This window comes from Manacus vitellinus, unplaced genomic scaffold (assembly GCF_001715985.3).
Source record: "Manacus vitellinus isolate BGI_N305 unplaced genomic scaffold, ASM171598v3 scaffold_36_pilon, whole genome shotgun sequence".
Classification (NCBI taxonomy): Eukaryota; Metazoa; Chordata; class Aves; order Passeriformes; family Pipridae; genus Manacus; species Manacus vitellinus.
Genome location: NW_021940508.1, coordinates 3,152,204 through 3,224,292, shown reverse-complemented (window position 1 = coordinate 3,224,292; position 72,089 = coordinate 3,152,204).

Here is a 72,089-nt window from a genome sequence, read left to right as displayed (position 1 = left end):
ATAAGAATCTCATCAATTGAAGTCATAAATATTTAAGGAGGGCAATTTTTCATTTTGATTTAACTCTTTTTTCTTTATTTTACCTTTCTTATGTTATGAATTGCCTTCAATTTATCCACTTGCTTTTCCAAAATGGAGAAATAATTTCCCTTTCTCTTCACTAGTCTCCATTTCTAGCAAGCTTTTCCAGCAAGCTTTTTCAGCCTAGGATTTTTATTAAATCCTCTGTCTCTCTGAAGACCTTCCTTGTTTTACTAACAATGCTTTCTCAAGATTTTACCGTTAGAGTCCTCCTTTTCTAATCCATTGGTTGCATATAACAATGGTCTAGGTGATCCTAACTCTCTCTTGAAAAAAAAAAAAGGTGGTCTTGCTAGCTGTAAGGTCCACAGGACTTGTGATAACTTTGTTTTTACTCTTCATTTAAAAAGAGATAAAACTCCCTTATCAACCAGCTTCTGTTAACACTAGATAACATCACTATTAGGCATTTGCTATCTACACTGAATGAAGTCATTCCCTAAGAAGCACCATTTATGAGATGCAAGCCCACATGATGAAATAAACCACAGATTATCAAAGGCTTTAGGGGTTTTAGAAGACTCTGGATGAGACTGTGAAGAGAGAAGGCATCAAACTGAGAACAAAACTTAAATCCTGCAAGGCAGTGTTGTAACATCTCCAGTGTGCTGTCACACAGCCACATTAAGAAACTCTCACTTCTCCTTAACTTGCCTCAAAGACCATGGAAATTCTCTGATGGCAGGAGGTACCAGACACTGAAGTCTTACTACGAACAAATGCATCAGGGATTTTTCTAATGTACATTTGAAGTGGTTGGCCATGAGATCTAAAAATGTGGAGGCAGACTATACCATAACACATTTAAGTGTCGTAAACACTCTTGTGGGAGTCAGTTTAATGGTTATTAAGATTTTCTAGAGATAATCCTAAAAATGTGAAAAGTCCACTGATTTATAAGCTCATGATGTTCCTAACAACAACAAAAAATGGCAGAAGATGATTTATAGGAGTGTAAGTACATTTGAAATGTACTAATTTCAACAATGAATGTCCAGAGAATTGAAGAAAAGAGAGCCTTTTTTAAGAGTGAGACACACTAAATTAAGCTTGACAGTTGTGTAGGGAAAACATTCCTTGGGTTTCATAATCATAGGAGAACTCATCATCAGAATTAATGTAGAGAGAAATTTGTTTGCTGCTGTCATGGATGATAAGCAGAACAGAACAGTTCTAAGCAGTAGCTAGTTCAACTTTTATAGTTCAAGTTTTACAGTTCCCTTTTTGAATACCTTCAGAAGAAGTAAAAAAAAATCTAAGAAGCCATTTGATCTGATGGTAAGAGGACTTCTCCACATTAAATCATCAGATGGATGTCAATACTAACTTGTGTGAAGAATACTAGAATGAACAACTTGTGGTACTCATAAGCAGCTCTTGCTGGAGCATACCTTGATCATTCCTGCTAGATTAAATAAGTTACTGAAATCTTCTGCTCCAGTGACAAACTGGGCATTTGCTGCTCTTCTGCAACTGGTTCTTAATAACAGCTGGTACAGTGTATTCTCTCTGGTTTCCAGAGAGAGAAAATTTGATACTATTGATTAATCTCCCTGGGTTCCAGACACAGCACAAACTGAAATATTAGAAAGTATAAAACTAAACATACAATTTTTAAAAATTTTTATTTTCTACTATGACTGTTCTTTGAACTACTTGAAGAGGCAGATGTTCTTTTAAATTGGACAAAAAAACCCCAACCACCAGAACCTCTGAGTTTAAATTAAAATACCAACAGGGATTTCATTATGTCAATTCTGATTTCAATCATTTTCCAAAAATTACAGACCTATAAAATTTTTTGTTTTAATTGCCAGTCACCATTTCAGAGATGGACAACATGGAACTGCTTTTCCAATTAAACTGCAAATGCAATACTGGAAACTAATAACTACACCAGTGTTGTTATCCAATGTCATGAATTTGTCGGGATATTCTGTAAGGTATGCCTCTGATCCCTTCTTGTGTTTCTTGGCAGTGGAGAGCTGCAAAGAGCTAATGAGAATCAAAACACCTGCTGGGGTACCTCTGTATTCTTAACAGACAGCAAAGGTTTGTGAATTAGATAAAATGAAAAAGTGAGACTTGACTGTACGATCTTAAGAGTTGATAATTGTATACGTAAAGATTTTTCCCAGAGCTTTGTTGGTTTGGTTTTGAGTTTTTTTGTTTGTTGTTTTGGTTTATAATTTATAGTATTACTATTGTTATGATTATTTATACTGGCTTACATTATATCTTCTTCTGATCATGGTGTATGTGTCTTTCTGCCATACTATAGGCCTTTACAGTCCAGTTCCTAGAAATATAGATAGGTTATAAATCAGGCACAGACAGCCAAAGCACAGAGCCAGAATGTATGCTGGTTGTGGAAAGTCAGAGTTATTTGACATAAATCCAAACAAGTTGGCAAGTTAATTAAGCAATATTTTTGGAATGCACCTGAAGTACTGGGTGATTTTAAAATGCAAGCACACTTAGTGACTTATGGCTGTGTGATCTTTGATCTAGAACTAGAAGCCTTCAAATTGAGTTTCATTCTATCATTCAACAGCAATCAAAACTGTGCCTTCAAATTCCCATTGCCATTTAAAGATTAAATATTTGTAGATTTACAAGTAAATTTTGTAAGTACATCTTATCTAACCTAAAGTATTCACAAAAATTTGAATATTTATCCCAAATTTGTAAGTACAACACAGACATCAAAATATGAACACAACTAGATATTGTCAAGTGACACTGGAAAGCATTCAGAACTGTTTTCTTAACACTTAGCAGCTCTTATTGTTAAAAATATGTGTCACTCAACGAATTCCACTAAGTGTCCCCAAAATGGGAACTAAATTCATTCCAAAGCCACTTGGTGACTGTGAAGAAGGAAATAAGGGACTGGGACCACTCTTTATCACAAAACCAAAATACTTCATAATTCAGTGAATTTCTTAGTTTGCCCATCTGAAATTGAGAGCCTGCATTGCAGATCAGCTTTTTTTTTGTCCCTCCACCTAAAGTAAAGTAGCTCTTCTCCCACGTAACAAGTGAGAGGATGAGAGGAAATGGCCTTGAGTTGTGACAGGAGAAGTTTAGACTGGGTATTAGGAAAAATTTCTTCAGTGAAAAGTGTGGTTAGGCATTGGAGCAGGCTGCCCAGGAAATGGTGGAACCACAATCCCTAGAAATGTTCTAGAGGCATGTGGATATGGCACTTGGGAATATGGTCTAGTGGTGAACATGGTGGTTCTGGGTTGACAGTATGACATGGTGATTTTAGAAGACTTCTGCAACCTTGATAGTTCCATGATTCTATGATTACATATTCTTTTTTTTTTACCACCAAATGTTTTAGACTGCTTTAACTACTTTCTTAAACAATGTCGAATACACCTCTTATGGGTTCAGCTGATTGTCAACTGAGAGCTCCCCCATCTAGGGCTAACTAGCCCAGCCCTGTTATTTGTAGGTTGGACATCCAGTGTTATAGTCTGCCATAATGATGTGCATTTGCAGTTGGTTTTGTCTCAAATAAAAGTACGAAGATCTTTGTTTATAACCAAATCTAATTTAAGGATTTCACAGAGATTTCCAACATTAATCCAAGAAACTTGCACCATTATTCTTTATCAGAGGCTGATTTTTTGACTCAATTCAATTTACTTTTATTTATATTAGTTCTTATTTACAGTGTCTGTCATCACTAGTGTTCAATTTGGCACCTTTATCCTGTTTCTCTGTTCCCCTATATCCTGTGCTTCAGTGATAGTAGCTGTTTGTAACTTCTACCATTTTCTATGGTTTCGTATCCTGGACTAGCAGCTCTTTATCCATTTTTTTTCCCTCAAGTTCCTTGTGTTCACACAATAAAAGTTGCAGGTCTGTTTTATTAACCATGCCTAAAATTTCTGGAGAGCAAGTTTCCCCCACACATTTGTTGTACACAGATTTGGCTTCTAGTTTAATTTTAATAAAAATGGGTCTTTGTTACTTTCTCCAAATACCAGCAGACCATAAGGTTGTATTTTTTGTTCAGCAAGCATAGCACAAAATCAAATAACATTCTAGGAGTTTAGTCAGGCCTATGACAATGATTGCGGTAAGAATAAAATTTAAGTGTTACTCAACTTTTTTTATTGAAGTAAGCCAACATTATTCATTTTTTGGCTAATTAAAATTAAATCTGGATTGAAGAACAGTCAAATTTTTATCCCAAGTCATAAAAAACGCTCAAAAATTCTTATCTCTTAAATGGAATTTTTTTTTCCAAAAGTAAAAATAAGTGCTGTTCTTTAGTTGCTGCCTTATTGCCTTACAGAAGAATCTGGAAGCTGGGAAACATCCACTCACCAGTAACAGGCAAGGCCAGGAAGTTCAGCCCTACAGGGACTGAACATGGGACCTTGGGTAAGGGCCCAAGGAAGGAAAGAAAGAATCATAATTCTGTTGCTTGTATGAAAGTCTGACTCTAAACCTTGGTACGCTACTGCTCAAAAGCAATAGTGCTATGGCCTGAATCGGCATTATCTGGCTGTGCAAGATGTGATTAGCTACTTAACAAAGTGATTGTGAAACTCAGACTGCTGGTGATCTGTCTCGATATGTCTCGTACAGATTTAAAGGCCACGGAAATGACTTAAAAACTGCATTTTCATAATTAAATTCATATCAGTAATTAAAATATTCATTAGAATAATACAATTACAATTTTTCACAGTGTTACCATGATATTTGCCAAGAGACTTATTTGCCATCACTAGTTTGACAACTAAGAAGTTGTCAAACTAGTTTGGTGAAAAACAATCCACAAAATATTTTCAAAATTTTTTAAAAAAGTTAGACAGGTTTTTGATCAGAAAAGTTGGAAAACCACTTCTGCCCTTCATTACAGTGAAAATAATCAATTAATGTTTTGATATATTTGTATTTTATCAGATGTGATTTTAATATATAAATAACATATTTTAACATCTATGTTTTTTGTGGCACTGTGTAAGTGTAGCAAAGATTAAAAAATTAGGTGCTGTCTAGTGCATCCTTTTCCATCAAGGTTCATATTATAAGTAATTCTCTAATTATGAGTAATTCTCAGTGGAGTTGGAAAAACATCCTATAAATACCTACCTGTAAAATAGCACCTTCTAAATAAATAATTACCAAATGAAAGGTTTGATAATATATATATAATTCTCATGTTACTTTTAGAATTTATGATATGGTTTTGTAAAATGCATAAACCAATATATTTTGTATCAGAAATAAGTAAGATATTTAAGAACATGATTGTATTTTTTTAAAATTACATTTTAAAAAATAACATTATAGAACTGTGAGATTAAAATATATTAATTTCCTATAATCCTGTTAATATGCAGTTCTTGTAGACGCATGCAGAAAACATACAAAATGTATCAGACAACAGACCAGATGCAAAGGATTTGCCAACATCATTACATACTAATTTTCAGTTTTTCAAAACATTCTCATGAATGACATAGTGTCAGTAGAGCCACTCTTTTCAGTCAGTTAAGAAAAACACCACACTCCCACTTGCATCTGCTCAAGTCTGAGTAGATGGTTTTTGAGGTCCTTGGGACTGGGCAGATAACTTCGGCCACTGCTCCAACCACACCAAACTGGTGGATTACAGATTTGGCAAGGCAGAATAGAAGGGAAGGGCTGAAATTGCTCACCTGATCGTTGCTCGTGGAAGAAAGACTCTTCAGCAGGGTGACCAATGAAGCTGATGACTGACAATGATCTGTAGCTCAAAGAAAGCTGAGGAGGTATCACTGATGTCCTTTTCCCCACTTCCTGAGGGGGTCAGGGTGTGCTGAATTCTTCTTTGAGGAACAGCTAATGCTGCAAATACAGCTCATCCACCATGGACTGGGTTCAGCTGCTGAGAGGTTGTAGCTCGTAAATGACAGGAAAGAGCTTTTCCAGAAATGAATGTGTATTCCTGCAACCAAATTAAACTAATTTGTTAAAGTCAACTCTGAAAAAAAACCTAAGAGATATCTTTCCTGTTTGTTGTTGGTCCTGCTTTTGCTCTTTAGGGACTCCTGATTTAACTGCATATTGCTTATCTCCCAAGGACAGCCAACAGAGCAATGTGTGTCTTTGTAATTTAAACATGTCAGAATATGGACTGAAAGCTCCAACTTTGTTGAAAGTTTAAAGAAATGAGTGATTATTTTGCTGACAGTCACTCTGGGTCACCAAACAGGAATGATGAACCCAGTGGTGAATCTGATATTGATTTGGGCTGTTGTATTTGCCTTCACAGTCAAAACATGTTAGGACAATCTATTAAGCAGGAACTAAAAAGTTATTAATCTGTTCCTTGACAGGCATTCCTATGTAGGATGGATGATAGGTCTATGTAGGTAGATTCAGATTCAGGGCTTTGTCACAGATGAATGAAAAAGTGAGTGCAGGGAAGTTCAGTTTAATGACCGAGTTCTCTTGGATAGTCATCCAGCAGTTACATGATATGCCAGGTTTGGCAATAGGACATAATTCAGAAAACAAGATACTTTAATATAAACTATGTTATATCAGTTTTTCCTGTTTACTAAGATTCTGACCTTAAGATAATTCAAATAATTGTGCTTGAGTCAATTGCTTATGATGAGCCAACTCTGTTGAAATAAAGAGCTTTTGAAATTTCCTCTTGCTTTCTCTAGGGATTTCTGTTGTAAAAATGGATTATGATATGACTCTAAGGGAACTTGATATAGCAGGAGCTTTAAAGACAAAACCTTTCTTTTTTTTTTTTTTTTTAGGTCCAAGTAACAATTTGAGAAGGAATTATGACGGAGACAGTTATGTTATAAATATTCACAGCATGTCCAGGAAAACCCATTGCATTGTTTTACATCTTGGTCAGTGACAAAAGCTGTATTTTTATTGGGATCCAAACTAAGAACTGCCCTAATTCTTTGCTTTCACATATTTATTCCTTTAAATGCATTGAAATGTCCCATGTTAACATCTCAACCAAAGGAGTTTTATCACTTTTTTGTTCAAATAAAAGGGAGTGGACAAATCCTCCAATTAATAAATTATACTTTTAGTGGAGTTACCAACCCTTTGCTATATAAACTCAAATACTAAATGCCTAAGATTATAAACCTGTTTGAGTATCTGATCCCAGCTTCTTTGTGATTACAGGAGTGGAAATTTTCCATATTGGCACACCCTGCCTGACACTGCTTCATGTCTGAATTTTCTGGGCTATTGTAGCAGAGTGACTGAAATAAAGTTGAGAAATCCTCCTTGAATATCATGGACGTCCAAGAAAGGTAAAAAGCTTGATAATGAAAGACACTTTCCCTCCCAGTCACATTAATGGGCTGTTACTAACCCATCTTTTTATAATTGTGAAGCATACCTGTGACAATTCCAGTGAGGATTTGTTGGACTGACCCTAGAAAAAGTACTTGGTGATGCTCTAGATGCTGCACTCTTGTTGACTCCTGAAATTCAAAGCCTTAGTCTGACACTGTGGCTGAAACAATTTAACACTTCTTCCACCCTTAGTGCTAAACCTTACATATATGGACCAACTCCAAGCCAATCAATAAGTCTCTCTCTGCAGCACAGATCAATTTACTTCAGGAAACATAATTTTAATTTCATGATTTAACATATTTCTTGTTTGGTATTGTAGTTATGTTATGTATGTTATTTCCTATCTGGAGCTCACTAAAAATTGGTCATTACAACTGACAGTTTCTCTGCAAAACCCTGTTCTTGTAATGTTTTCCTGTTTCCATGGTTATGTTTGTTCCTGGGGTAGATGAAAAAATCCACTGATAGAATACTGTGAAACTGGGGCCTTAAGAATCCCCTGTGTCTGTGAGGAAAAAAAAGAGACACTTCTTCATTAATAACTGTTTGAACTTTTTATTGTATAAAATTGTCTAACAAAGGCATACTTTTCAAAAACAAAAGATTGTAGTTTTGGACTGTTACCAATTTTTATTGGAGAGAGAGACTAATGCAGAATATGCTTCCAAAACACTGGCACTAGGAAGCCCTGAAACAATTTTCTATTTAAAATACTCCCTTTCCTTCTACTTTCCACTTGCTGTTTTGCTGAACAAGCCAGTTTTAACTTTTCAAGACTTCTCAGAAACAATTACAAGGAACGCAACCTCATTAGTTGCAACCTCATCAGAAAGCCGTAAGTAGGTGATTATGGTTCCAAATCAGTTTTCAAAGGGTAATAAAGATTCTTTGATTATGTCTGTTCTGGATAGATTTGACACACTGGAGAAGCAAGATGTATCAGGCCAGGCTGAGAAGCTAGACAACTACTCATACTAGTTGAAAGAATGGAGTTGGGCATCTCTATTTGACGCTGATCTCTGCTCTGGTAACACTGCAGAGCACATTGCAAGTACATATTAAAAATAATGGGAAAAGGCACCATAAAAATAGAATTTTTAATACTACTGATAACCTGACAAACAAGACCAGATAGGAATAGGTCTGCTAGAGGCTCTTTGTAGGGGATCTCCTCCTGCCAGAGAGAACAGTGCTGGCAGAAGCTGAGAGACCTTGGCTCACTACCCCAGCTAGGATGTGTGTCCTTCCTAAAGGGGTATGTCACATCTGCTCTTGCAATCTGGTGCTGGAGTCTCCAGGAAAGACGTTCTTTTAGTATCTGTACTCTGAGAATGAGTTTACCAACATACAATCTAAAATTCTGTAATATGGTTTTACTCCATTGCTTGTTTTGGCTACCAGAAGCTGTGTTTTCCTTCTCTGTCTCAGTTTATGTAACTCCTGTGTTACTATACACTAGCTTACTCATTGCTTTTTCATTACAGCTAAAACTGTTATTTAGTGGCAGCAAGTGAAAGCTCAGAAGTTACTTGAGTATTGCCCTGTTAACCTAAATGATTGGTTTGAAATCATCATAGTGAAGTTGGCACTTATTTTTTGGTTTGGTGTGGTTTTGGGTTGGTGGGTGGGGTTTTTTTTGTTGTTTGGTTTTTTTTTTTTTTTTTTTGTTTTTTTTTTTTTGGTTGGTTGGTTGGGTTTTTTTGGGGTTTTTTTTTTTGGTTTTTGGGGTTTTTTTAATGGAGGCGGGAAGCTGCAGTGAAATTTAGGTACTTCAGGCAGATGCCCCATGTGCAACTGTGGAGAAACCTCTGGGCTTCCTTGTGCAGTCTCAGTCCCAGAATCCTCAACCACTTCCTCCCAGCCCCATCTTCTGCACACCAGCCATCAAGGCCTGTGCCCAAGGGATGAGCCTTCACAGGCTTGAGAACAAATAATTCTCTACCATGAAGGTCATCTGAATTCCAGGTGGGGAGGGATTAGGAAGCTGAAAGATAATTTTTTTCTAAACCACTTCAGTCCAATTCTCTGAGGAAAGTATAGTGTGCCAGGGTGGGTGTGATAACATGTCTGAGGCCATCACCATAGCCAGGCCTACTCTGAATAGCCTCAGAGTTCAAAACGAAGCCTGACTCTTTTCCAGGGGCTCTGCAGCTGTTGAAGATCATTACTTGCATGAGATGCTTGACAGTGTACTTACAGTACACCAGATGCATCTTGTTTTTCTTGTGTTCTCATGGATCTCAAATATACTCTCCAATCACTCCACTGTACATATGCGTGTGTGTATCTATATTGCCCTCTCTTTAATTTGACTTGTAGACATTTTCATTTAAGAGTTCTGAACCAAATGAGAGGTTCACATTCCAGAGATTCCAGCTGAGCCCTAAAAAAGATAATGGTATTTTATACAAATAAAGGGAGAACTGGAGTTCTCTGTGGGAATTTTCTGCTTGAGTACCACAAAGGCAGAGGAGACATTTTTGTCAAAAAAGTAGACTCTTGGAAAGTATGTTCTTGTATTTTAAATGTAACCAAAGGTGTTGTTTAATCACACTTGCGATTGTGTAAATATGGAATAGTTCACTTACAACTAATGTAGCAGTTCTGGTGTAATTTCATTCAAGACAGATCATTATCAAGTGCAATTAACTGCACACTCTTGTTTAAATGTGGTTATCTAAAGAAGCATATTTTTTCTCAGGATGTGGTCTTTTATCTTAACCTTCTCACCGGTTTTCCAATGTGTTACAATGTTTAAAAATTAATGACTTTGCTTGTAAAACTTATGTTTCTTTTCAATCTAAATGCACTAAATTTCCCCAAATTTGAAAAGAAATTAAGCCAACCCAAACCACTGCAGTGGAGTTATACTAGTATAAGAATGTATCTTATGCCACAGTTTCATGTCTGAGAAGAACTCAAGTCACATCATTTGATCCAGATGTGGGTCTAAAACATCCTCAATCCGGACTCAGGAAACACTAAAATTTAAGACTGTTTTCACAGTGTTTACTTGGCTAAGTTGTACACATGTTATTTTCTATTCCTAGTTTCCTTATTAAATGGAAACCTTGATGTATCATTTTGTTATTTATGCTCTACCATAAAAAACTACAGGTTATGCAACGTGGAGTTAAAACTGAGGAAACTGAAGCTTAGCATTTGGCTTTCCTGACTTTGCGTGAATGTTACTTTATTCATGTTAGCTCACATGGATTTTCTTACGTAAATTTACTCGCTTCATGGAAATTCTAAGAGCTGCGAGGCCACTTTTGGCTCTCTCAAAGCTGTAAGTCTGTTACCTCCTTGCTCTTTTGAAATGATTTCATGTCTGTTTACAACACAACCCCGATGTGAATTCTGACCAAATGGTTAAATAAACAGCGATTATTCTAACTGACTAGTATGAAGCCTGCTATGAGGACAACGGGAAAGCAATTATTCAGGTTAAGGCATTGCTTGTTTTAAATCGCTGTTTTGATGTTGCAATAGATGAGAAGGGACTTTTCCAGGCAAACCTGTTCCTGCTGCATGTATTGTTCCGGCACTAAACTTGTGTGCTTCCTCTGCCGGCATCCAGCCCCGTTCTGCCTCCTGCTCCACTGGAGGGAAGAGCAGGTCAAGACACCCGTTCTGCCTCCTGCCTACCCACATCTCTCCTCCGGAACTGGCCCTGGCCCTCACCTCAGCCCTGCTGGGATCGTTTGAGAAGGAGAGAGAAAAAGAGAGCGAAAGAGGAAGGAAAGAAGGAGCAAAGGAAGGAAAGGAGAAAAAGGGAAAAGAAGAGGAAGGGAAAGAGGAGGAGAGAAAGGGAGAGACAGAGAAAGAGAGAGAGAAAAAGGAGGGGAAGGAAGAGAGGAAAGAAAGAAAGAAAAGGAAGAAGGAAGGAAGGAAGGAAAGAAGGAAGGGAAAGAAAATCTTTCTAGTAAAATGGGGGGTGAAGGGGTCGAAATAAATAGCTGGCAGGAGAAAAGAGGAAGCAAGATTGCTTATTCTGACAGCAGATTATGGTTAGATCAGTTTAGTTGTAATATCAAGCTGCATCCTTAGATAAGAATAGAACAGTTTAAGTTTAGCTGCACATTAAATTTATAAAAAGGGTGAAAAGTTACTTGTCAGAAGGGAACTAAAAATGTGTAGGGAAATGCTAATTTCCAGTTACTAAAAGAATCACTAGCAGTAATTCAAATATAGATATGAGGTATATATTGCAGAGTGCTGGAAAAGAACCATATCTTCAGTGTCCTTGACTGGAAGTGACTTTTGTGTGACCAAACTGCAAATTAAATGTCTGCTTTAGATATTAAATCATTTAATTCATTCATTGCTGCTATAACTCCAAAACATATAATTTATCAGAGAACATCTATTTTGCTATTCTTCTGCATTCCTCTCTCCAAGCACTAATAAAGGTGGATGGAAACAGAAAACCCTAGAGCAAGGGGAATAGAAACTGCAAGAAAAAAAGGGCCTGAACAAAAAATTCATGCTTTTAAGTTAGATTGGGTTTTGGTAGGATTGCTGTTTATGCTTCACTCTCTTGACAGACTGAGATTGACATTCCTGAACTATGGGTGCAGTTCTCAAATACAGAGTTAACTAAATTAGTATGTTCTGCCCTCTTCTGCCCTCTCCATTACTATATTACTTGCTTTCTCTCCTTTTCTTGGGGAAAACCAAAAGGCATGGGGCTGTCCTGTCTGTACCTACTGTCATTTGTCTTTTCTGGCTGACCTTGTTGCTGTCCCTTAGCACCTCTCTTTTGCCTCTAGCTGCCGTTTCTCTCTCTGGGATAGTTGCTAAACCGATATTGAAATTAGCAAGGTCTTTCCAAAGCAGATTGTGGACCATAGCAAGGAACAAATGAAGGTTGGCAGGAATGAAATCAAGCACTGTGAAAAACAAACGTAAATTATAGCACCATTACAATGCTACTTATGTTATATAGAGATTTATGTTGTTTTTCTGTCCAATGTAATGCAAAACATATTGCTGAAAATTACTTATTTTGCTGTTATTTCAAGTGGGTGTAAGATTTGTATTCTCTTGCTATTCACACAGCTACATTTTATACCAGTGCTGAAGAAATGGAAAAAAGATCTTTTGGAGGACAGCTCAATGGTGAGCTTTGCTAGATTTTTTTTTTTTTTCTGGGACTCTTCTGACTTACATACGTTACAGGTATGTCTGGAAATCAACATGGTGATCAGATACCTGAATCATGTACCTGATTAAAGGGCCAAAAATTAAGCTCAGTCTAATGTAAACAGGAAAAACAGGGAAGTGAGGAGGAATCTACCAGAGCTGATGCACAAATATGAATGGATTTGCCCTCTGGTTATGACCTCTTACAAAAATAAAGATACTTTTATTTGTTTTGAGTAGGATTAGCTTAAACTGAAATGAAACCACTGTGCCCATGAATGTGACAGTCTAAAAGAAACAAAATCTTAATGCACCTTTGCATTAAATTAATAACTTTAATTAATTTACCCTATATTTCTTAAGAATCCTCTTTTAGGCAAGACTTTTGTGATGTTCAGCATATATATTACTAATACAGACCATATTCAAATTTGCATGACTTTTGAATTATTAACTAAACTATAGCTAGTGTTGCTCTGGAATCACTGGAATATGATGTCTTGATTCTTTGTACCAACTTGTGAAATTATTTGAGAAAATGAGGAAAGCAGTCAAAATTTTACATCCTAAAATTCTTCTGCCACTGTCTTTTGCCCAGGCTGACTCATAGCAAGTTGACAATGTTTTTTATTGGTATCCAACATTTATCGCTCAGCTAACAGTGTTCATCTTACATTGTTCTCTTCTGTTCCTCTTTTGGAGGTGCTGTCCTTACTTAGGTTTATGCAGTAGTCATGACAAGCAAAGAAATGTCTCTTAAACTTAGAATGGACTTTAACATCTCAAATCTAATATATTTAGGGGGCTAAGTCCGTGTCTGATCTAAAATATTTCTGTGAATATGTACCAGGATTGGATTACACCCAGAAACTCATTTCCCTTAAATCTGTACAAATGTCTGTGCAGATGCATGTGTACACAAGCATATACACATAAAATATAAATGAAAAGTTATGTGAAGTCTGTTTGCTAAATATTTGTTGATTGCTTTTGCTGAAGCTGTATGAATAAGAATTGCATTTGACTTTGTATTAAAAATACTTCTGACACTGTTTCACTTATGGTGAAGTTAAAAGTAACAGGGAACCAGCAGAGAAACTCTATTCTCTGCTTCCTAACCTTTATTCAACCAGGTCTCAATGCTTGCCTAGTCTTAATTGTTTCCTACACTCAAAGTTTACAACACATTAAGAAGTTATGTTCTCCCTATAATCTAAACAATGAGCAATTGTGTACCTTATGCTCTAAGTCAAATAAATCAAAGTTTCTTACAGATTGCATTCTAAGAAAACTTGTGCTTGTTGCCTCAGCATTTCACTTCTGCTCTCAAACCTACATAAATCCAAGCCCTGTGAATGGCTTGGCTTAAGAATATCTTATTGCAGTGGGGTTGGTTTGTTTGTTTGTGCTTTTTGTTTTGTTTTAGTTTGTTTTCTTTTGTTCCAGATCAGTTTGGATTAAACTAAAATAAAAAATGATCCACGTGGCTTTTTTTTCCAGCAACATAATAACATTACATCTTCAACAATACAGAAAGTTTAATGAAGAGCAAATTCCTTGACACTGGATTATTTTTTTGGCTAGTGCGACATACAGAAATTATATGACCAAAGACCTTCTGTATAGATTTAATAATGAATTTACAGTTTAAAAGCAATTATGTAGGAATTGTCTCTGAAGTGTTCTGTGCTTCATTGAAGAATCTGCCTGTATTAATTGGACACTTCTCTAAGCAAAAACTACCTTTCTGTAAGAAGGTGCACTCTACAATCCTGTTTGCAGGAAGTTATAGCTGCATCTGTTTATACCAGATATATGCATTACTCTGGAAACATACAGAGCCTTTTAGAAAGATGAGCGGAAAACAAGGTTCTAGGAGACTCAGTTTCACAAACAAAGTGATGAAAAATAATGTAAATCTAAAGAGTGGGGTATTGAAATATTTTTAAAAGTGCATTCAATTACTCTCTTTAATGCTTGGGTTGGATGACAAGGAATTGGGTTTTCTCAAGAAAAAGTTTGACTGCTGACCTACTCCACTTAATTCCATTTCACATTCCAGAAGGTAATGATAAATGTAATTCGAAAATAATTAGAAATTCTAGATTGGTCATGTGGGATATATGATCTGCTGCTTAATTTAACCTAAGTTATATTCAAATGTTTAAAATCTGAGTATCTTTTACTCTTTCACATGTTAAAGAGCTGATGCAGCATCTGTAAAAATTATCTGCTGCCTAGACTTGGAGAAGGTAATTTCATATACGTTTGTGGTGCTTCTGATGGAATAGAAGTTTCCACTTTCTGTTGGAAGATTTGAGAAACAGAGGCATAGGCAGAAATGTATTAACTACTTTATTTCATGCTGGATTTACTGCAAACAAGAGTCACTTTCTCTCCTGTTTCAAATCTTAGCCTTCATGGGGATGTGCAATTTTTCTAACTTATAAAAGTTGCCTCTTTAATGTGTTTGGCTTAGGCATACACAAGAAGAAGAAGGAGCCAGAATTACATTCTTATAGGTTAGTGCTAATGCATGAGGAATTAAGCTGTACCAACTTCTCTTCCACAACCAGCTGATGACCCATCGTGCCAATATTCTAACCTTAATTAGACCACAGCTATGATTCATAAACATGCAGTAAGCCTTGGCAGAGCCAGGATACATTTTGCCATGAACTCTATGAAATATAGATATCTTTATGCCCCAAAGCTATGCAGGTCTGAGTGATGAATCCTCTCCTCAGCTTGCCTTTTTAGTACTCTGCCTAATATTGTCCAGACACTACCTTTTTGTGCCAAACCAGCAAAACATGGATTTAGCCTCCACTCTATAGCAATGTCATTACAGCAGATTTAATAAAATTTAAACAATGAAAGTGCTGCTAAATACCACTGATATGCCTTCTCATATACATAAGATATTTTCTTCCATGGTTTAATACCTCAGATATGGCTCAGATATTCTTACTACCGAGTAGACAGCACAGATTTATGCCAGCTTGCACAGAAGAAGCTATCTTATAAACAGCTGGACAAGTCTTACCAAAGCTAATTGTATGACCACAAGACAAAACATCTTTTTTAGGTTGAGTGATGAAAAAAGATTTTATTTTTGTAGGACTGTATTTTTGCCTGTAGAAAGACTTAAGTAGGAATTGTACTTCTGGAAACCATTTTAACCAACAGTTCAACTGAATGTTATTGTGGCAATCAACAAACCATGTAATTTCCCACAATAATAGTTGGCTATTTTCTGAACTGTAGATATTCTTGATGTGTTCATGAATCTTTGAAAAATGGATCTCTGCAATGGCCAATGAAATTATGTCAAAATAACCATAGCATATGGTAAAGTTTCAGTATTTCTAGATTAATTTCCTTTTTAAATTTGATTTATGAGAAGGAACTGTAGTTTGAACAGCTGTGTTAAAATCCTGAGAAGTAATTTTGAAGGAAAATTGACAGCAACCTTGCACTGGATATCATTTGGGTCTAACATACAAATTAAACAAAAATAATAACTGGACTGAAAATTGCATTGGGTCCTCATTCAGTTTGTCTTTGAAGCAATCCTGTGTATTGCTTCTTTGATTTCTACAAAATCTTTTAGTTGGTGTAGTTATGGAATATGAATTTATTCATGCCTCCAACAACATATAAACAAATAATTATCATTTTTGTCAGCATTCACAAGGAAATTGTTCTTCAGACACTGTGTCATGAAATTTCTTGTCTTATCTTTGAAGTTACAAGCTTTCTACATGAAATGCTTCTATTTTCTTCATGTCCTTTCAGCAGAGTTAGCTGCTGGACATTGCCTGCAGTCAGTTGGTTTTTTTTTCAGTTCTGCAGTTTTTATTCTTTGATCTATTGCCCTAAAGCTTCTTAACTTTCCTTCCTAAAACAAGATGGAGGTAGCCTTCCCATTCCTAGTGTATTGGTATGCAGTCACCAGTGACCTGATCAAGTGTAGTAGCACCAGATGCTGAGGAAGTCAACTGGTTTCCAACATGACATCCACAGGAGTTACAGCAGTACCATAAACTTTTACAGTCAGATTTCTTGTGTTACGTTCTTAAAATCTTTTTGTTTACAGTGTCAGTGGAGGCTTTTCTGTTTGATGAATAGGGTGTAAAAATGCTTTCCACATGAGGGTATGCACTGTTACAGTAGGCAGTCAAAAGATGCCTTTCTTACACCATAATTTCAACACTGAAATACTTAGCTAGACTCCACCTATGGTACATGGTGTGTGTCTTCATAGTCTCGAGTTTGACAGTAACTCATTTTGTGCAGACAATGCACCCTTCTGGCCACCGAGAGGATTTTTAAGCCCAGAAAATTTCCTATTAACAATATTTGTATAAGCCCATAAACTAAACCTGAGTATCTTCTTGAGAAAGCAAATGTAACTTTGATTCAGCTGTACAAGTGTTTGTTATAATAATGAATGATTACCTAAATAAGCTGAACCACATGGGGCTGTCTCCTGACTGTGTCTCACAGGTCAGTGTTTGGAGGCCTGTATCTGAGGAGGCTCTTTTTCTAAAGGAGTCAAGGAAGCAAGGTAAGAAGCAGTACTGCTAAATGGACTTATTGCTGAAAAGTGAAGACAAGCGAGTTCTTGGGCTTTGTTCGTTCATAGGTACATAATTTAGGGGTAGGTTAACTCTCTCATGGGAGTGAAGGTAAGAATTTGCATCTTGTGTTGCAAGCCTCAATTTCTGAATGAGTACTATGAGATAGATTACGCAGAGGAAAAACAAAAAAGAAATGGAGTTTTCCTTTCAGTGTACTGTAAGGACAAAATGGATGTGGGATATTTTTTGATTGTTTTACTATAGTACATAATTTCTTCAGTGGCATAGCCCTGCTTCTGTGAAATACGTAGTTATAATACAGAGTACTGGCTATGTACTCTGTGTATCTTCATCCCTGCATCACTCCTGTACTTTGAAATAAATAGGTATAAATCAAAGGTATAAAAATCCATCTGAATTCAAATTCTAAGAAAGAAAGTCTCACATAATAGTTACATGAAAAGTACTACTGATAGTGAATTTTAGGTAAACAAACTTATAGCACAGACATTTTTGCCTTGCTTTCCTCACAAACTACTAAAAAGACCCAAACTCCCAACTTCATTCTTCAAGAAAATGCTGACACCTTTTGGTCTGTTTCTTTATTAGCTTTACATCTCTTAATGATTATTTTCCCCTCATCTTCCTAGCCAAAGGAGAACCTACAGAATGCAAACTTTATATCTATTTCAAAAACCTTGTCTCCAAGTATTATAATAGCTCTTACAGCAAACAACATCTTATTACACTAGCCCATGACCACTATGAACCAAAGAAAGCACAGAAATGCTCCTGCCGAGGCACCTGTGTCTCTGAGACTACACTTAAAAGATATGTAATGCATGGGGCAAGAACTAGGAACATCAGAGTTGTTAAATGAAAATCTAGACAAGAAGTCTTCAGAAATAGCACTTCTGAAAGCTATGGAATATTTTATTTATTGAAGATTATTATTCTGTTGCTTTATGGAGATAACATTGAATAACTAAACATATAAATTGAAGTTATTAACAGCATTGTAAGTGTTACTAGTTGTGTGAATAGGCTTAGAGGATAATTAGCTAAATGTTCAGAAGTTCTGGAAATTAGAAATAAATTAGAAGTCTTGGAAAACTGACTGTGAGTTCAAGAGCTGGATGTCATGTCCATGTAGATAAAAACTAAACGACATGAGTATGTGAAAATGTAAAGGATAAAGAAGCATGGATCAAACAATGGACTTGTGAATGAATGATATTTGGTGTGCCTGTTTCCTCCATACTGCAGTAGCTCTTACATCCTGCTTTGTTTCCTATTGCAAGACAAGAAACAGACATTCCTATTCCTGACAAGAAACAGACATTTTCTTTTTTCAAATGGCAGATGGACTGAGGCACTATCTGCTGCCTTGACTTCCCTCTCACTGTTTGAAATAAGCCTTTTTATTTTCACTGCATTCTTCATACTGTCCTGCAGAATCTGAGGTTTTCTATTGACAGACTAAATGTCTATAGAAAATTATTAGAGTGAAGAGGTTCCAAACTAAGAATATTAACTGTTAACTAGAAGCCAAATTCTATACAGCTAAGAGTAAAAAAAAAAATCAAACCAAACAAAAAAAACCCCAACCCCAAAAAAGTACATTTAAAATCCACAAACAAACACATAAAAAAAGCCAAAAACCCCCCAACCAATCAACCAAAAAACCCCCACACAAACCAAAAACATACCAAAAAAACTTAAGAACAACCTAAAACCACATGCTGGAAGTAAACACTTAGGACCAAATCCAACAAATATAAACCACCATTATATCTTTGCAACAGAAACCATCTTTTCTTTGTGTACAAGTGTATCCAGAGGACTATATTGGTCTGTGTTCAAACTTGGGACTCAAAATCACACACAGACCAGAGCACTTTGAATATCCACACAGCAGGCTGTGGATATTGTGTTTTGTGTTTTGCCTCTTTTGGTGATCAAACCCAACCAATTTTCCAGTCAAGGAAATTCTGTTATGGAGAGAAGAAGGAAAGCAGACTGATTCATATTCAGATTTTATTCCAGAAGATGGGCTAGGTCTTGATGGCTTGGAAAATGAGAGTATAGCACCATAGTGTCAACAGAGTACTAGAGGAGCAGAAACACTGAGTCTAAACATTAGTTTAGGGCAGAAACACTGAGTCTAAATGAACAGCAAAGGTTACAGCTGTCTGTAGCATTGTACTTGCCTGTAGCTTGTACAGGGCTTGCACAAGGTTTCAGTTTTTCATTGATACAGGCCATTGTGACATGGGATCTGACCCTGACCAAGGGGATATTTGAGAGCCTGGGTGGGGATGCCCACTCCCAGGAGAGCACCTTCCTCAGGGGGCAGCATCTCCCCTTGGTGCCTCAGTGGCAGAGGATGCTGGAGATGCCCATAAAAGAGTTCACCAACTTCCAGCCCAGCAAGTGGCTGCTGAGCCTGCAGAGGAAGTGCAAGGTGAAGAACGGGGCTGCATGGAACTGCCTGGGGACCAGGGCTGGGCTTGCCAACATGCAGAGGGTTGCTGTGCCACAGCAGCTGTCTCCATCCCTTGTTGTCTCCATCTTTCTCCTCCTGCCCGAGAGTGGACCACCAGAAGCTGTGGGCAGTTCCACAGGAATAGGATCACCTTGTGAGTCTCACTGCAGGGGCAGAAGAGGCAGCAAAAGCAGCAGCTTCTCCTGCCTTGAGTGAACAGGCAGCAGCAGCAGGGGCAGAGAGCCAAGCAGCTGCCCCACACAGCCCCTGCTGCCCCCAGCCCCTTGCCAAGCCATCTAGAAACCCATGCACACAGTGGGTAGGGGTGGGAGCTCCAGAGATCGAGGTGAGGACCTTGGCCAAGAGGGAGAAAGAGTGGGAAGATGACAGAGGCCAAGGACTCTCCCAAGTAGAAGATGACAGAGACCAACTGCTGTTCCCTGGAGAAGACAAAAACATCCACACTGTCTGGGTCATGCCCTTTTACCTGGAGGGAGGTGATTGTCCCACTCCATTCTGTGTTGGTATTGTGCCCAAAGCTGCACCCAGGACTTGAAGTCAAGTTGTCCCTGGAAGTAGCTGTAGATATGGCACTTAGGGTGATGGTTTGTGGTGGCCCTAACAGTGTTAGATTAATCACTGGACTTGATGATCTTACTGGTCTTTTGCAACCTTACTGGTTCTATGATTCTATAGTGGTTGATTAGAGGGAGAACAGGCATGTGGCATATGATTTCAGCTGGCAGAAAAGGGACACAATTACTGGAAGTCTGAAGGCACATGGCACATTAGAGGCAACAGAAGCCACTGAAGAACAAAGTAATCAGTTCCACACTTTCATGTTTTGTTCTTATTCCCCATTCACAGAGATGTTAGTTATTTCCTAAAAAAAAAATTATTTCCATTTAATAATCACATACATTTGTTATGAATACAGAGCCAGAGAAACTGCTACATTTAAAACCAGTTACCCCAACTTGTACCCCAAACTGCAGTTACCCCAAATTGTACTCATGATTCACTTGTGGATTCTTTCACATGAATTTGTAACTGTTTGGTGTCTCATAAATCCCATATATTACTCTGCATAGTATAACTACCAATGGGAAGATGGATATTGCTTTAAGTGGAATCTGATGAAAAGTGGATTGACTTCTTACATCCATATCGCTGCTGTTTAGTGTGAAAGTTATAGATGATTGTGAACTCAAGAGGATGATAGGGGAAGCATAGGTCACAATCAAAACAATAGTACATTTCTGCATCTGCACAATAGAAGCCAACATTCATCTGTTAGGCTGTATATAGAAAAACAACTGTTTCCATTGAAACATGAACCATATGCTTTTAGCCCACTAATATTCACCCTAAAGTTATGAAGTAGCCAGAAAGAGCCACTGCACCAGAGACTAAATTATCTAAGGCAGTGAGAAGAACTAAGAAGAAGTAGCTTATTCAGAAAAACAATGAAACAACACTTTAAAATTATATATTGTTTTGTACAATTTGTACAGTGTGCTATCTTTGTTCCTCAACACAACAGTGGCTATCTTGTTTGTGATGATTCTTGTACAGCTGGCTCTGTAATGCAGAATAAGCCTGGGTATTATCTTGTTTCCTTGCTGTTAATTTGATCTATTGGAAGTACCTTAACCTCAAAATGAACTTGTTTGAATACATACCAGGCGTATGAATAAAAATCTATAGGAACTGTAATGAAAGAGATGTCGCATTGCTGCCAGCTTTTCTTCAAGTTGTTCAGGAGTAGAATCACTGAGATTCATTATTTGTGAATATATGATGTAATGGTTACATTAGGGATCTCCTGGGATCCCTAGTTTGGGATGTTTCCCATGGAGACATCCCAAACAACTTTAAGGTTAACTTCTGCCATGGAAGCATTCTGCAATTTATTTTCAACAAGCAAATGAAGAACAAGATCCTGAAGGAGTAGAGTCATCTACTGCTTTTGTACAGTTTAAAATTTTGCATGTCTCTAGTCCTTTTGGAGGCCTCTGCTTACTGCTATGTTAGTTTCAAAAACAATGGGAATAATTTCACATTTTGCTTATCACCTTGTCTTCGTATATGTCAGGACTTTCCTAGCTGAATGTTTCAAATAGGCTTTCTTATCTTAGTTTTTCACTTTTATCTACTGTTATATTACAAAACAAAAAAATTATGAATTATGTGCAAGGATTAATTTTAAAAAGCACATATATATTCAGCATTATCATTAGTTTGCCTTAGATCAGAAACTAAGTGAAATTGAGGGAATGCCAACATAAGTCAGGCAGCTTCATGTTGAAATATGTTGAGTTAGGGTGTCCTTGGGGTCTCAAGCAGAAATATTAGCTTCTATCCAGCAGTGGTGTAGCTATGTTATATAGTGTTCCAACTGCGCTAATCATCCCAGGAGGAATGCCATAATGATGTGACAAAAATATTTATGATTCTGGAGTTAGCTCAGGCATCTCTTCATCATGCTGCTTTGTAACATGTAGACATAACCTTCGAAGCTCATGATATGCAGGAAGTTAGAATAGATAGGTGACCTGGAGGCCAGCTTGGGCCCTCAGTTCTATTAATCTATCTACATATCAGAACAAACCATAAACATATTAAAGGAAGCAGTAAAACAGCTCCATTAAACACCACATTAAGGGAACAAATTTCCACATGAGCCCTCGGGAAAAAAAGAAATTAAAAAAAAGGCAAGGCATCCAAAGTTTTGTGTTTAGATAAGGTCAGAAAAAGGGAAAAAGTCTTCATGATAACACGTTATTTCTTCTAAGGTTTATAGGGAGAATGAGTCAATTAAACTGGGGAAAACTTTGCTGTGAGAAAAGAGAAAGAAAACCCAGAAAGCTGACAGCACAATTGCACTTTCCTAGGTTTTGTTGCTGCATGTGTTCTGTACTACTGTATTTCATATGATGTTTTATCACCTCAATATTTGAACACCTTCCAATAATACATTAAGCAACATAAGTAACATCTGCCACATGTTCATTCTCACATCTCCTCCCCAGTGGCAGATATGCAAGAAGTGTTGTGTCCTGGGTTCATTTCAGTAATGGAATCATGTTGCTTTTATGGTAGAAGTAAAAAAAAAAAAAATGCTGAAGAAATTATTTCATTCTTGGAAACTGCATTGTATGCTGTAGGATCAGCCCTGAAAATGCCTGCCCCTTCATAGATAGTCATTAGGCTTTTCCTAGCAAGTGCCATTGCCTCGAGAGCAGGAATTTATTAAAGGAAGGATAGAGTTATAGTTGAGAATGCTAATATATTGGTTTGGAGTTATTGAACTCTTCCAAACTTGATGAGTTGTTATCTTTATTGTAGAGAATAGGATGCAGGTTTGAATCATTACAGTAGACAGTATTAATTAAAGGACATTCTGGTAATGTTTTATACCAGTTAGTGTTTCCTAGGCACTTAATGTTTCATATTCAACTGAAAGGTGATGAGAGTTTGAATAATTTAGGCTAAATCATCATCTGCCAGTATGACAGAATTTGGACAATGACACTCCAGAAAGCGCATACTGGGAATAACGCATTGTGTAAGAGTTTTGCAACAGTAAGGAATATAGGAATAGTCCAAAACCTGAATCGATCAGTTTTGGGTAAAAGTACCTTCAGCCAAATAAGACTTTAAATTTTATAAAGGCTCTCATTTGTCAGAGCATTGCTCAAGACCAACAGTCCTTCATCTTGTAGCTGATCTAAGCCACTATGCTACTAAGGATCAGTCATAACTATTCCTCTTCCTGTTTTGTGTACTTTTCGGACATTGAATATCACTATTTTCACTTTCCTTTTAGAAATGTTTTGTGCAAGCAGGCAAGCATATGTATGCAGCCATAATATGTTTGTTTTCAGAGCTCAATGTATTTTTTTTCTGAGCAAAATTTAGAAGTTTTTGTGCAGATAGAAGTACCTGTGCTGGTTTTTGTGCAGACAGAAGTACCTGTGCTAATAATAGCGTCTGCAAGCTGACCTGCTTGCCTAGGGTAAGCAGCATTTTGAAGTCACCTAATATGCAGGCAACCAGTCTTGGAAAAGCTGGCTGTATGCTTCTCTAAAAAAAATAATTAAACAATTCCCAGCAATGCTTTTCACTTGCTCTTCAAAAATAAATGGTTCTTTATTTAGCTGTGCCTGTCTCTGTCTTCCCCCCCCCACCCCCCCAATTATGAGTCCTGTTTTTCTTTCTGATTTATGATAATCCTACCTTTATTGTCTCCCTTTTCCTTCTGTGAGGCTGATCTGTGGAGGAATGTGGTGTGGGCCTATGAAAGGAAAAGAAGTGCCTCTAGACTTTCCATGACTAGACCACAGGAAAATAACACCACTGAAGAACTTAAACTGTACCATTAATGGGAAAAAAAACCCCCAAATAAAAAAATCCCCAGAACAAAACAAAACCAGAAAAAACAACCAACAGACCCAAACAAACTCAGATATGTCACTATCTCAAAGGGGACTGCATTAAGTAGCACAGATTTGCATACTTAGAGCAGGATGAGAGATGGGTGAAGCACTCTTCTACACAGCATGAGAGACATCTGATCCTTATCAACAGAAAGTCTCCTGCAAGGAAATTAGTCTAGTGAATCTTTCTGGAATGTCAGTGTCAATCTATCTCTGCCTTGCTTCCACTGATTGGAGAATGGTGCTTCCTCTTGCTTGTTGTGAATATTTAGAGCCATGCTGTAACAATCAGAAGATAACCATAAAGGGTTGTGAATCAGACAATACATAACATATTGCATAACACTTAAACAAAAATTTGGGCCTCAGGCGAAATAAGTGTATTACATATATTTTAATGTTTTCTTAATTGTATGTTATGTTAGTACATAAAAGTTCTATGATACTTCCATGGAATACAAATGCATGTAGAAACAATTTATTTTGATAGAAGAGTTCCCCAAAGAATGGAAGGAAAACTATATTCACATCAAGAGTGCCATAGTGAGCTAACTTTGATTGAAGTTAAATTGAGCCCATTTTATCACTATGCATTTAAACTCAGGAAACAAGTCGAGTAGGGACTACTTTTGCTGGCTTTGAACAGTATACTCTTGGCATCCAAGATGGAGATCACTTGCCAAAACAGAAGAGATTCCCAGATGTTTACTGCTAACTGGCTGTTCAAAAGACTCAGTCTATCTCTAGCAAAAGGAAAGAGAGTAGAGAAAGCTGGATGGTCAAGTTTATTGATGTTTCCACAGTCAAATGAGGAACCTTTAAATATGTTTCACATTTAGGTCTGATCCTACCTCCTGGGATTCTGGAATAAAACAACCATACGAGAAATAACAGCATTGCTTTTCTTGATAACCAGAAGTACTGAGATAAAGGCTGACGTCTCTATTTATTTGATATTGGGGTTTTTTTAGTATTATATTTATCTTTTCTCTTTGTATTTCTTTCGTAATGTTCTACTATTTGTAGAACACTTATGTTTCTTTTCCAAGAGCTAATGAACATGGAAATTTAGCATTATGAGCTGAAACCCAGGTGAAAACACTTAAGTAGGTCATCACACTTTCAAAAATGTCAGGTTTAATAGAAGACGCTGAGATCTCAGCCCTTTGGAAAAGTAAATCTAATATACAGCTGCTTTGCTGTAGACTCAGAAGCCCAAATTTAGATATTCAGCTCTCAATAGCTTAACTAATTTTCCTTTCATGTTTTTGTTTTTATAAGTTTATTGTAGTATGTCTCTTGGCTTTCCAGTTCTTTTGAAAGTATTGGAAAAAATATGATATGATTCCAATACAAATTGTTTTCATCTTGGAATATTACTCATCTTTTCAAAGAAAAGCATCATTTCTAGGCAACATTGTGTTCCTTATTTGCACAGTTGTTTGTTGGCTGCATCTCACTCCCATATATACATGCCAAAGATGAGTAGCTGTATGCATGCAAATGTATTATTTGTTTATAATGTGTGTGCAACTTGTACAAAACTAATGTAGGGAATCAGTGTATTTAAGTTCTTTTCTTCTCATCTTGTATTTTCCTTCCAATATGCATATTCCTTCTTCAGGTTTCCTGTAGCCAAGATTTTGAGAGTTCACAGCTAAGTAAATGAATGGAAAAATGTTCTTATGTACTTTATTTGCTGTCTATGAATTTTTGTAAGTGAAAACTATTTTTATCTTCTTTCCTATCTTTCCCTTGGTTAGGAGAGAGAATTTCAGATATTTTAAATAAAGTAAAATCCAAGTTTTATATGCATCATATGAAAGCATACCTGCTTGATCTGGCATTTTGTCCTAGGTTTCTATGTGATTTTGTTAAACAGAGAAAATTCACATTTCTGTCTTCCGCAAGAAGTTGAATTATTTGCTAGTCATTTATTTAGATCAGCCTTTTTAAAAGAGAAAGATATCCAAGATCAGAATGTATTATGTCTGTATACTCAATAAAGCTGTTGATCTCCTTGCTCCACTCTTCTGAGAAGAATCCATAGCTGGAAACGAAAGAGCAGAAGGAAGACAAAGGCCAAGAATAGCAGACCTCCCACTGGGATCATAGTCTTTGTCTTGTTCTTTCCATTACAATGACTTGGAATGGTAGCAGACCCCATGAAGTATCATTACATGTGACTGGAGAGTCCTTAGAGAGACAGTCAAAGACATTTTTACTATTAGAAATAATCATTCATTTTGTAGATGAATAACATAGTGATACTAAAATGTTCTTAAACTTTTAATGAATGTTTCCAACTGAAAGATTTCTTCTTCATTACATAAACACTAGGGATAAAACCAGAATTTCAATTTCAAAGCTGTGTTTTCTAAATTCATTGTCTAGTGTACTATTTTTAAGGTAGATTTAGGACCATATAATACCATATAGTGACTAATAAGTATAACCTGCCACGCAGAAATTGGTGACAAGGATAATTTTTCTTACATGTATTGTGATCCACTATCTAGTGGTAACCACTGGAAGCGATGTTTCTGCAAATGGCTTTGGCCCAGCCCCAGAGATGTGACATGACTGGCATAAGTGAAGCCTAGTGGGAGTGCCCTGTTGGATGTTTACAGGCTCTTCAGGAGGGATAGGCAGGGCAGAAGAGGCAGGGGGCGGGTGAAACTGTATATAGTAGAAGGGTTAGGATGTATGGAACTCACAGTTGGCAATGGCACAGTTGAGAACTTCTGGGTAAGAATCAAGGGGCAAACAAATAATGTGGATGTCATCGTGGAAGTCTGCTATAGACCTCCCAGCCAGGATGATGACACCAAAGAATTATTTTTTTAAGGAACTAAGAGACACTTCCAAGTCAACTGTCCTTGTCCTTAGGGGGTACTTCAACTTGCCAGAAATTAACTGTGAGCATCACACAATGCAGGCCAGGAGATTCCTAAAAACCTGAATGACAATTTTATGAAACAGATCCTAAGGGAGCCAGGGAATTAGTAAGTAAGGTCTCCTGGGAAAATGTTTTTGCAGATGCTGGGGTCCATCAGCGCTGGTCACTTTTCAGACATCACCTCCTAGGGGCACAGGAGCAACAATTCCCAAATGTCAGAAGTCAAGCAGGTGAGGCAAAAGGCCACAGACTGGCTTACCAGGAACCTTTTCTTGGATGTAAGGCAAAAAAGGAAGGAGTATGCTCAGTGGAAGCAAGGTCAAGTGACACAGGAGGAATTCAAAGATGCTGCTTGCCACTGTAGGGGGAAAATATGTGCAGCCAAAGCTCAGCTGGAGTTGAAGCTGCCCAGAGATGTGGGGCACAATAAAAAGACATATTTCAAATATATTAATGTCAATAGGCAGTACAGAAATATCATTGGTCCATTACAGGACGAGGCTAGTCATCTCACATACAGGGTGAGACACAAGGCGGAGATGTTTAATGCTTTCTTTGCCTCTGTCTTCAACACAGATGACAGATCAAGGGGGTCTCAGTGCCCTGAGCTGGAGGACCATGACTGTGAGAATGATCAACTCCCAGTCAACCCTGAAACTGTGTGAGATCTGCTGCTCCAGCTGAATCCCTACAAATCTATGGGGCCTGACAGGATTTGTTCCAGAATCCTCAAAAAAACTGTCTGATGTCATCACAAAACCTCTCTTGATGGTTTACACTACCTCCCAAGAGTGGTCCTGGGAATCTGGAGAGGTCCCAGCTGACTGGAAGCTGGTGAATGTTGTCCTGATTTTCAAGAAGAGCAAGAAGGAGGACCCTGGAAACTACAGGCCTGTCAATCTCACTTCAATGCCTGGTAAAGTTATGAAGAGGATTATTCTGGGAAGTATTGAAAAACACCTAGAGGACAATACAGTCATTGGTCATAGCCAGTACGGCTTCATGAGAGGAAAGTCCTGCTTATCCAACCTGATCTCCTTTTATGACAAGGTAGCCCACACAGTTGATCAAGGGAAGCCAGTTGATGTCATCTTTTTGCATTTCAGTAAAAGCTTTCTATACTGTCTCTGACAGGATCCTTCTGGACAAACTGTCCAGCACACAGCTGGATAAACACATCATGCAGTGGGTGAGCAGTTGGCTCATGGGTCGAACACAGAGGGTAATAGTGAATGGGTTGACATCAGACTGGTGACCAGTCACCACTGGGGTTCCACAGGGCTCTGTCTTATGTCATGTGCTCTTCAACATCTTCCTAAATGACTTGGACACAGGACTGGAGGGGACACTAAGCAAGTTTGCAGATGCCACAAAACTAGGAGGAGCTGTTGACTCCCTCAAAGGCGGGAAGGCCCTGCAGAGAGACCTTGACAAATTAGAGAACTGGGAAATCACCAACCAGATGAAGTTAAACAAGGAAAACTGCCAGATTCTGCACCTGGGATGGAGCAACGCTGGATGTACGTACAGACTGGGGAATGAGATGCTGGAAAGCAGTGCCATGGAAAGGGACCTGGGGGTCCTGGTTGATGGCAAGTTGAATATGAGTCAGCAATGCCCTGGCAGCCAGAAGGGCCAACTGTGCCTGGGGGGGGCATCAGGCAAAGCATTGCCAGCTGGTCGAGGGAGGGGATTGTCCTGCTCTGCTCTACACTGGGGTGGCCTCAGCTGGAATATTGTGTGCAGTTTTAGGCATCACAGTATAAAAAAGACATGAAGCTATTAGAGAGTGTCCAAAGGGGAGCAACAAAGATGGTGAAGGGGGAAGCCATATGAGGGATAGCTGTATGAGGAGCAGCTGAGGTCACTTGGTGTGTTCAGCCTGGAGAAGAGGAGACTGAGGGGAGACCTCATTGCAGTCACAACTTCCTTGTCTTAGGAAAAAGAAAGGAAGACACTGATCTCTTCTCTGTGGTGACCAGTGACAGAACCCAAAGAAATGGCCTGAAATTGTGTCAGGAGAGGTTTAGGTTGGATATTAGAAAAAGGCTCTTCACCCAGAGGGTGATTGGATACTGGAACAGGCTGCCCAGAGAAGTTGTCACAGCACCAAGCCTCAGAGAGTTCAAGAAGCGTTTGGATGATACTGTCAGCCACATGGTATGACTCTTGAGGATGATCATGTGCAGGACTAAGAGTTGGAGCTAATGTTTCTTGTGGGTGCCTTCCAAATCAGCATACTCTGTGATTCTATGAAGTATGGAGTATTCCAAAGGATATTTGTGTATGAAACCAGTTCAAGTAACCTTTTGTCTTTAATGAAAACCAATCACTTATTAATTAAGATTTCTCATATATAACTTTTAAAACTACTATTTTGCAGACCCTGAAAAACAAAGTACTTTTTAATTTCTAATAATATACTGAAAAAGCCAATACATAAGAATGAAAAACAGTTAATTCTTTTCCAGCGTTACCATCTGAAAAAGTAATACCTGGCAGGGAATAGGGCCTGTCATCTTAGCAGATGCCCCAGACTCTACAAAGACATGCACTGCCTCCTCCCATTAGTGATACCAGCTTCCAAAAGAAATTATAGATGAGTTGAGTGGAGAAGAGATTTTCTTTCCCTATCCACTCAACCAGACAATTAAGCATTTTTGGAATCCTCAGACTGGGGTGACCTGAAGTTATAATGCTGTTGATCAGCTGGTTTCCTCTGGGGTAGGAAGACTTTGCTTTACCTTATAGGTGACAGTCTGCTTGTCCCTTGTCCCTCCAATGTAACTTCCTCCTAAAGCATGCTGTTCAAAAACATGTTCTCAAGCAATGCAGTCTGTAGTGCAATCCAAACTGGCCTTTCTTTCCAAACAATCCTTAGAAAACAAATTTTACTGTTAAACCCTGAAGTCTAGTCATACTACACACCAAATCTTGCTTTATAGGTGATTTTTGTGTTTTATGAGCTGGGAAGTGATTTTTCAAAGGTTAGTTTTAATCATATTCCTTGTCTGTGTAATACCCCTAGTGTGCTTTGTACTAAACAAGAGATTACTCAGTCATCGTAAAGTCTGATATTTCAACTTTCTCTATGTCCCCTAATTTTCTCCTGTAAGTATGAAAATGCATTATTATGTGCCTTTTTCTTCTGTGTCCTTCACTCTTTTGGATTTAAATACATGGAGTCTGAACTTAACCCTGAATTATAAAAACATTTCTACAGAATAGATCCATGACATGGGAAAATGCTCTAATTAAGGGCAAGGTGTCACTTTTTCTTAGTTCATGAATGTGAGGTCTGTAGGTAAGCAAGTTAATATTTCTACTGGAAAAAGTGACTACCAGATGATAGTCTAGAGGGCAACACAGAATCTGGACCCAGTTTCCACGTAGACTTAACAAGAGAATTAGTAAGACATTCCATATGAATGTTTCCAACTGCTTTCAGCCAAGTCCCACTTCTGTTGCCTTTTCTTCATCTATGCCACTGGGTAATTACCTCCTAATTTCTGCTAGTGACTCTTTTCTCCAGCTGCAGCACAGCTCATTAGCTTGGGCTCTGTTTTACACTACCTCTCTGTCTGACTGTCAGTGCCATAGATTATAAATTATTCAAGGTCATGACTGGTACTTTTGTATGTTTTCTATAAGGCAAACCAAACGCAACCACCAAACATTGGTATTAGATCACATTAATTAGTTTCATAAGCCTTTAAATGAATTATTCATTGTAGTGTGAGTATTTAATCTGGGTATATATTAAAATGAAAGTTTGAGTAATTACATCCTTTATTTGACAGGCACACTACATAAAAAAAGTATATTTTAAGTCTTGTACATACAGCAGTCAGAAAAGCGTAAGTGTTACTGACGACTCACTACACAGCTTTTATGAAAGATGGAGTCCAGAAACAGAAGCTGCTTTTGGAAATTGACGAAGTGACCCACCAAAAGGGGTCAAACCAGTTCAGTCCCAGAGCAAGGAGCAGATTCTAGTGATTTTGCCCAATAATCAGACTTTCCACAGCAAATTGGACAAGCAAAATGCACTTAGTGTTAAATGCCAGCATGGAAACTCCAATTAGATGGAGCTAATGGGAAACTATTTTGCAAGCCTTTCAAAAAGAGTTGAGTAAAAGGTTGAGATGTTTCTTTGCTGAAGTAGGTTGGTCAAATGAGCCACTTTTTGTTTGACTTATATATGCTTCCAAAACTGTCACCAAAATGCAAAGAAATCCTACAGCAGAGAAACAAGAAGTTTTAAAGAAGTCAAGTGAATCCAGCTAAAGTCTTAACTTCCTTTCAACTGTTTTGACCACTAAAATGCTCTCTGTCTGTCTGCAAAATATAAAGCTGCTTCAAGTGCAAAATACAGCTTCAGCAACAAAATAAGACAGGTGGGATGTGTTCTTACCAACTGGCATTTTAAAGATTATTAATATGAATGCTAGGGTGAAATACAAAAAATTGCCTTTGACAGAGGATACTGGAATATTTCAAAAGCAAAGATTAAAGAACACAATGCCATGCTTTGCCTTCCTTAAACGCTACTTAATCAATGGTTTGATGTGTTCAACCATTTGGGAAGACAGACTAGTCCACGTGACAGAAACAGAACCTCTGATTGAATCTGGTTTGACTTTAACAGAGAAAGGAAGTCTTTATATCCCTTGTCAGTAGGCTGACAGAGTTAGATAACTATTGGCATATGGATTATCTTAAATGAACTTCATTAATGCTAAAATCTAGAGGGAAAATTACAAAGCAGATATGATTGCAGAATGGAATTAAAGAGGGTGGGCTTTGTATCAGTTCAATTTTCCTCTCCCCCATTTCCTCAAGCAACTGTGACTTATATGATGATGGTTTTTTTTCTTAAAGCTTGGTGGTTAAAACAAAGCTAGTCACTCTTTCCATTGGCCTTTTTCAGACTGCACTGTCATTGCTGTTGTGTGCATTGTAATGTTGATCAGCTTAAAAGTCACAAGGCTCAGAAAGATTTGTCCAGAATTTTCCTGTGTCTGAAAAATTATATAGCTAAATATCAGCACTCTTAGCCTACAGCCCTACTGATACACATAGGGGTGGTGCATGGAGGAAGGATTTAATTTTAATAATTGAGCTATCCATTTCAGCCAGGGCCTTCATTAACAACTGAAACAACAAATGAATGCCATTGATAGATTACTTCTTGGTCACTTCTTTCTTGTTTGGCAAATAATAAACTTACATCACAAATAATAACCATAAAATACTATTTCCAAATTTGTTGCAACTAATGTACAGTCTCTGTGTTTCCTGCTAATAAAAATTTGTTTTGTTTTGTTTTGTTTTTTTTTTTTCAAAATAATTTATTGTAAAGACTATGTTTTAGAAAAACAGTATTTCATAGAATCATAGAATCAACCTGGTTGGAAAAGACCTCTGAGATCATCAAGTCCAACCCTTGATCCAACACTGCCGTGGTTACTAGACCACGGCACTAAGTGCCACATCCAGCCTCATCTTAAAAACCTCCGGGGATGGTGAATCCGCCACCTTCCCTGGAATGGGAAGCCCATTCCAATGCCTGATTACTCTCTTTGTAAAAAATCTTTTCCTAATATCCAACCTAAACCTTCCCTGGCACAGTTTAAGACCGTGCCCTCTTGGCTTACTGCTGGTTCCCTGGGAGAAGAGACTGATGCCCACCTGGCTACAACCTCCTTTCAGGGAGTTGTACAGAGTGATGAGGTCTCCCCTGAGCCTCCTCTTCTCCAGGCTGAACAACCCCAGCTCCCTCAGCCTCTCCTCATAGGACTTGTGCTGGAGTCCCTTCACCAGCCTTGTTGCTCTTCTCTGGACCTGCTCCAGCACCTCAATGTCCTTCCTGAACTGAGGGGCCCAGAACTGGACACAGCACTCCAGGTGTGGCCTCACCAGTGCTGAGTACAGGGGAAGAATCACTTCCCTGGACCTGTTGGCCACACTGTTCCTGATCCAGGCCAGGATGCCATTGGCCTTCTTGGCCACCTGGGCACACTGCTGGCTCATGTTCAGCTTCCTGTCAATCCAAACTCCCAGCTCCCTTTCTGCCTGGCTGCTCTCCAGCCACTCTGTCCCCAGCCTGTAGCACTGCAGGGGGTTGTTGTGGCCAAAGTGCAGGACCCGGCACTTGGCCTTGTTGAACCTCATCCTGTTGGAATCAGCCCAACTCTCCAGCCTGTCCAGGTCCCTCTGCAGAGCCCTCCTGCCTTCCAGCTGATCAACACTCCCCCCCAACTTGGTGTCATCTGCAAATTTGCTGATGGTGGACTCAGTTCCCTCATCTAAATCATCAATAAAGATATTAACCAGAACTGGGCCCAACACTGATCCCTGGGGGACACCACTAGTGACCAGCTGCCAACTGGATGCAGCACCGTTCACCACCACTCTCTGGGCCCAGCCCTCCAGCCAGTTCCTAACCCAGCAGAGAGTGCCCCTGTCCAAGCCATGGGCTGCCAGGTTTTCCAGGAGAATGTTATGAGAGATGGTATCAAAGGCTTTGCTGAAGTCCAGATAGACCACATCCACAGCCTTCCCCTCATCCACCAGGCGAGTCACCTGCTCATAAAAGGAGATCAGGTTGGTCAGACAGAACCTGCCCTTCCTAAACCCATGCTGGCTGGGACTGATCCCTTGTCCATCCTGCAGGTGCTGTGTGATTGCACTCAGGATGATCTGCTCCATAACCTTGCCAGGCACTGAGGTCGGGCTGACGGGCCTGCAGTTTCCCGGGTCCTCCTTGCAGACCTTTTTGTGGATTGTCGTGACATTCACCAACTTCCAGTCATCTGGGACCTCCTCAGCAAGCCAGGGCTGTTGGTAAATGATGGAGAGCAGCTTGTGTCTGTCTACCAACTCCAGAGTCCAGTTGTCCTGAAGACAACCTGTATTACTGTTGAAAACTGAGGCAAAGAAGGTGTGAAATACCTCAGCCTTTTCCTCATCTTTGGTGACTAGGTTCCCCGCCATGTCCAACAAAGAGAGGAGGTTTTCCTTGCCCCTCCTTTTGCTATTGATGTATTTGTAGAAGCACTTCTTGTTATTCCTAACAGAAGTACCTAGATTGAGCTCAAATTGTGCCTTTGTCTCTCTAATTTTCTTTCTGCATGACCTAACTATATTCTGGGAGGGGATTCCTTTAACTCTTCGATCAGGGACGTGTTTCCATTCCTCCCCATCTATTCTGTTTGCTCCATCTGCCTGATGGCAGGAGGGGCAGGGCTTCACCATCTCCTGCTGGACTTCTTTTGGGGTCAAAAGGGTATGACTCCACCAGTCTATTTCCCTTTCACTATCCCTAATACTTCTTAGCCTCTCCAATTCTTCCTTGAGCTCTGCTACCAGGCACAGCAAATCATTCACCTGCTTGCATCATTGCAGGTATCTCTCACACTGTCCTCTGGTACTGATGCCAGGCTCAGACACTGTGCAGCCTGAACAGCTGCATCCTTCTCAGGGTGTTCTGTCTGGGTTAGCATACTGCTTCTGATAGCAGCAACGGTTTTCACTTGTTTGGAAGCCATTGCTGGGTTGAGTTGAGTTGCAGAAAAAAGAAAACAGGCCACTGGGGAGAGCTGGGAGGGTGGCTGTGCCCTTTCTGTTCACCCTGCCTGCGTGAACTGCCACACAAACTGCCGTGCCACGCAGTTTACTCTAAAGAAACCCCTCTCACTACACATTGTCTGTAAAAGTGAACATGATTGTCAGCATTGTGTAACAGATGAATAATTGCCATAAAAATCTTCGTTATGGAACATCAAATTCAGGGCAGATGACATTCTTGCAGGACAAGATCATTTAGAACTGATGACTTAAACTTGAAAACTCATCTACAATCTACCGCTTGATCATTATGCAATACTTTTCATCCATTCACTCGTTTTATCACAAATAGATCTGTCACATTCTGGGGAGTGAGACCAATCTAATTTGCTGGCTATCTCATGATTGTGACAAAACTCTGATTTGTTCTAAAGGTAAAAATACAGATAATGAAAAAATATGCTTATATAACAAACAATGTTGATGATGCCAAGATAGTGACTTGACTTTACAGTGATATGAAAGTAACAAAAAGATAAAAAATTTATAAAACTAAGGAAGATATTCCACTTTCTTTTTTCCAAACATTAAGTTCCTGATAATACATACTGCACTCACTGATGCAGAAATTTACATCCCTCCATGTATAAATAAGAAAGATGTTATCTTCTTTTTCTAGCAGAAGCTAATGGAATAGTTGCCCATTTCTTTTTAGTTGACTAGTGGACAGTGACTTGTGCAGGTGACAATGTCATGAACATGTGTTGAAATGCATCGATTTGTCATGGAATATACTTCATTCAAAGATAATGTTACTTAAGAAGGAATCAAGAAAGTTAATTTTCTAGATAAAAGTTCAGTTGAGATCTAAATATAATTTGTGCATTTGAAAATCATGCTTAGCTGTAATGTTCTCTTTAGTCAAACATACGCAGCAAATCCTATTCTGAGAGGCAGAGACCTATTTATAGGACATCTAAAGCAGAAGAGTACCTAATATATGAGATGGCATTTGAGTAAGGATAGAGTCTCCCTTTGCCTCTGGGTTAGGAGAGTGAATGTCTATGCAAAAGTATTTCTACGATGTGTTGAATTCCCAATACATATAAAAAGTTCATACACATACATTTTACTGGGTCCACTTTATTGAACTCCCAGCACAAATAGAAAAGTGGGCTCAGATTGTCTTTATATCAATAATGTCATGGTTTGTTCCACTTGCTTTTCTCTGAATATAACCAAAGATAATAGTGGTGAGATCAGGCTGAGGTGGAGGAGAAACAGAAGTTGTCATGGCCATCTAAACAATTTATGTTGTTGTCCCCAATCTAGCCCACTAAAAATGTGAAAGGGTCAGGAGGATGAAAGGGCAACATGAATATCATCTAACCTCCAAGTTTTAATTTTTTAATTCTGTTCTACATACTTTCAAATTAACATACTTAATGTAGTGAGGTTTATTAGTAAATAAATCTTAAGATCCCAGTTATTCTAGACATTTTAGAAAGTTATAGTTAAGAACATCAGTATCATAGGGGATTCTAGAAAATTGGAAGAAGGAGAAAAGGGGCAGAGGAGAAGAAAAGACCTACACAAGAACAGGGAAAATATTTACCCAGGTTATACAGCTCTAAAGAAACCTCAGGCTTCTTTACTGGCAATCTACTGGCCTACTTGCTGATTGAAGCCAAATCTCACTTACAAAAAATTAATTTTATTTTTTTATCCCACAAGATCTACAACCAAAAATTTCTATGTAAATGTTATTTGTGGAAGTTGCCTTATGCAAGAAGTTTCACGAGAGAAGTGTGACTCTTTTTCCACTAAAACAAATAAACAAACAAACAAAAACTTAAAGAATGCCTGTGAGACAGAGAAACAGTGTTGATACTATGAGTCAAATGCAGATTGCTATCTCCAGCACAACTGAGGAGCACTATGAAAACAACTCTGAAAGCTCTCCTCCATTAATAGGATGTAGAGAAAAAGACTGGCTAGAGCAGGAGGAAGAATCAGCTCAGAGGATGAATTAAATGGAAGCCTTCTGTGGCCTCTGAGCTAACTAACTGTAAAGTTTACTGTAGAACACTTTAGAAACTTACTTTCTGGTATCAGGGTTGTATTTAGAGAAAATAATGTATGTAATATAATATATATAATTAGGCAATAATATTACTAGCTGTAATTAGACTTACAGAACAATTCTGGTTCAAACACCAAATAAGTCAGGAGCAATTGGCAACAGAGTGAATGAAATAGTCAATAAATATTGCTTCATCTAACTTTTCATACTACAATAACAAAAAGAGATTTTCCCTAGAGAAATGTCACTGTAGGGTTCATTCTCATATAAAATAAACTTTTATTACTCATCTTATTTAAGCAATATAAAAAAATAAGACTAAGCACAAATGTAATCATCCTCCTATATGCTATGGGTATCACATAATTATGCTTTACTTCCATGATATTACATATAAAAGCTATCAGTTCAATAGAAAATTCTTTCCCTGAAATATTTAAAATGTCCCAATGTTTTAATATTATTTATATGTTAAATATTCTAAACAAGATCTCTTATTTTCAAGATAAAACTCAGGTTATCTGAAGATATTTCACTCTGCCTTGTGAAGGAGTTTGTTTTGCACGTGTATCATACCATATCAAAGCTTGTGATATGACTTTTAATTTATTTTATTATCTCCCTTGTGGAGAATTGTTGAGGAAGAAGAGAACTGCCCACCAAGCACACCTTGCACTGCCATCCTGTCACGTAAGAAAAACAGCCTTTCGCCTTACATGCAGCAAGCTCCAACAGAAACTCCGTGACATTGAGAACAAGTGGTGGATGGATCTAGCTGAAAAAACACAATTATGTGCAGACACGGGTGATCACAGAGGATTCTGTGATGCCCTGAAAACAGCATACGGGCCTACATACCAAGCTCAAAGTCGTCTACTCAGTGCTGATGGTCAAAAACTTCTGACAGATAAAACCTCCATTCTGAACTGATGGTCTGAACACTTTCAGACTCTTTTCAGTACCAACCGTGTAGTCCAAGACTCAGCAATTCAGTCCATCACACAACAACTGATGAAGTACGAATTGGATGCTGCCCCCACTTTAGGAGAAACCCTCAAGGCCATACAGCAGGTGAAAACTGGCAAGATAGCTGGGGTTGATGGAATTCCACCTGAAGTCTGGAAGCACGGGGGCCAAGCACTCCATGCTAAATTTCATGAGTTTGTGGTGCGCTGTTGGGAACTAGGTAAACTACCATCAGACCTTCGTGATGCAGTCATCATCACTTTGTATAAGAAGAAAGGAGTTAAATCAGACTGTTCAAATTACCAAGGTATTACTCTGCTCTCCATTGCTGGCAAAATCCTGGCAAGAATACTTTTGAACAGACTAATACCCGCTATAGCAGAAGGAATTCTACCTGAAAGCCAATGCAGTTTCAGAGCCAACAGGAGTACCACAGACATGGTATTTGTTCTCAGAGAACTGCAAGAGAAGTGTAGGGAACACAACAAAGGTCTCTATGTAACCTTTGTTGACCTCACCAAGGCTTTTGATACTGTGAGCAGAAAAGGTCTATGGCAGATTCTGGAATGCTTATGTTGTCCCCCCAAGTTCCTCAAAACGATCATCTCACTCCATGAGGATCAACATGGCCAAGTCAGATATGGCAACACACTTTCTGAGCCCTTTATAATAACTAATGGTGTGAAACAAGGCTGCGTTCTCGCACCAACTCTTTTTCAGCATGATGCCCCAAACGGCCACAGCAGACCTCGATGATCAGGACGGTATCTACATTCGATATCGTACTAATGGAAGCCTATTCAACCTAAAGCAACTGAAGGCCCACACCAAGACCTTAAACCATCTTGTCTGGGAGCTGCTTTATCCTGATGACCCCACGCAGAAGCAGCTTTGCAGTGTTTAACATCCTGCTTTGCTGAGGCTGATGAGCTTTTTGGGCTGGAAGTCAGCTTAAAGAAGACAGAAGTTCTCTATCAACCTGTACCTCAGGAAGTCTTCCATCATCCCCATATCACCATTGGCCAATCAGAGCTCAAATCAGTCCAGCAGTTTAATTACCTAGGTAGCCTCATCTCCTCGGGTGGTAAGATTGACGGAGAGATAGACAACAGGTTAGTAAAGGCATACAGTGCCTTCGGAAAGCTTCATAAAAGAGTTTGGCAAAAATAAACACCTGAAGAAAAGTACAAAAACCAGTGTTTACAGAGCCATAGTGCTGTCTACTCTTTTATATGGATCTGAATCATGGGTCATCTACTGCCACCACCTGTGACTCCTAGAACGCTTCCATCATCGCTGCCTTCGTACAATCCTAAACATCCACTGGTCAGATTATGTGACTAATATGTCTGTTCTAGAACAAGCAGCAGTTATGAATATTGAGGCCATGTTGCTGAGAACACAGCTGCATTGGGCAGGACACATCTCAAGGATGAAGGACCACCGCCTCCCTAAGATCCTGCTCTATGGTGAACTTGCCACCGGCTGCCGCAAGAGAGGAGCACTTAAAAAAAGAACAAGGACTCCCTGAAACAACATCTCAGCCTTGGCCATATTGATCAACATAACTGGTCTACTCTGGCCTCCAGTCAGGAGGTCTGGAGACACACCATCTATAATGTTGCTGCTTTCTTTGAGAGCACACACAGGATCACTCTCGAGGAGAAAAGGCAACACAGAAAGAACCGTGTCTTGCAGAATACACCACCTAAGGAGTCTTTCTGCTGTGCCTTTTGCAACCGGACATGTCTATCTCATGATGGTCTTTTTAGCCACCAACATGCTTGTAACTAACGTGGGTAGAGCCCTTCCCAAATCTTTGTTTGCGAAGCCTAGCCATGAAGAAAGAAGAAGAAGAAGTATTTTATTCTCTCCCTAGTGTTTGATGCTAATGACTTCTGGATTTTTTTAAATGCACAGAATTTTTAACTATCCCATTAAGTCATGCTGAAGTTTACAAAAGCTGAGACATCTGGCTTGGATGTGATATATATGTGAAAATCCCCTCACAAATCAGCAGTTTGGGGTGCTTGAGAGAGATTAGTCAGAATGGTTACTTTAAAACTTCCTTGGTTAAAGAGATCAGACACATTACCTGGATGTAAAATGGCTCTATCTCTCCTGGAGAATATATTGAAAGGTGGCTATGAAGGAGAACTGGATGCGCAGGAGGGATGGTAGCAGACTGTGAAGAAATTCACCTCTAAGCCATTTGTTGGAAACTACTAATGGCCCACGAGATTTATGCAAAACCAATGAAATAATTGTTAAATACACTGTTGAATCCTATTGCATGTGTGGAGGTTCTACTGTAACTTAGAAGCCAGGAATAATGTACATTAAAAATGACAAAGTGCAGTGCTTGTTGTAAACCCATGTTTTCTCTGACAATTTTTAATAAAATTGAGCATAAGGGAGGAAGCTTCCATGCATGACATTTTCTACAGCACCTCCTTACTTAGTAGAACAGATATTTGCTTCATGATCTTAATTTTTGAACAAATCACTTCTTGTTCAAACATTCAAGGTGAGAGGCAGGTGTCCAGCTCTATTTACAGCACTTCTTCAGAAAGTGTGGGGACCCACCTCAGCCTGGAGGGGTTAAATAATTAAATCATCAGAAGAGTGCAAGGGTCATGGAGGCATGAAGTAGTTTAGGTGAGTAATGGCTACTAAAGCTACAGGAATCACAAAGGAAAGAGACCATTTTCTCTGACACCACTTTGGAGTGGGGGAACTGCTGCTGGGTAGTTCAGGTATTTCACTCTAGACAGCCAAATCCATGTTTAAATTAAAAAAAAAACCTCCAGAAGTAAGGAAAGGTAAGAGTTTTGAACTGACCACTCCTCATGGCTCTCTTTTCTGCTAATGAAATGAACCTGGCATTTATGTATGTTTGTTGGTGCTAGCCTGCTTAAACAGCTGGAGACAGGGTTGTTTGTAGCACTATGCTTAAGGCATTTTTCCAGGAAGTGGGTTTGAATGCACTCAAGCTACTGCCAGATAGTCCCAAGCCTCCTATCTTCCAGATCAGTGTGCTGAACACATTTTAGTTAATTATCTAAAGGTAATGGCCAACATAATTCCTTTTAAAATGAATTATTCCAGCTCATATAGGTACCTAGATTAGGTAGTAACTTGACAGTAATGGAGGCACCTAACATGCCACTACATTTTATAGATTTAGTGTTGACAGAGGCATGGGAGTTGCCTCCTACAGACTTACCCCTACATTTTTTCTTGATGCCTGACTTAAAATGACTTCATAATCTGTGTGAGGTTTTTGAGGAGCATTTTACAGAGGTATCTATCTCTACATGCTGCCATCTATTTTCCTATCTTCCGTAAAGTGAGCTGGTGTCTTGTGAGAATGTATCTTCAGTTTTGGAAAAGCACAGAGCACTGTGGTGCTGGACCATGTGCTTGGAGATATGAAATCTGTAGAGTTCTGTAAGATAGAGATGCATCATCTTATCCTTAAAGAAAAAATCACTGAATAATGCACAATTTCAGGAATACAGATTTGTTCTAAATGTTAAGGCTATTTGCACAATTCTGAAAGCAGGTGATATTTGTAGAGCTTTGCTTTTATTGTGTCTGTGCTATGAACAGCCTTATAAAACTGGGCCAGTCATTTTAGTGCATTTTAAAAACAATTTTTATATGGATCTTGCTTATTAAGACTTTACTGCCAGATTTTGTACATTTTTTAAAGGAATACATGACAAATGGGTTAGATTTTCAATTAGCTGGAGAGAACATAGGTATGGGAATAATTAAATAACTGTAAAGACTGGGGGGAGAAGGGATTGAGGTAGAACAAACATGCATTCTCCATAATTTTTCTATTGTTTTGATGAAACTGAAACTGATGCATATGGGAAATGTCACCGCAGCCATCTTGGACTTTTTTATGCCTTCTTTCTCCCTATAAAACTGGAGCCAGAGATCTTCGGGAAATGGAATTATCACACGGTGGTTTTTTCTCAATCTCCAACTATTTTGGAAATGAACACATGTTTATATCTCAGAAATACGTGAGGAGCCTCTAGTAATTCATCCTAGTATATATTAATTAGTTATTTTCTCTGAAGGTCATTTATCTTCTTATTAAAGTGAAATCAAATCAACTGTTGCTGTTGGCAATTCAGTATGGAATAATGCCATTCTAAGACAAATGAAAAGCCTTCAGTGGATGAAAAATATGTTTAGAAAAAGCAAAACAGAAGCCTGGAGTCCCTTTCCTTAGAAAAAGTGTCACAGTATTTTAAGGTCAGTTTGTGTAGTTGTACAATAATATCATTTATTATGTCCCTTCTAATCCTACCAAGTGTTTGTAATGAGGCAATCTGAGTAATTTTAATTGAGGATGCATTTCTACGAGTTGGGGGGTATGTTTATGCTTTATGAACCATCAAACAAGGTTGTTTGAGATGGATGTGTCTAATGATATTCTGCTTTGGGGACTCAGTCTCTGAGCTGGTCCAGTTTGGTTTTGTTTCTGTCACAGAATGATTGAAAGTAGTGGGTAGTTTGGGCCTACTGTGTAAGTGGAGTTGGCTGCCACTACTTTTGTAATTGAAGCTTGCCCAAAATAGGTTTCAACTGATGAAGAACAAAAAGTAAGTATGGAGAATTTTGTGTTAAGAAGACTATTTTACTGATTCTGGTTATGGAGGTTTTTATTTGATTACTTGAACATAATAATAATAAAGGATCAGTCAGCTCTTAGCTATTGCCAGTTCTCAAGGATAATAAGAGAAGTATAACCAACTATGGCTTCTGACTGCACACCTCAGTCACTCAAAAGAACAGATAAAAAACCACAAGGAATTCAGGAAAAATATAATAGAGGAGATAAAGAACAATGGATGGAATACTGAATTTTTTCAGAGAACAGATGGCAGGACCTGGAACGAAGAAGACTGTCTAGAGGCTGTCCTTTAAGAAATCACAAAAAGGAAAAATTTTGTTTATGTTAGATTCTTTGAATTTATTTTGTGCACTATGACTCCAAAATGCATCTGGAATGATCTCTTCCATTATATAGTTTAGCTGTCTTTGGAAAAAAATAGAATCAAGATGTCATGATTTTTCTCCTAATAATGACCCTTATTCCTAAATGCTGGCCCATTATTACTGCAGTCTTCTGCCAGGCTGAATTCTTTCAGACTGTAAATGCTCAGCTTATATGAGTTATACAAGTTGAGCATATGCAAGCAGTGTTGATTAAAGTTTTTCCCTGGCCTAAAGAGTTGCTTAAAGGGTATGGTTAAATATTTGGCATTACAATATCAAGGCTGAGATCCTACCTATGAGTAATTTATGACAAAACACCTGCAGGAATGAGGTGAAAGAAACTGAGCATGCTGAATTATTGCATGAGTTACTAAACTCAAATAGCTTCATATGGCCACACAATAAAGTTGAAAGGCTAAAAACATAATTACTTTCAGTCATTGTGATGCATGAAAAATGGGTCTTATTGAAAACCTGTTGTGAGGTTTTGGGTTTTATTTTTAATACAAAATCACAAATCTGTCCGATAAAGGATACTGTTTTGATATTCTATTCCAAATTTCTCCAAGTAAAATGATTGTATTTCAACATAAAATTTCAATTAAAGTAGTTCTATCAGATAAACATAATGGAGTACACATTCATATCCTTCTACAGAAATGGAAAACCGTGCTATTGTTCCCCCTTCCTCCCTGTCCCTTTCCACTGCCTTAAAATCAGGGACAAAACTCATTGAGCAAAACTGTAATGTACTGATTAACTGCTGCCAGGATCTTTGCTCTGGGCACTGGAAAGAAAGACAGCCATGTGATGTGGAAAGTAAACTGCAACATTGTCAAAGAAATGCTAATTTTTGAACTCACAGTTTACATGTTGAACATGTTCATAATTTTGAGTTCTTCAGCCAGTGGAACTGGTGCTTGGTTTTGTTTTCCTCTGTAAACAAATGCTTACAAGCTTTAATTTAACACTTCTTTTACAGGGGTTTAAGTAAAATGGGAGAGCCAGCTGTTTATGGCTTCCATAGAGTAATTATTATCTAAGTGCCTGAGGTTTAGTAATGATGTCATGTGTTCTTTTCACCTTTTTTTTGATCAAGTTCTGTGTTTGTACAGTATCAAATCAGAAGAAAGAGAAAGATTAGCATAAGACATGGCAAGGCATGACATCTGAATCAGAAATATCTATTGATAGACCTCTGCACTACATCAGTCCATGGAGACCCAAAATGCAGTTTGAAACAGTCAAACCTAGTTGAGTCACCTGTGAGAGATTGTTGAGAAGCATAATTATGCAGTTGCCCATGCAATGTGAGGTAAATCTGAGCCAAAGAGAGATGCTGAGTAATAATCAGTTAAGTAAATTACTATCTCATATTTTTACCACCATTTTGCTTCAGGCAGTCATTTGCACAGAGCATTCTGTGTTACTCATTTCTGTTTGCCATTATGATTTAGATCTGCCCATACAAGTAAAAAAAGCAATTTTCCATATCTTCTCTGGAACTAGAGTCTGCCACTCTACAGATGCTGTCACATGAAAGAGGGGTTTCCTCAAACCCTTTATGTTTGATCAGTCTATCAATGTGCCAAGACAGACAAAACTCTTGTGCCCAACCAAGCATGTCTGCATCCTATTATGGAGACCCCACTGCACAGCCCACTGTATAGGAGGGTGGTTTGACTAGCCTGTTCAGGGACATGCACTGACAGCATATCAGAGTCAAATCCTTTATTTACTTTAGAAAGATCCCCTTTCGGGATCTGCACACTCTTAGATGGTATATTATCAGTTTTGTCAAGTATGTTATCCACTGCCAAGGGCTGCTAATGCCCTTGAAGGACTCACTAAACAATTTACAGAATAACACACAAACACAGTGATAACAGTAAACTGTGGCAGATTAAGCTCAAAGATTGATATTGATAGTATACTGACTGGCAAAAAAGAATTTGAAGCAATATACAGACAAGTTCTAATCACCAACGAAAGCCAGCTCAAAATAATTATTTAGCATACATAGAATAAGGTTCTTACCCAATAGATGTCCCTGTGGAGAGAGAAGACAGGTTCAGCCCGTTGACCGATCCCAGAAGTTAGAGAGCAGTCTCCTCTGACCTCCCTTCCCACTTAAAAGTAAATTTATATCATTTTTCTTTTAGCAAGAGGAAAGGTAAATTTCGAGTTGATGTTGTTTCATATTTAGGTGGATTCTGAGTGATTTTAGTTGTTAGCATACGTAGGGCATGCAGAGTAATATGTATATTCAAGTTAAACAAAGTTCAGCTTTCAGTCACCATCTGGCACATTCCTATGGCTTAGTTCCCATTAGGTGCATTGTTTTCCACAGAATGTGATCACAAGACCATTGTGTTGCTCCAGTCTCTGTTCCGTATATGCATTAATTTCAACAGAGCATGACCACAGCACCTCCGTCCTTTGATTCATGTCTCCCTTAGAGTAGTACACCAAGCTCCCTCAGTGTTCCTGCTTCTGAGGTGTGCAGACAGTTTGTCCCTGGTGAGCTATAGCCAACACATGCACTCCTTCTTGCTGAACTTTGTTTGTCAGTACTCTCCCCATAGCTGAACACTTTAATTTTCATCATCCCTTCTCATTGTTCCAGTAAAACTGAATTAGTAGACTGTGGGAGTCTGGCAGTGCACATTGAGAGCAGTGTAGCAGTTGGGCACATATATAAAATTATGTACTGGAAATGGATGACTGAAGGTGAGAAATCACTGGTGTACCTAACACATAGGGAGTTGCTGGGAGAATGGAGTGGCTCTCCTGAATATTTGTTTTGGATCTGTGAATAAAAGGTAGGAACAGATGCTCAGAATGCTTTAGCACTTTGAAGTGTAGGAAGTGGGTTTTTCTATTAAAAAAAAAAGTTACTGTCTATTGGCACAAGAGATAGTATTTTTACATAAAAGGACCCCAAATATGAAGAGCAGTGGTTGATGGGTTGGCATCAAAACCCAAAGAGTGTAATTAAACCTGTATGTATACAAAGTGTACGCATGCAAATATAAATACATTCATAGAAACACGTTTCCACCTGTACTCCAAACAAAGTCTGATTGATATGCTATTGAAGACAACTCATGCTTTGCTTATGTTGGTCTGTATTTGAAGAAATTCTACATGTGCAAACAATGCACTGTGCATTTTGTATGGATGAATGGATGAATGCAGATTACAGGAACTACTGTTAAATTTCTGAATCTGAACACTGTAATTTGTCTTATTATCAGTGGAGCTAACCCAGCAATACTACAGGAAACCCTGATCTCTATATGATGAAATGAACTTATCATCATCATTATATGGAAACATTCCTTCCTTTGCTGCTAAACAGTGATTTCAGGCCTGGGAAGCAGAACAGCAGTAGCTAATTCCTCTCTCCAGAAGTCAACAGATCACTCTCTTTTGCCCACTCACTGATAGCCCTGGATCCTACTATCCTGTATTACAAGATGTGATAAAGTGCAAGAATTTCTTCCTTAAAGCTTAAGCAGTTGACATTGGTTTCTTATGCTTGAGACAATACTGTTGCCAGAATCTGTCCCCAGAATTCCTTCTGCTGCTGTTGACTTTAGCTTTGACTCAGACCTATGGAGTCTCCAATTTTCCTTCCCTGTGGCTATTGTTCAGTCTTCTGCACTTCCTCACTAGAAGTCTAATTAATGAAGTCTCAATTATTTCCATTGTTTTCTTGATTTTAGACTTAATATTGTTAGCTAAATTTTAGACTAAATATTTGATTTCAGCCACTTACTTCACTATTGTGCCCAACAAGTTTGTCTACATTGAAATCCCTTACTATCCAGGACACTAAATTGTTTCATTCCAGGGAGAGATAGCATCAGACATTGTCCAAATTCCACTAGTGCCCAATCTGATTAGGTGAGAAACAAATAAATCAACAAACAATCCATGCTTAGCAGTGCAGAGGAAGGCAAAAAGTCTTGCCAATCTGACTTGACAGTGAATTCCTTCAGAGCTGCAAATCTAGCAATTTAAATTGAAATACGTGAGCAGAAGATGTTGATTAGGAGTCTCAGGGAAAGAATTATTCGCATTGCCTTAGACTAGTTACCAACTAATTACTGAAGAAGATTGAAAAAAATTACAATGTTGATCACTTTTAGAAAACACTTAGGAAAAGACATCTTCTCTAATCTTACCAGCCAATGAACTTGAAACCTTAAAGGCTGGGACTTCATTATCTTACAGTTTCCAGGAAAAATGGCTCTTCATGAAATAAGGGTTAAAATGTGGGATTTAGTGAATCTAAGCTCAAGTATCAGACAAACTGCCTATACTCATGGGTTACAAAACTTGTCACAAAAAATTAATATAAGCATGTTTAAAAAAGATTAGTAATAAAGACTCCATGAACTGGTAACTTCATCTCTTTTTATTTCAATTCAAATTATGCTCACTGTCTTTTATATTCTGGTTAAATTAAAATCTTAGCATCTTACTGATCTAACTAGGATTTTTTTTCCAGCTAGAATGAACCTTCTGGAAACAGGTATGCAAGGACCTACACACAGGATTCCTATTATCCCTTAATTTTATCGCTGATGATCTAGATACACTGAATATCATATCATAATGAGTATTTTCTAGTTTCTCCAACATTTTTATGTTGTTCTTTTCTTACCTACTGTCTTTAAAATTTCCATATTTTACTTTACATTTGAGTACCAGATCTAGAAATGGCACAATATCCTAATTTTGTTTGTATCAATATTATGTCAAGAATTTCCTGTTTCTATTGCGCATTCTTCTCTTTAAGTAAGTAAGAATCAATGATACTCTCATCTATGAGAGTACAAGCCCTGTCCAAATCAATTGTTTTCAAATCAAATTCTCATTCTCTGTAGATATAAATTGTGGACTTCAAGTATGTTGTCTTGCACTGGTACTGATCGACTATATGTTAATGAACTGTTTCTTTCTGGAGCTATTATATTTTTTGGAGGTGGGAAAGGCAATTATTTTTTAGTCTTGATACAGTTAGAAATAGTTCAAAAATCTTGTTTAATTTGGAATCAGTTTCCTAAGTATTTATAAATCAGATTCACTCAGTTCTTCTGTCCAGAAATTATTCCAAATAATTATGCAATTTTGAAAATTTTGGCTAATGTTTATGGTTTTCATTTGAGGCTTTGCACCAAAATACTTGGATTAGATGAAAAAATCAATTATATAAAAAACCTTTAAAATGTCTGAGAGAAGGACAGAAACCAGACCAAAATTTCAGTGAGCCCATTAGACTCTCATGTCTTTGACCTAATTTTGACTGGGAATTCTGATGAATGGGAGTCCCCACCATATGCCAACAGCTCATCGCTGATGTGTTGCCTTTCCTAATACCTGCTCACAGAAAAATGTTCTCAAATGGGGAAGGAAGGAGAGAAACAAAAAAGCCCAATCTTAAATCTCAAATTCAAATCATGGTTGTATCTGCCCACTTCAAACTGCATTCTTCAGTCCTGGGAGAAGCAGTTGCTGCTTTTAAAGGCAGGAGAATTGGTTGTAATTGAACTTGACTTTTTGTTTTAAGTCCTTACTCTTTTGTTGCTAATATCTCTTTGGACCACCTAACATAACTCAGCTATCTTTCTTTGGTGTTTATGTACTCAGAATCCGTGCAAATATTGTCCCTATTAGTCATTGCTTGGCCCAGCTACAACTGGCAAATTGAGGGGTTTGGAGTATATTTTTAATTTGCAGTCAGTTCCTTTTGAGTCTTGGACCTGAGACCAAAGACAGGATATCATACACTAAATCAGGGTAATAATTAGCTTGATATATGCTTCTTAATTGTAATTGGCAAAAACCCATTAAATTCTCATGACACAGGAGTTAATGATATATATAAATTATGGTGTTGCTGTCCCATTAGTTGGAGTCCCAAAGCCATCACTGTGGAGGGCATATATAGCAGAGCTATAATTCTTGCAGTGATCTAGCTCTATAGAGGAGTTCTAGCATCTCACTAACTTGCAAGAGCCTGGGTGGCCCAAAACCACCATTTGGGTGGCCCATGGAGCAGAATTTCCCTGTTCTGAGTAGCCATGGTGTGTTTAGCCTAACAATGTAAATGAATACAAAAGTTCATCACCCTGTATATGGGAGCAAGGCACAGAAGATTGGGATAGCATGCAACTGAAAGCACATTGCTACTCCAGGATTTAAAAATTTCCAATTTAGTACATTGTCTACTTCTAATCCTGAATGCAGATGGCGTCAGAAATAGTTGTGCTTAAATTAGAACTAAGACAAGATGTACAAGCTGAGTGAAGGCTCCTGCAGTCCTCCTCCATTCAGAGTTGCATATAGACAGAACTAAATGCATGTGGTTCTATTTCTGCCTCTCCTCCTTGCTAGCTGAAACCCATATGTTAAGCACAGCATGCTTGAGATGTTCTGCTAATATATATCATTGTTCCAAGTGCTATGTGTGCACTTTAAATCTCTGTGTTCCTTAAAGGATTGTGTCCTTAAGGGATTAGCTTAACAATGTTTTCTTTTTGATAGTTCATTTAAAAGTTGAGAGAAATAAGAACTTCCTAAATGTGATCTATTAATGTATTTCCAGATGGACTGGCAGATATGGTAAGCATTTTGATTAGAACTGAAGTCTAACACAAGGCTTCTGAAAGCCAAGTGGATGATTTGCAAGTTATCAGCACTATTTGGATCAGACTCCATAATAAAAGAGGAATATGCCATGTCAGTTCCTAATGGTACTAAAGGATATCGATACGCTTCTGGAAAGATCAAGCAGTGAGACATCAGAACTGATTTTGCGTAGAATGGAAATAAGACACCAGAAGATTGCACAGATAGCAAGAAGATAGGTTTTCCCAAATAAATGGTATAGTCTGAATATATGTGGAAATATCTGACTTAGTCTAATCTTTAAAAGCACAAAGTGCTCTGATATTACAGAATCACAGAATCACAGAATATGCTGAATTGGAAGGGACCCACAAGGATAATAAAGTCCAACTCTTAGCCTTTGCCAGGACCATCCCCAAGAGAGTATAGTATTGTCTAAATGCCTCTTGAACTCTCTGAGGCTTGGTGCTGTGACAACTTCTCTGGGCAGCCTGTTCCAGTATCCAACCATCCTCTAAGTGAAGAGCCTTTTTCTAATACTCAACATAGGCCTCCCCTGACACAATTTCAGGCCATTCCTTTGGGTTCTGTCACTGGTCACCACAGAGAAGAGATCGGTGTCTTACTCTCTTTTTCCTGCAATGAGGAAGTTGTGACTGCAATGAGGTCTCCCCTCAGTCTCCTCTTCTCCAGGCTGAACACACCAAGTGACCTCAGCTGCTCCTCATACAGCTTCCCCTCAAGGCCCTTCACCATCTATGTTACTCTCCTTTGGACACTCTCTAATAGCTTCATGTCTTTTTTGTATTGTGATGCCCAAAACTGCACACAATATTCCAGCTGAGGCCACCCCAGTGCAGAACAGAGCAGGACAGTCTCTTCCCTTGACTGGCTGGTGATGCTTTGCCTGATGCCCCCCCTGGACACAGTTGGCCCTTCTGGCTGCCAGGGCACTGCTGACTCATATTCAGCTTGCCATTAACCAGGACCCCCAGGTCCCTTTCCATGGCACTGCTTCCCAGCATCTCATTCCCCAGCCTATATGAACATCCAGGGTTGCTCCATCCCAGGTGCAGAATCTGACAGTTTTCCTTGTTTAACTTCATCTGGTTGGTGATTTCCCAGTTCTCTAATTTGTCAAGGTCTCTCTGCAGGGCCTCCCTGCCTTTGAGGGAGTAGTCAACAACTCCTCCCAGTTTTGTACGGTTTGCAAATTTGCCTTTGTAAAAGAGCAAAATATATCTGGCCATTTTTATAGTTTTTAATTGGTGATGAAAGTAGGAGTACATTGCTATAAATATGCTCAATTATTTCCTTCATGTCCTACATATTTTGCATTTTTCAGAAATGTGGCTTCTCTTAAATTACGAAAGTCAAGGCTCTACAGACAACCTTTTTGCATGGAGAGAGCCATTTAGCTTCCTTGGTATAACACATATCTCCCTAGGACAAAAATCAGAGAAAAATTTAAACTGACAAGCATCATTTATCTGTCAGGAATAACTTTTTCTTTGAGGTTGCTACAGAGGAAACCAAGCTGTATGTTACATATTTTGTTGTTGTTGTTATTACACTGTTTTTCAAAAGCTGTGAATTTTCAGAATAATTGTATGTGGTGCGATTTTCATTGCAGCAAACCAAAAGTTCTGTTAAAAAAAAGTAAAGAAAGCCAACTAGCCAACGTACTTAAAATTGATTTACTATGACTGTATGGGGTCTTTGAAGCGCTTTTAAAATGGTAAAATGGCAACATAACTGTGTTTCTATTGCTCTATATGGGTATTGGCTCCAATTCACAAATCCTAAATTCCACACAATTCCCTGTGTCTGTTTTTTTCTATTGGCAGGGTACTTCCTGCAGCCTAGAGCCAATCAACACAAAATACTAGGTGAAAGGGCTTAAATGGATTTAAGATGCCTGAATCTACTTTTGTTGAAATTCTTGGCCTAGGTCACCTGCCTTTCAGACTCAGGTGTGAAACAGAAAGACATTAAATTCTATCCCTCCCGCTCCTGTCTCCTATCCCTTCTTCCTCTTTTAGCATGTAATTTACTTGCTTCATTGAAAGAGCACCAAGTTGGAGGGCAGTGATTGACATAACAGCACATATAAATAGTGGTCCAGAACATACCAGTACGTTTGCTGCTGCTGCTGTTGAGAGACTGAGCCAGTTACACGCTCTATTTTAGTATAAACCTTTGCCAGTATTCATGGCAAAGATTCACGAACAAAGATTTGGGAAGGGCTCTACCCACATTTGCTACAAGTGTGCTGGTGGCTAAAGAGGTCAATGTGAGATAGACAAATCTGGTTGCAAAAGGCACAGCAGAAGGACTCCTTAGGTGGTATAAGCAAGACACAATTCCTTCTGCATTGTCTTTTCTCCTCGAGAGTGATCCTGTGTCTGTTCTCAAAGGCATCAGCAGTGTTATAGATGGTGTGTCTCCCAACCTGCCGATTGGAGGCCAGAGTAGACCAGTTATGTTGATCAATGTGGCAAAGGCTGAGATGTTGTTTCAGGGAGTCCTTGTATCTTCTCTTCGGGGCTCCTCTCATGCGGCAGCCAGTGGCAAGTTCACCATAAAGCAGGATCTTAGGGAGGCGGTGGTCCTTCATCCTTGAGACGTGTCCTGCCCAGTGCAGCTGTGTTCTCAGCAACATGGCCTCAATACTCGTAACTGCTGCCTGTTCTAGAACAGACGTATTAGTCACATAATCTGACCAGTGGATGTTTAGGATCATATGGAGACAGCGCTGATAGAAGTGTTCTAGGAGACACAGATGGTGGCGGTAGATGACCTGTGATTCGGACCCATATAAAAGAGTAGACAGCACTATGGCTCTGTAAACACTGATCTTTGTACTTTTCTTCAGGTGTTCATTTCGTGAAACTCTTTTATGGAGTTTTCCAAAAGCTCTATATGCCTTTGCTGACTTGTTGTCTATCTCTCCGTTGATCCACCATCCGAGGAGATCATGCTTTCCAGGTAACTAAAACTACTGGACTGATTTGAGCTCTGATTGGTCAATGGTGATATGGGGATGATGGAAGACTTCCTGAGGTACAGGTTGATAGAGAACTTCTGTCTTCTTTAAACTGACTTCCAGCCCCAAAAGCTCATCAGCCCCAGCAAAGCAGGATGTTAAACGCTGCAGAGCTGCTTCTGTGTGGGCAATGAGGGTGACAGCGTCAGCATAAAGCAGCTCCTGGATAAGACGGTTTAAGGTCTTAGTGTGGGCCTTCAGTCGCCTTAGGTTGAATAGGCTTCTATCGGTACGATATCTTCATCAGGGTCTGCTGTGGCCCTTTGGGGCATCGTGCTGAAAAAGACTGTGAATAGGGTTGGTGCAAGAACGCAGCCTTGTTTCACACCATTCTTTATTAGAAAGGGCTCAGAAAGTGCATTGCCATACCTGACTTGGCTGTACTGATCCTCGTGAAGTGAGATGATCATTTTAAGGAACCTGGGTGGACATCCTAAACGTTCCAAAATCTGCCATAGACCGTTTCTGCTCACAGTATCAAAAGCCTTGGTGAGATCAACAAAGAGACCTTTGTTGTGTTCCCTACACTTCTCTTGCAGTTGTCTGAGAACAAATACCATGTCTGTGGTACTCCTGTTGGCTCTGAAACCACATTGGCTTTCAGGTAGGATTCCTTCTGCTATAGTGGGTATTAGTCTGTTCAAGAGTATTCTTGCCAGGATTTTGCCAGCAATGGAGAGCAGAGTAATACCTTGGTAATTTGAGCTGTCTGATTTATCTCCTTTCTTCTTATACAAAGTGATGATGACTGCATCACGAAGGTCTGATGGTAGTTTACCTAGTTCCCAACAGTGCACCACAAACTCGTGAAATTTAGCATGGAGTGCTTGGCTCCCATGCTTCCAGACTTCAGATGGAATTCCATCAACCCCAGCTGCCTTGCCAGTTTTCACCTGCTGTATGGCCTTAAGAATTTCTCCCATAGTAGGGGTAATATCCAATTCATTCTTCACTGGTTGTTGTGTAGTGTACTGAATTGCTGAGTCTTGCACTACATGGCTAGTGCTGAAAAGAGTCTGAAAGTGTTCAGACCAATGATTCAGAATGGAGGTTTTATCTGTCAGAAGCATTTGACCATCTGCGCTGAGTAGAGGGCTTTGGACCTGCTATGTAGGCCCATATGCTGTTTTCAAGGCCTCACAGAAACCTTTGTGATCACTCATATCTGCACATAATTGTGTTTTTTCAGCTAGATTGATCCACCACTTGTTCTGGATGTCACAAAGTTTCTGTTGAAGCTTGCTGTATGCAAGATGAAAGGAAGCTTTTCTTACACGACAAGATGGCTGTGCAAGGTGTGCTTGGTGAGCAGTTCTCTTCTTCCTCAACAATTCCTGGATCTCTTGATTGTTTTCATCAAACCAGTCCTTGTTCTTCTTGGAGGAGAATCCCAAGGATTCTCCAGAGGACTGCAGGATGCTGTTTTTAATATGGTGCCAAAGTGTTTCAGGAGAGGGATCTATGGAATGATCTTCGAGTCCAGTTTGAAGATTTGCCTGGAATCTGTCTCTCACTGTAGCTGTTTGAAGACTGTTAACTTGGAGTCTCCTCCTTGGGATACTGCCCCTTTTAGGTTTGAACTTAAGGTTGAAGTTAAGTTTACAGCGCACAAGCCGATGGTCTGTTTGACATTCTGCACTGGGCATCATGCGGGTATGGTGGACATTGTGAAACATCTCTCTGTCCCACCAAGACATAATCAATGAGGTGCCAATGCTTAGATCTGGGGTGCATCCAGGTTGTCTTCAGACTATTTTTCTACTGAAAGATAGTATTAGTGACGGTGAGCTGTTGCTCCGCACAGAATTCTAGCAGAAGTCGACCATTATCATTGCAGTTTCCAACGCTATGCTTGCCTAATACTCCTTTCCAGACTTCAAAGTTCTTTCCTACTCTGGCGTTGAAATCACCAAGGATAATGATCTTATCATCTGCGGGAATCTTTTGGATAAAGCGGTGCAGGTCAGTGTAAAACTTATCTTTTTCGTCAGGGTCAGCTTGGAGAGTTGAGGCATATATACTAAAGAGGACAACATGTTGGTTGTTGTGGAGTGGAAGGTGTAGGGAGATAATGTGATCAGAATGACCTGTCGGCAGATTTTCGAGTTTAGGAACAATAGGGTTTTTAATCATGAAGCCAACTCCTGAAAGATGCCTTTTGGTTCTGGGTTTACCTGACCAAAAGAGTGTGTAACCAGCACCATGTTCTCTAAGGCTGCCTTCCTCATGGAGACGAACTTCACTGAAAGCAGCAATGTTGATGTCGAGACATGACAGTTTGTGGAAAATTAGGGCAGAACGACGCTCAGGATGTCCACTATCTGCAGTATCAAGCATGATTCTGATGTTCCAGCATGCAAGAGTCGATTTGGGTACACCTTTGAAGGCAAGTGTATACCTTTGTCTCTTAATCTTTGTTTGACCGCATCAGAAGATGCCTCTTGGCTGCGGTTAACCAGCCGGGTGAAGGGTGGAGATGAGCTTTGGTTAGGCCACCTTTTCTAGGCCCCTCTCCGTGTGGAGCAAGCAGTGCTCTCCTTGAAAAAGGCTGCTTGGTCATTGAGGATGCTGCCGAATGAGACTGTCATCTCCGGGGTCAGTCTCAGGTGACCAATGTCCTGAACCGCCTGCATGCAGGGTTGGGTCTGCGGCTTCCAGTGCATCTTATCACCTGCCGTTTCGACCCTCGCCTGTCACTGCAGGGCTTTGCAAATGTGGGTAAAGCCTTCGAGCCTGTGCAATGGGTTTTTTTAGGTGAGACGCAGCATGAGCAGAACTGGACCCACCCTTTAATCCTAAGGTTCATCTGCCACGGCCTAGTGAGCTTGGACTTCTCTTAGCCTTACAGGGTTAAGTGAGCTCCATCTGCCCAGGTTTGGAATTAGAGTTGTCCTTCTCCTAGGATGACTGCTGGAAGGCTAGTGAGCCCATCACGCCCATGGACACATTTTATCTGACCCTTCAGTTTTGACCTGTCTGGCATGGGAAATCATGCCGAAGGCATGTACCATCTCCAGCATAGCTCACAACCTCATAGGGGCACACAAGCTACTTCCCCATTAAAATGGTTAGGACAAGTCTTTCACTCCCTACTTTTCTGCCAGCCACCTATACTCGGACTCAGGGATGTTCCCAGGGACATTCCCTTGCCCTGAGCACCCTTTCAGGACGCTATAGTTCCAAAGCAAACCGTTGCTGGACAGCAGCCACAGGTGAGCCAAAAGTGAACCGTTGCAGTCCCCTCACCCACCTGGGGTTCGGGTACCTCCCATGGCCCCAGCCCAGCCTAAACCGCTCAACCCCCTAGAAGAAGCCCCTATCCACCCTGACCTTACCCTCCTCCCACTGTGTTACCACAGATCTTCCATCGCACTGCTTACCTGTGACACCCCACTCAGGACTGCCCCGCCTGCCTTCCTGCCAGTCCGGGGACCCCACGGCCCACCCATCCCTCTCCCCTTCCCCCAAATTGGACTGGCAAACCTCTGTGAGCTCCAAAGTTCCTGCTCTCCTCTCCCTCAAGGGCACAACCCCGGGCACTGCCAGGCAGTGCAGCACGGCGCAACCAGTATTATATTTGCTTTATTATATGAAAGTTTCTAACAAGCCTTTAAAGCTGTTACAATAGGATATTACTTTTTCTTCAGATAAAATATAAATGTTCTGCTAAGAAAGGAGTAAAACCCATGCTATAAGGTTATATGTTAAACAATTTCTGCATACTTCCAAGCACTGTAAGTTAATCTTAGCATAGTAAGGGCACAGGTTTGCTATGTTGCAAGATGTGAAATGTTTATACAAACCACAGTTAAAAGAATTTCTATGCTCAAGTTCAAGAGTTTACACTTTCGAAGTCATTTCACCAGGGCATTCATCATGATCACACAGTTGCTTTGTCTGAGTTCTTTAATTCTTTCACCCCTCTGAAAACTCTGTATTTAAAAACCTGTCACAAGGATTCCTAAACAGAGAAGGTCAACTAGGCGTTGTAATTGCATCTCTTCACCGAGAAAGCCATATGTAATCAGCTGAGCTGTGGCTCCAAATTGTTTTAAACTACCAACTCATATGAGTATTACTGGAAAGAGACCTAGTGCAACTGTCTGTAATGTCTACTATCTCTGTAATAAACAGAGTTATATCTATCATTAGCACTTAAGCTAATAAACACTGATGCTTTTATGGTACCTAAATATTTTTTTTTCTAATGGTCGCCAGGACTGCTGCTCAAAGAGCTTGGGCACCCTGGCCTTGGTGCTTGGAAGTGGGGGGTGGGAGAGTAGGAGTGATACCGGCTCTCTGGCAGCACTTACGTTAACGTATTGTGTTTGAGAGGCAAGGTTGTGGTAGCAGAGGTGCTGCAGGGGTGGCTTCTGTGAGAAGGTGCCAGAAACTGCCTCTATGTCTGACAGACCCAGCACCAGCCAACTCCAAGACAGACACGCTGCTGACCAAACTGAGCCAATTGATGATGCTGGCATGCCTCTGAGATAACATATTTAAGAAAGGTTGAAATCTGCTGCATAAGAGCAGCTAGGAGAGAGGAGTGAGGGTATGTGAAAGAAAGAGCCCTGCATACACCATGGTCAGTGAAGGAGAAATTGAGGAAGTGCTCCACAAGCCAGAGCAGAGATTCTTCTGATCCCATAGTGATGATGATGCTGAGGCAGGCTGTCCCTCCAGCTCAGAGGACAAAGCAATCCAAGGTCTGTCAGTGTTATTAAAATCTGAGGGGGGGAAAAAATCATTGAATGGCTCCACTTTTTCTTCATCCTGATTTCCCAGGTGATCATTTTCAGCAAGTAATCTCCCAATCTTTTCTTTAGACTTCCTTTACTATTAATGTACTTTAAAAAGGCCTTCTTGTTGTGTGACACAGCACTGGCCAGTCTCAACTCTTAACTGAGCTTTGGTCTTTCATGTCTTCTCCCTGCATATATGAACCATAGCTCTGTAACTTTTCTGCAAAGCCTGACCTTACTTCCACACGTATAATTTCCTTTTCTGCTTGAGTTCCAAGACAAGTTCCCTGTTCAGCCTGATGCTGAACATGGTGGAATTGCCTGGTCCTATGCTTTTAAAAGGTGCTTCTTAAGAACTGATCAGCAGTCACGGACACAGAAGCCCTCAGAGGTAGATTTCATTGGGACACTGCTAAGTAGCTCCCTGAGTAGCTTGAACCTTGTCCTCTTGAAATCCAGGGTAACAACTCTGTTGACCTCTTTTTCTCATTACACTGAAAAGTTAAACACAACCACTTCATGATCACTGTGGCCAAGACATACCATCACAGCCCCCACGAGTCCTTCTCTATTCACAAAGAGCAATAATGTAATTTTTTTATTACCTCTCTATGTTGAAACACCATATAAACAGATTGTGGCATATTGAAAATCTTGGTTTAATGTAATTTTGAAATTATCGATAGAATAAAATTTAAAATCAAGTTTTCTATATCCTAAAATTAAAAAAATCCGAGACTATAATTACAAAGGTTACTTTTGTAAAAAGTCACATTTGGTTTGAACTGTCTGGTGTTACAAAATTTACCTATTTAGTAATCCTAAATAATTTCTTTTTTTTTCCATTGCAATATATATACACAGATGATAGTAGAACTACTTAAAGAAATTTCAGTGTAAAGTAATGATAGGTACTAGGACAATGCAACCAGAAAAGGACTGAAACCAATAATTCTGTTGTCATATCTTGTCTGATTTCTTTTTAATTATATTAAATAATCAGTATATTAATTTAAAGGTATTTAATTTAGTTTTACAGCAAAATGTTGCTCTTCTGGGTGCTCTTAAAGGAATGAAAATGATTTTTAATATCAGCTTGGTATATTCATTAACCTTGGTTTTCTTCTTCTAATACATGAAGGAATACAATCTCTAATTGTGATGTAAATGTTGTTTTTCCTTTCAATATTTTCAAATTAAAGAGTTCAATGCTGATCTCATCTTTGGGTGCCCTGCCCTAACAAAGTTAAATCTGTGCAAATGAAAACATCTCTTTAGGCTACATTAATGTCTTGAATTAAATACAGTAAGTTCTGTGTTGGTTTATAGCCTGCATAATGAAGTCACCTTCCATGGGGACTTCTCAGGTTGTAATTCAGCATAGAATCTAGCCTGACTAAGATGCATAGGATAAATGTTGTCTTATCAAACTCACAATTCAAAATTTTTAGTTAAACTCTAGGTGAAAATTTGTTCATATAAGCCATTTATAGCAAAATATCTAGTTTTAAAATATGTCTTTACTTCAGTGAATGTGACAAAATGTGTTTACTGTGTAGAATAATTTTAAAGTAGTTATTTTTTCTGATATAGAGCTTCTAATGGGCATTCTTGCTCACCTTGAGGAGATTATCTAATCACATAAATATATTTTATATATATATATTTCTGAATATTTCAATGCAGTTTGTAATATTTTAAAGGTTATGGAGTGTTTGGGTTGTTTGTTGGATTTTGGTTTTTTTTCTAATGCAGTGATAAATTGAAAAATCTTTTAAGTTTCCTATTTGATTTTTCAGACTTGGTGTTAAAAGCACCCACACTGTAACTGAATATACTGCATCTATAAGTCTGAAGATATCTAATTTTCCTAGTTTTTGGATAATTCATTTATTACCAGCTTCTACTTTTCTTCCAGATTTCCCCTGATTGAACGACATGAATCTTTTAGTTTGTAAATTTGCAGGATACAAGTATCATCATATTCCAAACAATTTACAGTTTACCTAGAGTGATGGCTAAAGATCAGCATGTATTACATCTATCACATAGCCCATGCTAGAGTTCATCTTAATTTGTTCTTGATGTCTCCTCCCTCAGCCTACCCTTCTCCTTCTTCTGGCAGTTTAGGCACCTGTAGGGAAAGATGTACATGTGTCCAACCTCTGTTGACTGAAGCCTCCAGCTGGGGTCCTATAATTGTCTGGTCAAACAGGGCATACTTGTTGTTCTTGGAGTGGAGCTGGATGTGATCTTTTCTGCTTGTTCTGAACTTCTAACATTTTTGAGGCTGTGGCTGCATGATGCATCTGTGTCAAAGAAAAAGGTTTTGTCACTCTTTCCTTTGCAGTCATTTAATTGCTTGAACTATTCAATGGGCACAGGAATACGAGTAATTTCTTCTCTGTTTCTCAGGGTGGAAGATGTAGGTAGCTGAACCATCTGATTCAAAAGCAAACACGCAAGTAACTATGTTCACCATTTTATATAGTGAAAACTCTGCAGTAAATGAACGGAAAGGAACAAGAAAGATATTTTAGAGGAGAAACTGTTTCTTGGCATAATCTAGGTAAAAGAGCTGCTTTACTGTCACTGGCTCGTACATAAAGGTGAAGAGGTCCTCTGGTATGTTTGTAACATCAACCCTCTCTTTGTCTATTTTTCTTTTCTCCACAGAGCTTTTCCTAGAAGCAGATAGTATAAGTCTCAAGGTTACAGCATGTGGCTTTACTGTGTTACGTGTTCATATGGGCTGAGGCAAGAGATATTTGAATTCCTTGGTGTTCACTGATTTCTCCTCATCAGCAGAGCTGAGAGAAGTACAGTACCTTAGCATTCAATGGTGCCTGTAACATAACAGATCATCTGCTTTGAACAAGTACTATCAACGCAAAGTAACACCTTCAAGTGTCAACAGTATTACTCATAAGAGAATACATTAAGTATGTCAGTCCACCACCTGTGCTTCAACATTGAAAAACCAGTATCAAAGTATTATATTTAAGAAGGACAGTGCCAGATGTTGGCTCATTGTTGGCTTATTGTATGTAAATAAGATAAATTCCTTGTGCTTAATTAAAACAAAAACAAAACCAAAAAAACCCACACAAAACCCGCAACACTGTTCTCAAAGGATTTGAAAACTGAAGTCCATTTCTTTTACTAGCCAAGACAGAGAGGAGGGCAGTGGATAAAGATTACCAACTTTTGCATCCGCACTGATAAACTTGCAGGCCTTTGTATGCCTTCCCTTATTAAAAACTTCTGCTGCTGAGACCATAAGCACCTCAAATTGACAATTATTTCTTAAGGGAGGTGAGCATAATGCTCTGGATCAGTTTATAGGTACACTACTAGAGAGACAATCAACTAGAGACAAGTTCTGTCATATCTTTTTTCCACTTTTCCTCTTTTTTTTTTTTTCTGCCAAAGTACCTTACACTATGATAAATAATAATGAACTACAAAACTAATTATTAACAAACCCAGTTAGCTGATGCTCCAAAGTGGACTGCAGCAGATTCAAGTGCACTGGCTGAGAAAAAGCCATTTATGCCAAGGAATACTGACTATGAACTTGCTTATGATAATCCAAATTACTACAAAACTAACTAATCAAAATGTCTGCACACTTTTTATAACTTTCTGAAAGTCAGCCGTTTTTTTTTTTTACCCAGCTTGATCAGATTAATAAAGACTGAAAAATGTTGGAAGGCAGTAAAATTTTAAACCAGAAATTTCATCATATTCTACACCATTTGTACCATTTTAACCAAGACCAAACAGATTTTTATTACATTACTTAATCTTGCTTTTCTTTAAAAATCTTTAACAGTATTTTCCAATGTTTTTCTAGAGATTGAGGTAGCTCTAACCAGCAAAGTCACTCAAAATATAACATGATTCAATCTGACAGAATGATCCTGCTGACTCAGTGAGATTTATCTTGGAAGTTCAGACAAAGTTAGTACACTCAAAAGAGAGTATAAGGACACAACTGATTTCCAGCAAAGTAGTTGAGTGACACTTACGTGTGTATCTGACCGGTTCTTCATTTCATTTCACATACTGCACCAGTGAACTGCCCTCTGGATATTTCTCTCATAGTCCATAGACTAGAAGGCTTAAACTTCATCTCCCTGAATGGGGAGAGCATAAAATACACAAATTAGGAGAAATAAATCGGTATAGAAGAAGGAATCAGAAATTTGTCCCATGACCCAATAACCAGAGCAACTAAATCCACAGAAATTGTAGTGGTCCTCATTTATCTGTCTGTTTATCTGATATATTCAGTGAATCTTCAATTTGCTTATAAGGCAGATATCACATGTTCGAAAACAAAGGCCAGTGAACTATTTCAGATGTGAGCAGATTTATGTTTTATCAAGACTGACTAACAAAGTTAGCTCCCAAAAGGCAGGATTTTAGATTCCAGAAACATTAAGAATATTCAAAACTTTTTGAAGAACAGACAAAATATCATTGTGAGAGTCTCGATAATTGAGAAATGTCTGGCAGATGTCTTTACAAACTTTCCAGAACAATGTACTGCCAACTCAAGGTAAATGATTATAATACTTTATCCAATTTTTAGTAGTGGGAACACCAAAATATGTTCCATAATGAGAAACAAACTTATTTTTTTATGATATAATATTTTAGTTGTGGTTTGTCTTTTGGACAGTCAGTGTTTGCTCTATTTAGTATTTAAGATTTATAAGCAGTTACTGTAATTCGCCTACACAATTATTATTGGTGAAACATTTCTATTGTGCATTCATTTCAAAATAATACTTATTTAAAACATCTTGCTTTTTCTTATCCCTAATGTCAGAACCTTAAAATATTCCACTATATTAATTTTTCTTCTTTATATTGCTTCCAATTGCTTACTGAAAATTCATGGAATTATACCAATAGGTTGCTTTAAAAGCTCAGACTCAGACAGTTCCGAAAGCTTTGTACTAGTATGATATGTAATAGTATGATTACTTATCATATGTATATAAGATATATATATATATATATGATACTTGTTAGTATCATTGTAGATAAGTGCTCTCTGCCTGCTTAGGAGTTGGGGAGCTGAATATGCACTAATGCTTAATCATGGCTATAACTGCTCCTATGGAAATGTCTGCACCTATTTTTAATTATTTACTAATAGGCTGTCTTTTTTTTTTTTTTTGGTTGGTTGGTTGATTTTGTTGCTTTGTTTGGTTTTGGTTTTGTTTTTTTAATGTAATGGACACCTACCCATTATATTATTTTTCAGAGATGAACTTTACTACTGTGGAAAATAAACATGGTCAGCTACTTTTTCCACTTACTGCCCTGGTCATTCACAACAATATTAAATATTTCCATGAAGTAGTTTTTGTTTGTTTGGAGCTTTTTTGTTTGTTTTTTTTTCCCCCTCAAATGTTGTTCCTCAGCTCTGTGATCTTGTTTATAGGAGAAACTGCAGAAGTAAAGTCTGTTTTCTTTGTGAAAAGGTAACTATGAGTTGTGCTGACTGAAGTATACAAAATTCAGAAGGAAATAAGAGGGCAGATGTGTGGTTTTGTCAAATGTGCAAGAACTCAGGAGTATGGTTTATAGTAAAGAGTAGGTCAAGCCTGCAAGGAACTCAAGTGGGATTTCTCTGGGGATCATAGAAAATAGACAGAACAGACACCAGTCAGCAATAAAAGTAATTAAAACAGAGGAAGGTAAAAAAACATATAAGATATAGAGAAAATGTTTTACAAAAATTTTATGCTCAAACACAGGAAGAACTGGCCCATCTGCCACCTGCACACTGTGGACCTGAGAGAGAAGTGACCTTCTTGAATTCTTTTATCTGTATGCAAACTTAAAAATGGCTTTATAAACTCCCCCCAAAAATTAACATTAATAAAACAGAGAGATTTGTTCAAAGCCCTGCAAAGCCTACATGAATTTTTCAATAGACTTTGATTAGGTAAGTGCATGTGACGGTAACAAACAATATATACAGAAATGCCTGAAATGTTTTTGTGCCATATAACATTTTTTTTTCCCTCTCATTTCCTGGGTATGTGGTAAATCTAAGTATATTTATTTATTGGTAATATTTATGACTATTTTTCCTCATTTATATCAGTTTGCACGCAGTCCTAAGTATTATTATTATTTCTAAGTCACCTTTAACATGAAAAATGCTTCGCAATGTAAAAAGTGTACAGTCTTTTTTCAGGGAGATTGTACAAGAAGACTGTAATGTAGGAAGGCAACACATGAATAAATTGTGGGAGGGAGAAAAGGATTATGACAGAGCACAGCATATCACATCCTTATTCAGGGGAAAATACTGTTGGCAATTTTGATCAGGCGAGTGTAGCGAAGAAAAGGTGAAAGCAGGTTAACTCACAGAAAAGTCTGCTTCTTGGGTACAAGCACTACTGTAATTTCTCTTGGATACAAGCACTAATCCAAGTTTTATCATACTTCAACTTTTAAAAAAAGGGACTATTAAAACAATATTTCTGGCTTCTAACATGTGGCACAGTTCATGCATTTGAGATTTTCCTTTCCATGAAGCTTCTAATAGAGATTGAACCTTATAAAACTTGGAAAAATAATAACATGGAACTAATTGGATAGAGAGCATAGTGAGAGGGTAGAAGGAATGTTGTTGCTAAGTTCCTGAAAGGGAAGTTAATAATCCTAATAAGAGCACTGCTTTGAGGTCCTTATGAGTATATTCTGGCAAACGGGAAAAAAATTTGGATTCAGAGACAATAGGGAGGGGAGGGGAGGAGAGGGAAGGGAGGGGAGGGGAATACTGTGGGTCTAAATCATCATGGGATGAATCAAAAGACAGCTCATTTAAGTGTCTGACTTTCCAAGCTCTGCCAGTGACTTACAGAAGGAAATAGCCTTAACCTTCTTTACAATGCCAAAAGGATAGACATAGAAATTTATGGAAAAAAATGAATGTGTCCCTTCCTCCAGCTTCAGGCCTTCTCAATTAGAAAGCTGGAGGGATTCACGCCCACTTGAGGCATGTAGTTTAGCCAGCTATATGAATAAGTCTCCCTGAGATCCCTCACTGATCATGGGAGACATGTAGTTTTCTGCAAAAGCAAGGCAAAGAGTTTAAGTTCAGTGCCCAGTTAAGAGGAGTCTCAAGAACAAGTTGTCTAACCCATAGCTGCCGGTGGTAATATTCCTTGTGTGAACTGAAATGCAACAGATTTTATGTTACTTGACATACAAACAGGCATTTTTTAAGCTGAAATCAGAGATCTTCACTACTGGAGTTAGGGTCAAACTAATGAGCTGAATATTTTTGCAAACTCATCTACCAAACACAGCTGTGGCATCATAAACGCCAATCCGTTAGGCATAATAACAAAACACAACATCACATTAGGACCTAGCAAAAAAGTGAAGTATTTAGAGTTCTAAGGCACTAAGCTATAGAAACTATTAATCATGCTAAGAAATACATAGGAAGACTGAATTGGACGCACTGATGTGAGGCACAATCTTACAACAAAAATGCATTAACACTACTAGAATTGTGCCACTAGAGCTTTCTCTGAGGGAGGCAAGCTTTAGAAGTTACTTCAGGACAGAATGCCACAAGGTTTGTGACCTGATAAATCCAAGTCTACCAGCAGCTTACCTGATGGATTCTTAAAACTGCAGACTAAGTGTCTAATGCATGATGACCACAAATTCTAATCATTTCATAATGGATGTCTGCCTTTAACTTGAGTGACATAATGAACTAAAGCTGTAACTTCCAACTGTGGTCTACTTCCCAGTAAACTGAATTCATCTTGACTTGTGACTGTTTTCAAGGGATAGATATTGCCTTTGATTTGTGCCATGCTTGCAAAATCCTTTATGGAATATAATAAAACAGGTCCAGCAGAAGCTGAGAACCATTATATTAAAAACTATAGAGGCTGAGTTCTAGTTTTGCTTTTTAATGGAGCTTTTATGGAGACCTGTGCCAGCAAAATTCCAATGCATGTGCCACATGTCATAATTACTTGTAATCTGCTTTAAAAGAATGTTCTATTTTCAACTGATCAAAACCTTTGTCTTCGATCCATTTTGGATCTGTATCCTGCAACTGCGCAGGAGACTGCATGTATCTCCCCAGTAATAAAATAATGAATTTAGTCCCAAGAAAAACACTGAGCTGGAAAGAAATACAAAAGAACATTTAACATTTATGATCTGAGTCACAAAGAAATATTTCATAACAATGGACGTGCTTTTTTAATGTAAGGAGGAGATAATTTCTTGCACTCTGTGCCAGAAGACAGTAATAGTAGAGCACAAATTACTGCCACGTCCCCTGTCATATAGTAACCACACTGTGCATTGCTCTGAGCATGGCCACATGTAGGGGAGACCTTGTTCTTTTCTTTCCTAGCATGGGCTTCTGCATGAGGACACCCGTCTCAGGGAGTACAGGATTCAATAATGCCTGAGTAGAATCTGCATTAGAAGCCTGTACAGGCCCAGCAACAGGTTGGCCACAGACTGGTAAAAGCCAGTTAGAGCAGCACACAATATCTAGCTTTCATTTAAGCAATATATTAAATATCACAGGTCAATTTTCTTCTTTCTTTTTTTAAATTTGTTTATTTAATAGCAATATTCCTTCTCCCAGACACATTTGTGGCCCATGAATGTGGTCTTTACTTTGCCTTTCCTTTGCACTTCTCAGTATGGTAAACCGGTATAGGTGTTCATGACAGAAGTCTGTCTGCTCTGTTTTCAAGGACAGACAAAAACTCCACCATCACTACAGCCTATTTCTGCATTGCTCAAAAATATGTTCATGCCGGGAGTTTAGAAACTGCACACAGTACTGCAACATTGATGAATCCTCTGTCAATCCCTCTCTCCTCCAATAATTTTTTTTGCAGAACTGCTTCCTAGTCTGTTGTTGCCTGTCTTCTATTCAGGTAATGAATTATTACAGTTTGTATGCAAAGCTTCAGACTTGTCTCTATTGAATAGGATTGTTTTACATATCATGGCTAGGCTTCGCGAATGAAGATTTGGGAAGGCTCTATCCACATTTGTTACACGCTGGTTGCTTATGAGGCCAAAACGAGATAGACAAATCTGATTGCAAAAGTCACAGCAGAAAGTCTCCTTAGGTGGTATATTCTGCAAGACACGGTTCTTTCTGCGTTGCCTTTTCTCCTCGAGAGAGATCCTGCGTGCGTTCTCAAAGGAGACAGCTGCGTTATAGATGGTGTCTCTCCAGGCCTCTCGATTGGAGGCCAGAGTAGACCAGTTATGATGATCAATTTGGCCAAGGCTGAGATGTTGTTTCAGGGAGTCCTTGTATCTTTTCTTCCATCGCTGGCAAAATCCTGGCAAGAATACTTTTGAACAGACTAATACCCGCTATAGCAGAAGGAATCCTACCTGAAAGTCAGTGTGGTTTCAGAGCCAACAGGAGCACCACAGACATGGTATTTGTTCTCGGACAACTGCAAGAGAAGTGTAGGGAACAAAACAAAGGTCTTTATGTAACCTTTGTCGACCTCACCAAGGCTTTTGATACTGTGAGCAGAAAAGGTCTGCGGCAGATTTTGGAACGTTTAGGTTGTCCCCCCAAGTTCCTTAAAATGATCATCTCACTCCATGAGGATCAGTACGGCCAAGTCAGATATGGCAACACACTTTCTGAGCCCTTTTTAATTAAGAATGGTGTGAAACAAGGCTGTGTTCTCGCTCCTACCCTATTCACAGTTTTGCATATATCATCATCTAAGTCATCAGTGATTCTAAAGAAACTCAGATGAAGTACAAGTGTATGACATCTATTTTCTTTCCTGTCACACCCCTGGTTTTTTGCTCTTGATAAACCCAAATAGATTATTAGTATTTTCTATGTTTTCATGTAGATGACCATGAATAGCTTTTTCATTTGCTCCAGTATTTTTCTAGGAATTTAACTGAAGCAGAAACCCTGTAATTCCACATGTTGTTTTCCCATCTTTTAAAGAGTAGTACTGTATTTCCCCTCTATTCATACATTCACTTCAATTTATTTACAGATAACTACTAATGGCTGCTAAGTTGTGTTTGATGGCTCTTCAGTAATGACAAATGAAATTTAAGAATTCCTGATAACATATTTAAGATGGTCTATTCCCACTTAAAGCTGAGAATTTTTCTCTGTTGATGTCATTAATTGTGAAAACATTATTTGGTAATGAAAACTAGTGCAAAAAATATTAAATGTTATGGTCCTCTTTATCAAATTCTCTCTGATAATTCTGATCCTTTGCAAGATAACAGGCCTTTTTTTCCTTGTTCTTCCCCCTAGTATCAATGCCCTTATGGTTTCTTGTTTTACCTGACGGACATTGCTTATTGAATATTATTTGTTTCTTGACTTTTGCCTATTTGCTTGAACTGTGTATTTATTCTTGTCCTCATACTCTGAAGAAGAAGTCACCAGATATCACAAGTTCTGTTTACTTCTACAAGCAGCAGTTGTGAATCTTAAATCTTCTGAGCTGTGCAGGTATTTTTATGTGTCACTGAGGTTAGAGGTTCCCCTGTCACCATCACAGCACACTAAGGGTGACCTTAACAGCTTCCCTCCTGATCCTAATTTTAACACATAATTTTTCTATTAATCTCTAACCTTTGGAGGCTATGCTGTTGTTATCATGCTGTGCAATGGAAACTCTTACTTCATTCTGGTTTTAGAGAGAACACCAGTTTAGTATTTTAGACCGCTGGAAGTATAGGAAACACCATTAGAATCTGCAGCATATCTAGGATTAATTCATTGTAACAAACATCTAAAATGTCTCTGTTACACTTCTCTAACATTATTCAAAACACAGACACCTCCCCATATAGCAAGATAGACCCTGTCTCAACGTGACAGTGGCATTTAGGCACATAAAGAATTCCATGGATCTGGACCCTGGATATATTTTGCGAGTCAGTGGACAAAGTACACTAAAACATTGATACAATATCCCCTTACTTTTTGCAGTAGCGCACACACACCAAATCTCACACTATCAGCAATGCTTTTTGGCAAACTGTACTATTAATGCAAATTAAATTAGGCTGCACGACATTAAGCCACTTGGGATTTCTCCAGGACATTAATTTAGCAACATGTGCTTTCAATCACTATATGTTCTGTTCCCTTGGAAACAAACAAAAAACCCCACACCAAAACCCAATAATTAAACATAAACTACAGTTTTTTCTGTGTGAGTGTGCAAAAGTCAGAGTTAATTTTCTTTTTCAAAATCAAGGGCTTGCCATAATTTCAAATATTATGCTTGTATTTTTCTGAATGACAAAAAGGAGCATCAGGAGCTAGCAGACAATTCCTGTCTGCCACTGAGGCTTTCTTCACAGATTGTTGCTCTTTGCTTGTCTCTCCCTTATTCTTGCTGTTCTGTATGCCCTTCCCGTACCTCTCCAAGGGGAAAAGTCTCTTGTACACCTTTCTTTCCCCCAGCACCCCTGGATATTTCTGCTCAGAAGACAAATGGATTTAGGGCTCAGTCTCAAGGGAAAACAGGTCTTATCTAGCAGAGATTTGAGGTCTCTGGCCACACAGCTGTACCAAATCTAGACTCCTGTGAAAATAGGCAACTGGATCCAGATGGAGTCCAGATGTGTTAGTGCGCTGAGGCATCCAAGATAGCAAGCCATTGGACAAGAACATTAGTTCAGGTGAAGTGTTGGACTGACATTTGCAGACTGTATCTGGAAATCGCTTATGCTAGCTTGTGCAAATGTCTCCAGTACTTCCAGTTTTGGGGTATTGATAGAAGGCTTGTCTGCAATTGTCACTGTAGTGGTGCTCCAGCATGTAAGTGATGCAGAACTGGGTCAGGCTAACCCCAAACTGTGACCCTTCACGCATCAATTCAGATAGAAGCTCAACTTTCTTGATGCCTCAGTTTGTGAACTTACCCGTCCATTTTCTGATCATGTCCATAGCTCTCTTGAACAGCCTTTTAAATCACAGATATTTATACTCTACTGCCATACAAGAATCAGAAAAACTAGGAAATATGACAGTTTCCCTAGGGGCTCAATTGATTAGTTGTTATTAGAATGTATAGGGGAAAATAAAATGAAGCACTAAAAAGCTTTTTTTCCCCCATAAAACTTGAGAATAATTGGAAGAAAGAGGGAGAAGGAGAAAAGAGGCTGCTATCGGCAAACTGTGAGAGTTCATGTTGGAAGGTGGGAGGGGACTGGCAGCAGCAAAGAGATGGCATGGCAGCACTAATGTGGTTGTGTACATCTCTGAGGTAAACACAAGGAAAAACAAGCTAATCAAAAAAGGAAAACATCCTGGAGCAAGGGAAGAAATTAAGGAGAAAGAATTGTGAAAGCCTGTGATTTTCTCATTATTCTTGTTATTTTTATGTCTTTTTTTTTTTATTGCCCTTCAGTTCTTAGAGCCTTCTGCAAGTTTTCAGTGAAATGTAAAACAAATAGTTGCAACTAAATGGAACTCTGTTCCCATTCTCCCCGCAAAATAACCTGAAATCTGAAAGACCATATAAACACAATCCCAATTTAGGTGCTTTTGAAGTGCCATGTTTTTTAAACTAATTTTATTACAAGGAGGGAGATGATGGGCTGGCACATGAACTCTTGACTCCTTTATTCATAAAAACTAGTGCCTCACAAACAGCAGCCCTCCTTACAAAACTTGCACACACAGACACACACATGAATGCACATCTCGAAGGTGCTGAGAATGTGAAGCAGAGATAAAAGGGGATGAGAACAGAAGAAATGAAGGCTATTCTTTTAACAGGCTTTTACAGAAAGCTTGTTTAATCTCATGCTTATTTCTAAATTAGGGTGATTTGACTGTCTCACGTAATTCAATCTCCAAAAATGTTTCCATAATGTAGATGGTGAAGGCAAAACATAATTATGGGTACTGCCCCTCAGCATTTCTCTATTTTCTTTTGAAAAACCTGTCAGGCAATTTGTAACCTTATGTGGGTATTATCTTTATTTCACATTTTGTTTTTGTAGTTAAGAACACTGTAGCACTTTTTAAGAGTCTCTATAACTTTACTTTTAGGAACATATTCTTAATAATCAAAATCATCTGTTTGGCTCACAGTCTGTTTTCTCTGCAGAAGTGTTTTTGGAAGCTTAACAGTGTAATTCCAGGGATGGTATCGGCCCTAGTATTTTAGAATCTAGGCCTGCAGAGAGACTTTATATAGCTCTTTGGGAGGAAGAACTTATACTGCCAAAACATAGTTCTTTGCCAGAATTAGATCCTGATTCTGTAAACTACCTAACTTTAAGCATGTGTGCATTAACATGAATATTAAATATTTGAATTCTTTACACACTGAGGTCCCCAGAATGACCATGCTTGCTCAGGACACAGGGACAGAAAGACTCAGAATCTACAGACCTTCTCTGGCAGGTGATGATGTGGGAATAGACTGCTGCTTGGAGAGCACACCTGGTGTGTCATGCAGCTCCACTTCATACGCCTTGCTCCACTTCCAGATGAAGAGGAGGCAGTGAAATCAGAAAAAAGGAAGGAGTCAGCTGTACAGGCAGAAGAGCCTTGTTAAAATGTTGTAGTAGGCAAGAACTGGGTTAATGTTGATTGCAAAGGTGGGTAATGTTCATTTTCAGCTAAACAAGCTGGGATTGTTTAGCCTGGAGAAAAAGAGACTGCGAAGAGTCCTTATTGTTCTCTATAATTACCCAAACCTATGTTTTAATGAGGTGGGAGGTGGCCTCCTCTTCCTGGTAACAAGCAACAGGATGAGAGGAATGATGAGACGTGGGAGTTGCACCACTGGAGGCTGACAATGGATATTAGGAAAAAGGATTGTCAAGTATTTGACCAGGCTCCTCAGGGAAGTGGTGGAATCACCATCCCTGGAGGTAGAGAAAAGGTATGTAGATGTGGCTCTTGGGGACATGATTTAGTGGTGCATTTGGCAGTGCTGGGTTAACAGTTGGACTTGCTGATCTTAGAGATCTTTTCCAACCTAAATGATTCTGCGATTCTATGAAACACAAAGCCTTTGACTTTACAAATCTCAGTGTATGTGTTCTACCATTACTCTGCCCTCCCTGCTGTAAGAAGTAAATCCAGGTACAGGTTACTGCCGGTATTTTAACACTATCTACTGACTTTGTGCCGAAAAGTAAGATATCTATGTCAAAGGATAAGTTTAGACATGCTCATAGTAGTGAGGAAGACCAGGCTTTCCGTCCACCCTGACTAGAGCTGTATTTCCTTCTGTTTGAATGGGAAAACTGGGAGCTTAGACACTCAGAAAGTAAAACTGAGGGAAGCTGGGCTTTTCAAAAGCATTTTTGGAATTAAATTTTTAAAGGTATTCTGAAATCCAGAGAAAGATACATCTTGGAGGACAGAGTTAGATTTTGTTAAGGAATAGAGAGTAAAATTAGATAGAACTAAAGTAATCACAAGAGAATATGTATTTTTTTAGATTAAAGCCCTAAACCAAACAGTTAATTTGAAATGGAGATACTTTGGTGTGGAAGAGAAATATAAGAACAATAAATGCTATAAATATTCTACCCTGTACACCATGCTGTCAAATAAAAACAGAAAAATGAAGGACATTGTCTGGTTCCAACTGCTGACTCCACTTTTTCTGGAATCAAACAAAAATACAATTTTTTGATACATAACAGGCCATGTGTGACAGAAGCAGGATTTTAAAAGCATCTTATTTTTATGAAAGAAATGTGAGAATGAAAAAAGTAAATCAGGCTCAGTAATTTAACATCTGAGAAGAAGAATGAGATAAAGTGCAAATTGCTAGACACAAAGAAAGGTACAGTGAAGGCATAAGGAAGTATATTAGAGATCACAACATTTCAGGTGTCATTCTAGTAAAGGCCTAAATTTAGGGGAAAAGAGATACATTTTCCAACAGAAAATTTTGATTTGTTGAAACTCATTCCCATTCTGGACTGGCATGAAAATATTAATTTTTTTTTCCTTTGAGGAAAAATAAGTGTTTTACCG